The sequence below is a fragment of the Lactuca saligna genome, chromosome 3, assembly GCF_052625555.1.
Source record: "Lactuca saligna cultivar CGN05327 chromosome 3, ASM5262555v1, whole genome shotgun sequence".
Taxonomy (NCBI): domain Eukaryota; kingdom Viridiplantae; phylum Streptophyta; class Magnoliopsida; order Asterales; family Asteraceae; genus Lactuca; species Lactuca saligna.
The window spans coordinates 114269676-114341764 of NC_136419.1; the positions used below are offsets into that span (position 1 = coordinate 114269676).

A 72089-nucleotide genomic window follows, 5' to 3' on the forward strand; every position below is an offset into this window, starting at 1 on the left:
TAGTGTATGATATTATTGTGCACATGATTGTTTGATTGGGGTTGGATTAAGGTGGACCTGCTTTGTGATGAAGGTGTTAGAACAAAGTTCTTTCAGGATCGATTGATTCTATGCATGCAAACAATTAAGAATTAAAATATAAACACGAATATAACTTGAATATGTCGTATGATTAATACTTCAACGCCTCAGAAGAGCTCGACTAAGAACGTCGACTGTAGATGCGTTTAGGGTTACAAAAACGTAAGCGTAATAAAAGACGTGACAATATAATGCATACATGTATGCATGTATATAGTATAACCCTACAAGATAATCATGGATGGACAGGCCCAATCCGGATACAATACAAAAAGCCCATGATGCAACACTAATAGACTCTACAATCTCCCCCTTTGCGTCAATGGGACCGAAAGGCTACTTCAGTTGAGCAGCAAAAGTCTTCTTGACCATTTTAAACAGCTTCGGTATAATGGCCAAAAGATGATGATGAAAAGTGATATACCACCGAAGCATGTTGGTGAAGTTCTTCTTATCTACCTCGGAGTTCTGCTTGCACCGATGAATTATGTTAATAATGTGCTCCAAGCAGTCCGTTGAGAAGAGATGTTTATCCACAAGAGAGAACAAAAAATTATGCCCTTCGCCTTTAGTGAACATCACAGTAAGATGTTTTGAATCAATCACGCCAATTTTCATCTTATTTACATCTCCTGGTTTCGGTGTCGATTTGACAGTCACCTTCTTCTTCATCACCTTCACAATCTCCTGATCCCTACCCGCAACCTCATAAACGTACGAAGCTAACATCCTCTTCAAATGTTCTAGAATCGGCTCATATTCCCCTGAGTTGGTAAGCAGGATGTTGAACAACAGAATCCAATCGTGAGGATTGAAATTTGGAAGATCTGCTAAGGAAATCATTGACACTGAATTTGCAGACCCTCGAGTGATCTTGAAATTCACATTAACAAACTTTCCAGCAGGTGTCGGTTTCAATACCTTGACAGTTATAATCTTCTGTGCACTCCATGTCAGGTATTGAGGTTGCACATAAGTAAGGTAAGAATCGATAAGCTCTCGGTCAACCTTCTTATGAGGGAAAGGAACCTCGGCAGTCCAATCAAAGCAATGAAACATAAAATCTTTTCTTGTGATCGGCATGTCGAACTGCGAGTCCTTTGAGTTGTCACAATTGAACGAAGCAACAGGTTCCAACCAATAGGCGCTTAGTAACTCTATTGCTTGGTTGATTAGTGTCTCTTTAGTCCAAAAGGGAAACAAGGCCTTTTTGCAGTTTAAGGCTTCTTCGTCCTTAGTTTCTCCTTTCCCTCTCCTCTGCTTCCTTGGTAATTTTTAATTTTTCATCTATCTCTCTATCTCTCTTCTTCCTCTTGAGAGCATCAGCAATTGTCTCATCAACCTCATCATCACAATCATCTTTAAAGATTTTAAGCTTAGCTTTGGAACCAGAACCTAAAGCTACATTATCCTTCAGTTCGGTTTTGACATGACGAGCACCCTCTCCCCCTTGTTTCGGAGCAACAAACTTCTCTGAGACACCCTTCATCTCATGCAACAGGGAAAGGGCAGGAAGAAATTTGGTGGTTAGATGGTTCCGAATTATAAGATTCAGTATCAAATCATGAGCACCAAGTATGCTGGTGAGCATATCCTTTACCTCCCCTACACAGCTTCTAAACACAGCTCTCTCGGCCTTTAATAATGCAATTCTTCTCGGCTTGATCAAGTTGAACTTTCTGCACTTCAATGGTAGAGGCTTGTCGAGCAATATCTTCTTTTAGAGCACTCTCTGTCGCAATATTAGTACAAAGGTAGTCCAGCCGAGAGGAAACTGTATTGATGAGAGAGGTGTTTTCAGCTTGGATTGAGGACCGAACAGCCTCAAACTTCACTTGTTCTTCCTGTACGGATTTGGAAAGAGAATCCATTGAGGCTTGCACCTTGGCGGCATTAGTATCGGCATGCCCTTTAAGCGAATCTAAGAAAATCTGAGTTGTATGAACAACATCAGCAACATCGGCAGAGGCCTTTTTGCAAGTGGAAGTAGAGGCTTCGATTGCTTTGGTGGATTTGTCAATTGAGTATGTGTATTTCCCAATGGCCGTCTCCACAAAGGCCTTTAGGACAACACCACCATAAGCCTTGTTATCGGCAAGCAATTTGTCCAACTTTTCATTCACGCTCTCCAAGTGTTGGCTTGTGATTGGAGACTCATCATCATCATCGGTGGGTAGGCGGTAAGGACTGAAGTATGTGGAGTAATACTCATCATTAGCACCACTGAGAGTGGCACCAGATTCGGTTGAATGTGTTGGAGAAAGAAGTTTAGTAATGACAAGGGGTTTGGTTTCAGTAGGTTCCCCTGTATCAGATACGTTGACCCTTTCTGTTGGTTCAGGGATAGTAGTGGTGGTGATTGGGAAATTATAGGAGTTGGTAAGGTGGTTGTAGGAATAGAAACAGAAGAAACTGGTCATGGTGGTGGTAAGGAGGTTTCTGGTGGTGAGGTGGTAACAACCGAAACTGGAACTTTTGGTTGCGGTGATGGAGGTGGGATTGGAAGTTTGTGAGGTGGAGATTCGATTGGAGTAGGAGATCTAGGTGGAGTATTACCTCTTGGAGATTCCTGATGAATTTCATCTTCGTCATCATCCTCTGGATTGTCAGAACTAGGAGGAGTTGGATTTCTAGATCTCTTCACCATCTTCTTGATTTTCTTTGGCTTAGAGGAGGCCATTTTTTTGACTTTCGCTTCTTGGATTTTGAGGGCTTAGGTTGATCTTCCTCGATTGTCTCCTTCTTCACGGTTACCCGTTTTTCTCGGTTACTTGGCTTGTCAACCGCATCCAAGGCAACCTGTTGCTCCGGAGAAAGTAATCTCAGCTCCTTGGGAGGAAGTTTTCTATAGTCAGCCATCCCCTAACTTTCGGCTGTAACGCCCTGATACATGGTCTCCGGAATGGAGCCATAATGCATAAACTTCTTTGGATCAGAAATGATAATCTTCTTTGTAAGAAAAGTCACAATGGACGCGATTAGGGCATCTTTCATCACCGGAATATCCAAAGTATCGATTGCCCTCCTTGTAATGAGTGTCCAAAACCTTCCACAAGAAATTTCGGAGTGACGAGTGGAAGCGTTGAGGCTTTGCACAACCTTAGACTAGATAATGGACCCATAATCAAGGTTTAGTCCATTGTAAAGACCATAAAGAATGATCAGAAATCCTTTGCTAGTGCCATCTGATCCAACACTCTATTCCGCCAAGATTTTAATAAGAAGAGTTAGAAGACTGTTCCACTGAGATGGTAGACATGACTTCTTCACCTTGGCAATGGTGGTCAGCACATCAGTGTACCCCATTTCATGCAACATCGAGAAAAGTTGTGCTATAGTAATGCAGTCGGGTGAGATAACAGAAGAATCCACAGCAAGATGGAGCAACGAGCAAAACCTCCCTTTTGAAATAGAGGCCTTTTGGAGTGGATTTGAAAGTAAATTCGTTCTTTGTTCTTTTCATACGTTGCAGAAGAGTAGACTTGAGACAAAAGAGACATTGGAACAGCTTTGAATTGGGTTAGGGAAAGAACCAATGGAGAATACTTCAAACACTCGACAACTTGTAACATGTAAGAATCATACATGAACGGATTCAGTTCTATAATCATGTTATGATTTTGCTTGATGGTAAGAAAGGCCGATGAAGCAGTCTGATCATGTGCAGAAGAAGAAGTTTCCATTGCTGATCGAAGGAAGAAGATGAACAGTTGAAATCGCCTTTAGAGTTGAGAAATTTTGATGCTGGTAGAAGACAAAGAATCGTGGAAACCCTTTATATACCGTTGCATGGAGAGAGAAAATCGTGAAGATAGTGACGTGATCATGAAAACGTCGCCTGAAAAAGCGCTATTTAACAGGTTGGGTGTTCCTAGGTATGCGGCAGCATGCGTGCGTATAGGGACCATTCAAATTCACGCGCCCAAAAGGATTTCGTCAATCAGCATTTGTAATAGAACTTGCCATACGAACTTGAATTGCCCTTGTTTCACTAGAGGACAAATAAAACTCAAACATACCATCATCAGAATGTGGGAAAATTAAAAAAATTTGTGCATTAGTGTGACAAAAGATAAAGTAATAAAGCAAATGTGTATGGGATGTGAGTGATGTCTTATTATCAGACAAAAATCAGGGGATTCCAGGAAAGAATCGCTTCTTTCAAAGTCTATAATGACTTGAAGTGCTTGTGTGGTTTCCCGAGAATACGATCAAGTGTTACAGTTGTGAACCGATAGTAGATGGAGAATAGTATGAAGATGGTGAAAGAACCGAAAGTACCTGCTACTATAAAACATGACAAAGCAGAGAAACTCATAGCTCATATGAGAAGAGTAATGTAGCTCTAGACCAAGTAGATAAGAACAGCCTGATTGGGAAGAAACGATAGGTATAGATCGAATCATTAAGGCCTTGCTCTAAGTCGTAGAGGCTTAGGTCGACATGCAGCAGCATGCTTCTAGGGACCCTTAACTAGTTCATAAAATAAGCATCATACCTGCCCCAGCTCCGAACTCTGTTGAACTTTTATTCTTGGAACCTATTGAAAAGAATGAACAAACACACACACCAAACAAACAAAACAAAACAAAATACTTTTTGATTTTTAAGGTTTTCTGAAAAAAAAAATTTAGATTTTTGAAGATTTCGGAAAAATAAAGGAAAATAAAAAAAATAGAAAATAATAAAGATATACAAAATATCCAACCGAAACCTCAGTGTTTTTTACTAATCCAAAACAGACCAAGTGATCGGTTCATTTGGGTTCCGTAAAATTCTAGAGCCGAAATAGACCGAGCGATCGGTTCATTTCGGTTCCCGAAAACTATGGAGCCGAAATAGACCGTGCGGTCGCTCCATTTCGCTTGTCTAATTTTAAGGCAATATTCGATGATTTGGTACCGATTCTGCTTCCATCATACCTAGACCTTGTAAAATGTTATTGAAAGATGCTTCAGGTAAGGCCTTGGTAAATATGTCAGCCAGTTGATCAGAGGATCGAACAAAATGCACTTCCACGTTCCCATCTTCGACATGATCTTTGATAAAGTGATATCTAAGTGCAATATGCTTAGTTATGGAATGTTGCACTGGATTGTGACAAATCCTTATTGCACTTTCTGAGTCACAATAGAGAGGAATTTTCTTCATGTTCAGCCCGTAATCTCTCAGCTGACTTTGAATCCATATAACTTGAGAAGTACAAGAGCTGCAGCAATGTATTCGGCTTCTGCAGTTGAAAGTGACACACAGGTTTGCTTTCTGGACTGCTAGCTAACAAGTTTTTCGTCAAGAAATTGGCATCCACCTGTAGTGCTTTTTTGGTCTAGACCACACCCTCCAAGATCAGCATCAGAAAAGGCTTGAATAAAGAACCCTGATTTGGTAGGATACCAGAGACCGAGAGATGAAGTTCGCCTTAGATAACGGAAGATATTCTTTATAGCCACCATGTGAGGTTCTCTTGGATTTGCTTGAAACCTGGCACAATAACAAATAGAAAGCATAATGTCCGATCTACTAGCTGTTAGATACATAAGGGAACCTATCATTTGCCGATAAAGTGTTATGTCAACGGTAGGTTTCTCCAGAGACGGTGTTAGCTTAGTGTCGAATGCCATAGGAACCTTCACTTTAGAGTCACCTGTCATGCCAAATTTTGTTAACAGGTTCTTCGTGTACGCTTCCTGGTTGATAAAGATGCCTTCTGGACCCTGTCTAATATTTAAACCAAGGAAAAAATTAATTGGACCCATTGTGCTCATTTCAAATTTAGTCTCCATCAACTTTCTAAATTCAGTTGTTAAGCTAGGATTCGTAGAGCCGAAGATGATATCATCAACATAAATTTGAACGGTCATTATATGTTCGCCTTCTTTCTTTCGGAAGACGGTACCGAACCTTGCTTAAATTTTGACATTTTTAGAAAACGAGTTAAGGTTTCCTACCAGGCTCTTGGTGCTTGCTTCAAACCATAGACCGCTTTATCCAGCACATAGCAATGATCAGGATATTTCTCGTTCACAAACCCGGGAGGTTGCTCAACATACACTGTTTCTTCTAGTTCTCCATTTAACAAAGCACATTTGACATCCATTTGGAAAAATTCAAAATTCTTATGGGTAGCATATGTTAGGAAGATTCTTACTGATTCCAACCTTGCTAATGGAGTGAAGGTTTCCTCATAATCTATCCCTTCCTCTTGGTAATATCCTTTGACCACCAACCGAGCCTTGTTGCGAATGACGTTCCCCTCTTTATCCAATTTTTTTCTAAAGACCCATTTCAAGCCGACCACAGAAGCATCCTTTGGTGTGGGAATCAGCCTCCAAACTCGGTTACGTTTGAACTCATGGAGCTCATCTTGCATTGCTTGAACCCAATCAGAATGATCAAGCGCATCATTTATTGTTTTCGGTTCGATTTTGGAGATAAACAAATTAAACATACAGAACTCAACTTTAGAGAATAATGTAGTTTGTTTCGCTTTTAATTGAGAACGAGTAAGAACTTTCTCAGAAGATTCACCAATAATTTGTTCTTTAGGATGATCCTTGGTCCATTTCACTAATGGTAGATAACTTGGGTCATAAACCGGATCCAATTCAGCATTCACTTCTTCTTCAAATTTTGATTGATCACCCTCGCCTTCGTTAGTTGCCTGTTCTTTCTCCCCCTCGACTGGCGAAGCGTAACCTGTGGCAGCATCGAAGTTTGCGTCCTCAGAAAGAGTTGGATGATCCCCTTCAAATGTACTTTTAGTAGTTGGGGATGGTGTAGAATACTCCCCCTCGAAAGATACATTGGATCTTTTTGGTGTGGACGAACTCTCCCCCTTGAACGTTGAGTCGTTGATTTGAGAGTCGGTAGAGGATTGAGCACTTGTAGGTTTGGGAATTTCACTTGCCATTTCCTTTGTAGCATCATCGATGATATTTTGGATATTATCAATTTTGTTATCTGCTACTTTCGCCTCTGAGTGTGTTGCTTTATCCGGTTCATCAAATAACCGAATGTACTCCTCGAACAAGTTAGATATAGGAACCGAGACTTGTCCTGATGTGGGAAAAATTTCCCCTAAGTCACTTTCGATCCTTTGAACTTTCTTCATGTAATTGTCATAAAAGGTGACGTAATAAGTTTCTTCAATCCGTTTAGATCGTTTATTCAACACTCTGTAAGCTTTTGAGAAGAGTGAATAACCAAGAAATATGCCTTCATCAACTTTAACGTCAAACTTGTTTCGGTTCTCCTTGGAGTTTAGGATGAAACATCTTGAACCGAAAACATGGAAAATTTGACATTGGGCTTTCGATTATTTAAAATCTCATATGGAGTGATTGATAATCTTTTGTTAAGAAATGATCGGTTCTGAGTGTAGCATGCAGTTGCAACAGGATCAGCCCAGAAGTATAGTGGAAGAGATGCGAAACTGAGCATAGTTCTTGCAGCCTCACATAAAGAACAGTTTCGCCTTTCAAAAATCCCATTTTGTTGTTGTGTGTAAGGTGCCGAAAAGTTTAGAGTTATTCCCTTATCATCCAGAAAGTCCTCAAAGTCTTTATTCTTGAATTCCAGCCCATTGTCGCTCCTGACATTTCTCACCATCTTTTTTAGCTGAACTTCCACTTGTTTAATGAATGTCTTCAGCTTGGGAGTTGCTTCAGATTTCTGTTTAAGAAAGAGAAACCCAGGTGAAACGTGAAAAATCATCTACAATATTACCACCGATGCTTTCAATAGTCGAAGGTCCACACAAGTCAATGTGCAGTAGTTCAAGAGCTTCAACAATCTTTGTATTAATTCTCATAGGATGACTCTTTCTACTTTGTTTGCCCATCTCACACACTGCACATAGATGTTCCTTGTCAAACTTGAGAAGAGGAAGGCCTCGAACATGGTCACCAAGCACCAACGTATTAACGTCTTTGAAGTTTAGATGCGATAAACATCGATGCCACAGCCAACTTTCATCTGTGTTTGCCTTTGATAGCAGACATATTGCTGGTTTTCCTTTTATTGGGTTGAGATTCAAGGGATACATCTCTCCCTTGCGATCAGACTTTAACATAACCTTTTCGTGTGATTTTCAGTAATTTCAGAACCCTCATCATCAAATGACACTTTCAGACTTGTTCCCACGACTACTTGTGACACACTAATGAGGTTATACTACAATCCTTCCACATATGCTACTTTTAGAATTGAGAAATCTCCATTTGTTATCATACCGTATCCCTTGATTGTTCCATAGGAGTTATTTCCATACTTTACACATCCACCATCTTTCAGGGACCGAAACTCCCTCAGCTCTTCCTTCCTTTCTGTCATGTGACGTGAGCAGCCACTGTCGATATATCGTTAATCATCGAACTGCTCATCACAAAGTACCTGCAAATTCAAGCTGATTTAGGAACCTAAAGTTTCTTGGGTCCTGGTGAGTCTTTCACAGAAAAAGGAATCGCAGAGGAAATATCAACCAAAAATGTTCTTTTTATTAAAGTGGTTTGATCTTTTCTTTTGATGGTATACACCTTAATTTTAGTCTTATCTTGGTTAAAGATCGGTGCATTAGTTGGTGTGTTGTTAGTTGGTTTGGGATTTTTCTTTTGAATCCTAGGGTTAGCTGACTTTTTCTTATCTTTGAACTCAGAATCTGATTTTAGCTTTCCCTTTCCCTTGACGTCCTTCACCGTGTTTATTTTGCACTTTGAATTGAAAGAACCGAAACTAGTGTTGGGACCGAAACTAGACTTTCGGTTCTGTGGGTTGTTGTAAGGACCGAAACTAGACTTTTGGTTATGAGTGCTGATGTGGGGATCGAAACTTGACTTTCGGTTCTGAGCGTTGGGATGGGAACCGAGAGCCGATGTTCGGTTCTGAGTTTTGGAGTAGTAGGAATTTAGGTTGAAAGCTTCTTTTCCTTCCATGTTTTCCTTTCCCTTATCCCTTGACACAACCTTAGGAGGTGTGTAGTTGGGTTTTTGGGATTCCCAGTGATGTTTTCGCTCATTCAAGTTCTTTGCATATCTTTGGTTTCTCAAGCGTTTCTGTTCTACTAACTCCTTTGTGGATATTGAAGCTAGCCTTTGCTTTCTGCTATTGCTTTTTGTGACATCCCCATTTTCTCGGCCAGAAAAGACCGATTTTGTTTATGCTTTATGAAAATCAGAGTACTTCATTTTATAAAAAGGTTGCGGAATTTGTTCCCAGAAAAACATGATAAATACGTTATTAAAACATCTTCGAAGAAACGTATTTTTATTCATCTTAAAACGTTTGGGATGTCATCGTTAATACAGAAACATAAGCATAAACAGAACTTACAATTATTTACACTAGTGATCTACATCTCTTTAAATCTCTCAGTGTAATGTCGCTTCATATCGTCACCTGTGATGTAAATAAACTGAGTGGGTCAGGTTGGGAAACCTGGTGAGTACATAGGGTTTTCAACCCACAATAATATAATTATTATGTTTAAACAATCAAACAATCAACCCAATTACCCATCCCCATTATCTTCTTTTAGTCTTTCCTAAAGATATTATCTCAAGGGTCATCTCCTATATCATATTTACTTCTCGTCTCCTTACATCGTATTTCCTTATATGATTGTTCCTACGAACTTTACCTAAGGATCATCGCCTACATTGCATAGACAATACTATTCCGGGGATTACTCCCTCAATATGTGTCTAGCAAGAGTTAGGGTATCATCGCATGATTACACAGCCAAAACATCCCCTGGACTTGTAAATCATGATAAGGGTTAGTCTATCATCGCATGAATACGTAGCCACAACATCGCCTGGACTCGTACTTCATAATAAGGGTTAGACTACCATCGCATGAATACATAGTTACAACATCGACTGAACTCGTAATTCATCACCTACAAGTTACTAGCCTGCTGGTGTTTCCACGGGGTTGTCTATAATAGTCCGTGGTCGCCATCTATACTCTGGTAGATGACTACATCTCCAAATTGTCGGACAAGGTTGTAGTATCCTACATCACCGATTCATAATCACCTATCTATCCTCACCTAATTATCATCAACTTCCTATCATCTCCTATCTCTCATTATTTTATTTCATCACTCACCAACTATTTCATCTACTCATGTTTTATCCCAACATATTTGTAGATATAAAATAAATATCCACTTTAAATCATTTAAAACATGTATAAATCATTCATCCAGCATAGACAATAAGTATTCAAACAATATGCACACATAGCATGTAATTTATATTAAAATACTTCATATCTATGTGTAAGATGAAAGGGACTATGCACTCACCTGAAAGGTGGTGACTCAACACTCGGACAGCGCTTCGATACTCTCAAAACAACTTTCCTTCGATAAAACCTAGTATCAACACCACTAGGGTTTAGTCTACCGATATCCGCGACAAATTAATAATCTGACTATTATTATTATTATATAAGCGTTAAATAGCATTCAATATAACTCATAATAATAGCCCAAATACTCATTATAAGTTCCTAATAATGTTACTATATTAAAACATAAACTATACTAAAGATAGCGTAGGCGTAGCTCACTTACAGCGGGTTTTCTCGAAAACCGGGCTTCGCTGGAGCAGCGTTTCTGAGCCGAAAGACCCTTTTTCTCGGGACTCCGGGAGCCTCGTGGCTTCCTTCGGGTGCTAGGAGGTTTACCTAGGCTTTAGGGAGGGTTTGGGAGGCTAGAGAGAGAAACTAGAGAGAGAAAGAATGTTGGAGAGGTGTGAAGAGAAGTGAATGCCCGGCACCTCTATTTATAGGAGGCCTGACTGGTGGACTCTCCGAGTCTGAGTCATGACTCGTCGAGTTGGTCCATGTGGTGGCCTTCTGGTGGTGCCACGTGTCCAATTCTGGTGGTGCCACGTCACCCCCTATCGCGTATCAGCCTTCAAACTTAGAAAAATCATAACTTTCGCATACGAGCTCTGTTTTCGACGTTCTTTATATCCACGCGTAGGTAAAATTAAGATCTACAACTTTCATTTAGACTCTGTTGGCTAATTCTCGACCGATCTCAAATTTAACAGTAGGAGGCGTTTAGACTGTTAATTGACCGCGAAGAATTCATAACTCCTTCACACGGACTCCGTTTTCATCTGTCTTTTTACCGTTGAGTTCCTATTAATGAGATCTTCAACTCTCATTTAGGTCGCGTAAGCCAAAAACCGCTCAAACTAAAATTCGAGTTTCGGGTTGTACACTGCTAAGCCGAATCTTAGAAAAATCATAACTTCCTCATACGAAGTCAGATTTGGGCGTTCTTTTTATCGACGCTCTTAGTTTAACATATTCTACGAATTTCATTTAGATCACTAAGGCTAAAAAGTCCTCCATCGTAAATTCACTATTTACGCTTCCAGGTGTCGTGCCGGTTTTGCCGTAAAACTTCGACGGGCCATAACTTCGTCGTTTTAACTCGGATTTCGGCGTTCTTTATATGTACGGAAACCTTTTGACATATTCTACAAGTTGGTTAAGATTATTTATTCTAAATAATCTTTTGTCGAAAAGTCATTTTCGACCCCTATTGCCTCTAAATTGACTAGCCCGGATCTGCGGGCGTTACACTTTTCGGTTGTATTTGTTGGAGCATTCGGTTCTATCATTGGTTCTTCAGGAATTTCTTTAGTTCCACTTGTGCTTGGTTTATCGAAGCTTGAGGGTTTTTTGATAGGTTCAACAACATATCTTCTTTTAACCCTCCATGAAGTTTGCTCAGACAGACCCACGGTTTCGTCTGCGTTGTCAATAGGGGCAAACCAGAAGTAATCGTCGCATCCTTCACCATTGTCTTTTTCCACTAAGACTCTTAATTTTTCCATTTGTCTTGCAGTAACTCCTTTAGTTCCGTAAACCTAATTAGGCACTGTCTGAACCTTTTGATAAACCAAAGCCTTTTCTTTGAGTTTTTGTGGCTTGTCTTTTGACATGCGAGCAAATTCAACCGAATTTTCTAAAATGAGGGGTTTCTCAATCTCGGTTTCGCTCTTCATAAACGCTGAGCAATCAACAACATCTTCTACCGAGATTTCACTCATCTCACTTTCCTCATCAAATTCAGACGCATTATCTAAGTTCATTTATTTTCTGAAGTTAATTTAGCATTGGACATGTCAAATGATTGAATAGTGTCTGACTTTATTTTCAACCTATCATTTTCATCTAACATATCTTTTAGCATACATTTATGTTCCTTAGAGTCAATAAAGGTTTCTATTTTGTCCAGTCCAATTTTGTAAGACACGAATATCTCTTTTGATGACCCTTCTGACTCACATTCTGCTATGATCTCATCCTCCTTAAATTCGAGGAAGGGAAAAATCATCTTATGAATTTTTTTCCTATCTCACATCTTAAATGTAATTAAGCAATATTTGTGTATAAACGCTTAGCAATTAAACAAAAAACATTTCTTTGTTTTAAAAACTTTAAATTGTCTCTTTGCAAATAAATACTTTCATCCTTAGCCCTAACTAACTCCGCCTCCTTCAGCTCAATCCACATCCTTCTCTCCTCACTCTTTGAAGACACCCTGCTGAGTTGGTTAGTTAGGTTAGAATTCTCTAAGCGAGTTTGCATGAGACTACCACTTAAGTTAGAGAATTTAAATTTTGATTCACTTAATTCTTCTTCATAATTTGTTAATGGAACTTTAAGTGATTCAAGGATGGATTGTACCTTTTTTATCAAACGATCACAATCGTTGATCTTCTCACTGACGAGTTTAGCCGCAAAACACTTATTTTCAGCCAGGTTTGGTTCCTCGTCTGCACTTTCGATTGATAATCCAGCGGTGACCATCAAGCACTTTTCGGCCGAACCTAATTCTTTTGCCACATAAGCCTTACCGTGAGTGGGTTTTCTCACTTCTTCATCTTCGGAGTCGGTTGACCACACTTAAACACCACTGAACTCATCTTCATCTACATTCTCCTGCACAGTCAAGGCATTCATAGAACTTTTAGCATTGTTAGTTGCCTTCTTTTTCTTGATTTCTTCCAGCTTACGTATATAATATGCCTCATCATCTTCACCATCTCTTTTCTCAACCATTTTTCTCAGCATGCAATCTTTAGCAAAGTGGTTCTTGCCATGATAGTAATTGCAATTAAACCTAGAGTCTCCAGCAAGCTTGCTCTCCTTCTTGTCTTCATCCTTTTGTGAAGAAATTTTCGCTTCATCCTTCACCTTCTCTAAACTATAACTTCCTTGCATGTTTCGGTTTTTGTTGACAGGAAATTTTCTTCGCGCAAACTTATTTGGATTAGTAACCATCATAGCGTACTCTTCACTTGTGAGATCACATTCCGACATATCAGCTTCTTCTCCTTCTTCCGTAATACTTTTTCCTTTAGAGACAAGAGTCAGGGAACTCACACCAGAAACCACTTTCGCTTCTTTAGTTACTACACTTTCATGGGACTTGAGAATTCCCACAAGTTTTGCTAGCAAGTAAGATTTAAACTGTTCATGTGCTTTTACAGTCAAAACCACTACCATCCATTCCGGTCTGAGCCCGTTCATGAAAGTAACTTTCTGCTCGATCAACTTCCTCTCTATTCCATTCTTGATTATCTTACTTAGGAGATGATTGAACCAATCGAAAGTCTTTATGAGCTTCTCCTAAGGTTTCTGTTCGAAAACTCCAAATTCTGAAAGCAGCAAGGTTTGAATGGAGTGTTCTAGATCTTCATCAGTCGAATAGAGTTCTTTCAACCTATCCCAGATTTCTTTGGCAGTTGTGCATGAACCAACTAACCGAAAAGTGTTAGATTGTAAGGCGAATCTGATCATTCTCATAGCCTTCACATTACACAGCAACTTGTCTTTTTCGTCCCGTTCCATCTTTTTTTCATCCGCTACCAGCTTGTTATATTCCTTTTGCGTCTTAACGGTTGCGTTTGTTCCTGAATGAACAAACGGCCCAAGTGTGATAGCCTCCCAAATGAGATAGCCATTCTCTTCCGATCCAACCACGTAGTCTTCAAAGTGATGTGCCCAAACTTCATAATCTTGAGTGTAAAGAATGGGTATTCTGGTTGTAGATCCAATGCTATTTAAGATGTTGATGGGATTTGTTTGCGAATCTTCGTGAGACATGGTGAGCTCTTAGAATCAAACTTGTAAACTTGAGATTATATTTTTATCTAAAACAGAGTTGTCGTTAATATGAGGAAGACGACTTCTATTTATACGATAAAAGTGGAAACCCTAATAGAATTCTGATTACAGAAGGAATGTGTATTGATTACACAGACTCCCGCATTGATACCAATTGTTAGAACAAAGTTCTTTCAGGATCGATTGATTCTATGCATGAAAACAAATAAGAATAAAAATATAAACACGAATATGACTTGAATATGTCGTATGATTAATACTTCAATGCATCAGAAGAGCTCGACTAAGAACTTCGACTGTAGAGGCGTTTAGGGTTACAAAAATGTAAGCGTAATAAAAGACGTAACAATATAATGCATACATGCATGCATATATATAGTATAACCCTGCAAGATAATCACGGATAGACAGGCTCAATCCGTATACAATACAAAAAGCCCATGACGCAACACTAATAGACTCTACAGAAGGTCAACATACCTTGGGCAGACCGGATAGACTACAGACCCGGGAGGGCATATTAGTCAGGCCGAAGGCCCCGCAAGCGGTCCGATAGGCTAAAGACCGTGATAGGCGGTCCAGACGTGTCGAAGGCTCGGTGAGTGGTCCAGATAGACTGAAGGCCTGCGAGGCGGTGCAGTTAAGCTGATGGCTCATTATGCATGTTGTTTATTTATATGATATGATTATGATTGTATGGCGTTGGCATTTTGGGGAAACTCACTAAGCTTCGGGCTTAAAGTTATTGATTTTGTTTCAGGTACTTCTGATAATTGTGGGAAGGTGAATGCATGATCGTGCACCTCCTTATGTTTTCATGATTTGATTATGAGATACTCTGATATTAAACAATTTTGAAAACATGTTTGTAATAATTATCAGTTTTTGAAATATTAAAAAAGTCTTAAATCAGCTTGAATTTTATGGATGTTACACGTTCTTTATATAAGCTTATGTACATAAATATATATATATATATATATATATATATATATATATATATAGAGAGAGAGAGAGAGAGAGAGAGAGTGAACTTGTTTTTTTTCAGAAAAAAATGTAATAATAACACTAAAATATTTGAGTTTGAATTAGAGTGTCTTAAAAATAAAATTGGCTATCTATTTAGGCATTCCCTAATTAACATATACAAAACACCTTTTAAATATTTTAAGGTACACTTTTAGAAGCAGCTAGTCGATTCTTTTGCAGGTAAATTCAACAATACAAGAAGGAAAGTCTACACATAGTAAGAAGAAAACAAAGGAAAAGAAAGATATTATCAAGGCTAATTTGTAACGAGGAGATGGTATAATGCGATTTTGGAGATGAAAAAAATAAAGGTATATATGTATTTGGTTAAATATGATATTTAGAAAGTTTATGAGATTTATATTAACGATAAAAATAAAGATTTAAAATGTTATAAAATATTTAAGAATAATAAAAATAACTGAGCATATGATATTTGTAAGTTTGAAATTTGGAATATCCACAAAATAACCACTTTCTACTTTTCTTTTAGGGCAGCCAACCCTATCGATCACCCTCCTCATCTCTCAATCTCCGCCTATCACCACCTGATTTCCACCATATATTAAATCCATTCTGATCAAAGATACCCGCATCTCAAGATGTCGACACACACTTTTGTACAAATCCTATTAGCCATTTTATTCCCTCCTCTTGGTGTTATTCTCAAGTTTGGCATCAAGGTACGTATGCGGTATGTCCCAGTCTCATCTTTCTTTCATAATAACGCCATGTCTAATTAATAACTTCCGAGCTCAACGTCAATTAGGATAATGTGTGATCTGATTGTGAGTATCTTGCACTTATGATCAACGATATACATAAAATCACATGACATAGGCATACATGCATGTGTTCCTTGACTTCCATAACTTCACTTGGGATAAAATATATGATTGTTTGAAGACACATCCAGTTATTTTATTTGTTTCTCGTGCAAACATAACACATGCATCAGTGACATATATGACAGAGATCAAAGTGCAGGTGGAATTCTGGATATGTTTGCTTCTAACCTTTTTTGGGTGGATCCCTGGAATTGTTTATGCTGTCTATGTAATCGTCAAGTGACTCAACCACAACTGCTGTACATTTGGTAATATTTTATTATTTTGTTATTAATTGCTTTGGTTATTGTTCAAAATGAAATAGGAGAAGATAGCAATGGGTTAATAATATTACTAATCATGGAGTGGAGTCACTTATTGTCTCACTGATTACTGAATGGAATATCTCATAATCATTTTACTAATGCTATCCTTGTGACTTGTGAGTGATGTCAATATCGTGTAGAAGATACAGGTTTTGCAAAAAGTGTTGGGGAAAATGTAAGATCCTAAATTTTGTACTAAACGGGTTATTTTGTAACCCTCATATGGAATAAACATTGTTCAGTTGGAGTAAAAATCCGAACATACAAGTATTTGTCGTGTTGGTCTATTGCTTTAATTTTATGTATCTTATTATGAAATGTATCACCGTTATGTGCATGTGATAATGGAAGAAAGGTGACAAGTCTTTTAGAAACATATGGAATTGACAATTTTCGCAAGAGTTTGCATGGTGGTGCATGGAAAGAATGGTATTTGGGGGAATATAAATATGTTGTAAACCTTGTGACACATTATGAAATGTTGTTAAAATCGTTATGAGGTCATTTTGTGAGAAATCACAACCTCTAAGTTACGCAGTGCGATGTTGTACGTGATGTGCACATCTAATTGGCGTCCCAATGTCTAGTGTAAGAGAGAATGAGACGTAGGAGCACCACATGCACGTCGCATGTGGACGTCATGTGTTGTATGCGTTTTGGCTAACGAGGAGTAATGCAGCGTTAGACGTGACTTTGACTGTTGTGTGGGTACTCCATGCTACTCCTCTAGGTTCTAACCGCCTTGTCACTCGTTGACTTGTGTTGACCAACGAGGTTAAGTCTCCAACTCTTCTTACTAATCAACTTGGTTCTTTACATTGGCGGAGCCAGGGTCAACGTAAAAGGGTATCTCGAATCAATAGGTTCGGTTTCTCGGTTTTTCAGTTTTCCAAACTCAGTTTCAGGTTTAAACTCAAACTCATTCAAAGGTTTAACTTGTTGAGAATTGAAAATCTTGTGTTGCTTTTATAACATATGTATAGGGGCTATGTTTCATTTTATGGTCGTTGTGAGATAATTTTAGAATTATAAGAAATAAGAAAGAAGTTGAAGGGAGATGTATAGGGGTTATGTTTCATTTTATGGTCGTTGTGAGACAATTTTAGAATTATAAGAAATAAGAAAGAAGTTGAAGGGATATAAGATAGAAACTGATAAACAAAAAAATTAACATATGTCAAGCCAAAGATTAGAACTTCCAACCTCTGTAAAAACACCATGTCGTCATAATCAACTGAACTAACTAGAGCTTTTGTTATTTTTTTGCAAAACACATTTATATTAAGGAACGCAAAATAAACAAAAATTTTCTGAAAAATTTATAATACTAAATTTTTTTTGAGGGGCATCCCGGGATACTCCAGGATCCAATCACTACAAAAAAAAATGCCAATTAGTGACGAAAACGAAATGGTCACTAACAATTGAAGGAGTCGTCACTATATCATTTAGTGACCGGACTTTTGGTCGTCACTTGTGGTCACTATAAGTCCGTCACAAAAACTAATTAGTGACCAAAATATAAAAGCGGTCACTAAATAGTGACCAAAATATAATGGTCACTAAATTGTGACAATGGGTTTCGTCATTAAATGTTGTCACTAATAAATCTCTCCTAATTGATTAGTGACCATAGAAAGTCGTCACTGATTTATTTAATCAGTGACTATAAAAAGTTGTCACTCTCATTTGATTTGTGACTATAGAAAGTCGTCACTAGCTTATCCAACTAGTGACCATAAAAAGTCGTCACTAATTTATTTAATTCGTTACGAAAAAACGTCACTATTTTTTGTTGCAATTTCTTGTATTTAACCAATTTAAGTAACTTTAAGCGAACCTACAATATACAATACTGAAATGCCTAGAACATCATATGAATCTTAGAACAAAGTTAAGAACAACAACCACCAAAATAGATTTCTAAAAGCAGTAACTTTTCCAATTCTAACCAGCTTACTCATTTTATAAACTGTACACAAATAATAGTTACAAAAGAATGTGATATAGATTGTTATCAAGCCCTTTGTTTGGAGGCCTTGTGACTAGCTTCCTCTAAGGCCATTTTAATTAACTTTTGCATCTCTAACTACCTACTTGCCTACAAAACAAAGACATCATTTAGGTTTTCGTTTAATGAAAAGGGCATTCTTTTGATTTGCACATGAAATGGTGGGGATGGGGGTGGGAGTGGGGGTTGGTGTTACCTCGATTTTTGCTTCATAAGATGCAAATTCAATGAAATCTTTTCTCCTTCATCACTAGTATTTTGGTCATCATCAATTTGGAAACTTTTAACCCTTATTTGAAACTCAGGCATAACACCCTCCACAATGCTTAAACATCTTTATTTAACAAAAAACCATATATGTGTTACCTGTAGGCATACAGTTGCATCCTTTTGCTTTCCATCCTCTTTGATCTCACCACGAAGCCCCCATTACTTAACCTGAATGTGAAAAACAAAAAATGCGTATCAATGTATCATACCAATTACTTATCACAAGAGTATAATTTATAAGCTTCAAATTACATTTCCCTATATAAAACTAATGTGCTGGGAACTACCCCTCCAGAACCTTTAATACACTCAAGGGGAAATGAAACACACATATTTTTACCTTTCATGCACTTAAGGGTTAATCAAGAAGTCATTAGAACAAACAGTGAAATTCACCAATTTGCTTCAATGGTAGATCCATTTTCAATCTAAACACCAGTAACATTTCCATAAGAACCAGATTCCAAGCTTTTTATAGAAGCACCCTACAAATGAAACATTATGTCAACAATTTAAGCATGTATTGGTGTGGGGTAAGAGGGAGAACCCTCATGTGTTGGCTCAGCAAAGAATTGAACAACCTTGACAAAAGATGATTTTCTGGAAATATGACTTATTGTTTGGATAAACGAGTTTTAGTTATGTGTTATACTGAATATTTTTATATAAAATAAAATATTTTAATGTGATACATCATCTGGGCTAGAAAATGATTACCTAATACTCGTCTAAAATCAAGTACACCTTTTAACAAATCACAATTAGGTCTTAGATATAGAAAATAATAGCAAACAAAACATAAATATTCATTATATCAAAAAAGAAAAACTAAAGTACCTTACAGAAGTTGAAGACCAAATTTAGTTCACAAATATTACTGAAGAAGTGATCGAGTATTATAACGAAATGGTACCATCAACATAAACTAGAGACCACATCAACATCACTGTGCAAAAGATTAAAATTTTGTATATCATGGGCCATGACCATGTGCCTGAACAACGATATTATACACCACAAACAAGAAACCAAGTAAACAACTGAAGAAAATAAATTAAACCCAATAGTATGCATATAAATCATTAATAGTAAAAGTTAAAAAAACTAACTCTGCAGAGTACTGGAAAAGGTTGATGAAGAAAATCTTAATGTTGTCCAGCAATGTGTTATTAACATCAGCCACAATTCTTGCAACTTTAGAGCCAACCTGTGATAGCCAAAAGAAAGACAAGCATCAAAAAGACATGAATGCCATCCTCATCTTCATACTGAAAATAATACAGACTAAAAAAAGTATTAACAAGGGTAGAGTAGTCATTAGTCATTACACTGATTAAGTTTGACAACATTGTATAATCAGGTTCCTCTCTGTAAGCACCCATCAATGTAAGCAAAGAAGATAAAGGCAACTGGCTAGCCATAGACAATGCAAACGAGTCATCTAGAATTCCTGTCAGTAAAAACAAAAGATTATAATAATAATAATAATAATAATAATAATAATAATAATAATAATAATAATAATAATAAATATATATTATTTAACAAAGTTTAGTTTTTAAATAAATTTGAGTATAATAATAATAAAATAGCAAAGATTACCATATCGATCCATGGCAGATAACTTTTTACTTTCAATGGCATATTGTAATTTCCACTAACAGTAACTAGTTATCAGCTGCCATATCATGGGCCATGACCATGTGCCTGAACAACAAGAATGTACACCACAAACAAGAAACCAAGTAAACAACTGAAGAAAATAGTAATGATTAAAGAAAAAAGCACCAAAAGGTTACATGTGTCATTTGTATGTATCATTAATCATGTCAAGCACATACAAATCATCCGTTTAATGCAGGACCAATGTCGCCCTAATCATGCACACTCAGTTTATCAAAAATACGATCCAATTCCAATGGATACCATGCCTATTTAACATTTTGTTGATTTTTATAGTTCATTTGATGTTTGAACATGCAAAGATTTTGTTCACATAGAACTACAAATGTGAATCAGAAGCCCATCTTCCCAAGATTTTAAATTGAAGTTTTCTTCACAGATACAGTAATATGCAATCTCTTTACCCAATGAATTATATCTATAACATGATAAGAAACTTGACTAATGCACAATTAGGATAAGTTTGTTACACCTGGACTGAGTAAAATAAATTAGAGAGAAAGAGAGAGAGAGAGAGAGAGAGATAACTCACAAATTATGAACAGCTGGAGATAGATATACTCATAATGCACTCCTAGTTCATGTAAGCATTTCATCAAACAGTTGTTGTGCACATTCTATTGAATAGGGAGAAGATGAACTGTGTCCCTAGATGCTGATCACAAGTACATACATTCAACTGTCCATGTAACCTTCTTTCAAAATCTCATCCAATCGATGAAATCACAATGGGAAAACGGATTGAAATAGAGAAAAGAAGATACCAGAGGATATGGGGAAGGAGGTGGCGGCACCAGTCGGTGGAAAGGGGGCGTAAGGACAAACATTGTCGTAAGTAAGAAGTAAGGCTTTCTCCAGGACCATGATTTTTGATGAATTCTTCTCGGACTTTGTTGATAATGTGATGACTTAGGTATAGACAATGTTGGTTGCCAAGCTTGCCATTCTCCAAATCCTTGAAAATCTCGTCTGACACAAAAACCCTAGGTAGTAGAAATTGGATTTGGCGATGATGAATTGGAGATTGGGGAAGGTTTAGGGCTTGCAGATGGTGGATGAGAACGACGGTGAAACGATGGGAGAAATTCATTTGCATCCGTTTATACGTGAAATGGTTTGCCTGTCTTGTATTGGCACTCGTATTTTAGGGTAAGTTACGTTTTTACCCTTGTAGTTTGATGACATGTGTTGCCGCTATGAAAGTAAATATAAGTTTGGTCATTTTTTAGAGTTAGGCGCTATGAATAAAAATTATATATAGTTGGTGACTGAACCTTTTTTCATTTTGTATTTCAATAACCATATTGTTTCGTCACAGTCCCTCCACATGACGTTTAGGTGGGTTTGAAAAGAGAAGAGTATTTAGTGACCATAATTTTTGGTCATTAATCCTCTAATGAAGGGATCATTTTTTTTTTGTCATTAGGCCTCCAATGTAGTGACCATTATTTTTGGTCACCAAACTAATTATGCTATTAAAATATGATTTTTTTTTCTACGGTTAGTGACCGGTGAGTGACGACCATGATAGAATTGGTCACTAAACTTGTAGCATTACCAACATTCAGTGACGACTTAATAAATGGTCACTAAATGATGATATTAGTGACTAGATTTTAGGTGGTCACTAATAATTGGTCATTAAAAAGGAGTTTTCTTGTAGTGAATGTAGATCTGCCATCAGAAGCTATGTGGAATTGTAAGTAGGTGTTAAGTGTTCTGGAAAGGCGATTTTGATGTTTGTGGATGCATTGATCAATTTCCTTAAGGATTGTTGAATAATGTGCAAAAAAAATAAAGAATAAAGTGTATTTTGATCATGAACATATGTGTTCACATACTAAAAAGCATTACAGAGGAAAATATAATAATATGTATACTGTAAAATTTATTCCAACTTAAATAAATATGTAAATAATAGTTATTTATAATTAACCGGTTAAATGCAGGATAAAAGAGTGATTAACTAGGGGCTGACTACTAGATAAGAATTATTAGTGTGTTTGGCTACTAAGGTTGTGAGGTATAAACACCCATAAAAGCGACATAGCATTGCATTTATCTTCACTCCACCTTCGCATGGTAGGGGTGTTGTTCAACATGAACATGCGCCAAACAATAGAGAATTCCCGTGTGACACCATGTGACCTCAGCCATAAACCTAAACGCTAACATCCCATCAGACCAGTGTGGACGATGTGAACGTTGTGGAGACTTGTCCAACTTATCATTGCATCGTGTGTATGGTATTTATACAGAGTAGCCTAAATTAGTTGGAATAAAAGACTTAAAATCTAACCAACTTAGAGGGTGATTGGATAAATTAGCTTAGAGTTTATTAGCTTAGACGAGTCGGTATGGGCCTCGACGAGAAGCGACGAGACCCACGTGGCATTCCGCGACGCCGTCATAATGCGGTGAACACCGCCCCCCCCCCCCCCCCCCCTAGCCGTTGCTTCTCGTCGCCCGGATCTCGTTGCTTTGGAAACGAGTTGTAACGCCAAAAAAAATATACGTTGCACATATTTTACCGTTATTAAACGGTCAATTTAAAAAAAAAAAAAAAAAAAAAAGGTTACTTTTTTACCATTTATATATATACATACACTTTATTTCAATTTTTATATACCTTTCTCTCATTCTCTCTATATCTTTATACACATTTTCTCTCATTCTCTCTATATCTATATCTTTAATTCAAAAAATGGAGCAAAACCCAACCCCCCCGCTCCATCATCAAACTCAAACACAACCTCGCCTCTCAGATTTGCGGAGTATGAAAATTATTTTAACCTTTTTTCGTCTCAAGGTTCACCACAAATACCATACCAAGGTGCCGCTTTCAATACCGTTTCACCGTCACTGCAATTTCCCAACTCACCTTACGTTCAACAAAATCAATTTGGTCAAAACCCAAATTTACAACAAAATCTTTTCTCTACTTTTGGTTCGATGCAACAAACAACCAATCAACCGTCGCCTATAATACAACCAATAGTTCAAGTGGAAGTAGGAAGTAGTAGGAAAGGGAAAGGAAAATCAATAGCGGTGGAATCTGAAAATGCAGACGTTCCACAATGGTGGACACCGGAGGAGGAATACGCTTTGACGGCGACTTGGTGTGCTACTTCAAAGGACGAACTTCGTGGAAATGGAATGAAAAAATGAGCTTATTGGGGGGGCGGTGCTCGATAAGTTTCACGTTATTCTAAAGAAAAATTCGTATCGCAACAACGACATGTTGAGCAGCAAATGGGGTATGATAACTAAGCGGTGCAGCAAATTCAATGGTATTTACAACCGGATTGCGGCGCAACAACAAAGTGGAACCAACGACTTTGATTTGTTCAAAGTTGCTAAGGAAAAATATCGGGTCGAAATGGGTCATGTTTTTGACTTTGAAAAATCATGGGAATTGTTGCAAGCGGATCCAAAGTGGAATAAAATGTCTACATCGTTGGAGGTTCAATCCAAAAGGTCTCGCAATTCTAGTTCGGTCGACGTGTCGGACGCACGGACTAACATCGACCTAAACGCCGATGACGATGAGATCTCGGATGATATCCAAGAGATATCCCCACCACGACGACCGCCCGGACGCGACAAAGCGAGCGCGCTGCAAGGCATGCGGAGGAGGTGGAGACGAGAGCAAAAGATGCGGCGGAAATGAGAGCGAAATTCGACAAACATAATTTGTTAATAAAAGAAAAAAAATGAGTTGAAACGTCGTCATTTGGAATTTCTGGAAAGACAGGAACGGGAGAAGCAGAAGCAAAAAGAGAGGGAACTAATGACACAATAGTTGTCAATTCTTCGGACAAACGAGGAGGGTTTAGCTCCTGCTGATCTAGCGGTGCTATAAGCAATGAAGGAATAAATTAGGAAAAAATATTTTGGTTGATTAGGATTTGTGTGTGGTATTTAGTAGTGATTTCAATGTTATTTTAGTTATTAATTTAGATTTAAAATTATGTTTTTTTAATTGTAATCGGATTTTAGATTTTAAATATTATGTCTTTTTTTTGTTTTTAAAATTATATGTTTTATAAAAAAAATATATTAGTTATTAAAAAAACGCAAAAAGAAAAAAAAACGAAAAAAAAAGGTAAAAAAAAAACGAAATAGTAAAAAAAAATACAAAAAAAAAAATTATTTTCAAAATGTTGGTGTTACATCTTATTGCATCTTGTTGCCCATTTCCTCACTTTGTGTTATAACACCATTTGCTTATGTGGCATGTGAGGTGGCACAACTTGGTGTTGCACCTTGTTGCCCACACCCAATGCTCTTATAGCGGTGTGAGAAAGCAACTTTTACAAAAATGTTTAGATTAGCTTATAGCGGTATGGATAAGCAATAAACTGATAAACATTTAAGTTTTTGACAAACAAAACAGTTTATATGAGTAAAATGACTAGAAATAGAGAGTATAAGCAATAAGCTTTAAGCAGATTGGGGGGGGGGGGGGGGGGGGGGGGGGAGGTTTTCAAAATTAGCTTATTTAGCTTATCCACACCACAATAAGTTGATTCTTAATGTTTCCTATCCAAACACTTAAACTTAGCTTATGGAAGTGGATATAAACAATAAGCTATAAGTTCTCTACTTTTTCCCTATCCAAACACCCTCTTAGTATTTAATAGACTATTCATTGTAGGTCATATCAGAAGCTAATACAAGAAAAAATAATCTAATATATCCCTCAATATTCCCTGCTATTGGCGCACCACCTCTTTCTCTCTCGTTTATGTTTGTCGAACTCAAGCAAGAGTAAAAACTGAACACCTACATCATGTGATGTCCACCAAGAAAGAGCCTGATGTTGGACGGTATGGGCTCGGCAAGGAGCTCGACAACTTCGCCGCACACTACCCGATCCCTCAGCTTGTCGAGCTCGGTTCGGTTTCTTGGTGTGTAAATGTAAAGTTTGACTATGTTGAGTGGACCAATGGGGTGGATGTAACGACATCACGACAATGTGTCCATTTTCTCAACGACATCGAGGTGTTAGAGGTAGAGTTGGTTTTACTCCTATACAAAAATGCATCGCCGCACTTCGTCAATTAGTGTATGCCACTTGCCCTGATATACTAGAAGAGAGTCTTACGCCTCGTTCCCGAGTTTAACAAAAGAAAAGAAGAGAAGAGAAGAGAAGAGGAAAGAAAGTCATGAGAGAAAAGAAGAGAAATGAAAAGAAAACAAAATTTTCTTTTGTGTTTCCGAATTGGAAAGAAGTGGAAGGAAAATGAATCATTTTATTCTTTCTTTCAAAATCCTCTCAAATCGGAAAGAAAGTTAGGAGGGAAAGTGATCCTCCTATTTTTCTCCACTTTCTTCATTTAATGAAACTCGGGACTAATTTTTTTTATTTTCTTCTCATTTCCACTCATTTCTTTTTCTTTCTTCTGTTAAGTTGAACTAAGGAAATTCGAGATTCTGTAACTTTATAATTTATATAGCAACTTCGTGTTTCTTTTTAACTTTTATATAAAAAAAAAAAATCATATTTTTAGTTATATTATATAATTAAAAAAATTATAGTTGATATTTACAGAATTTTATATCATTTTTCAAAGTTGTTGAGTTGTTGGCAGTCGTTCAATTATGAGCATGCAACCGCCACTGTCGTCTCTCCCATACATCTGAAGCAACCGAAACCAATCGCCATTGAAACTCAGCTTCCCCATCTCTACACCTAATGAACACGACCAATTTGGACCCACAAATGTCGCCCCTTTACTTAATCTTTCTCCTTCCCCGCGCTTTTCGCCATTTCCAAATTCCAAAAAACTCTGATTCACTCAATTTCAATCGGAATTGGAAGAGAGAAAGGGGGAATCAACCACCTGCAATTCCATCTTCTTTTTCCCAAAAATTGGGCCTGATTCGTTTTGTTGTTGTCTCAATTCTCTGAAAAAATTCTCCCTTCGTTTTGTGCCCTAATTTCTACCCTCCGTCGTGGAGGGGTGATTGATTTCCCCCCTTCTCGAATTTCAAACCCTTTTCTTCTGCCAAGGTTCATCTGCTTCTCCCCGAAATCTGTCGACTTTGTTTGATGGGTTTTGGGGAGTCACATTAAATCTTAAAATGGGTTGCATCAATTCAAAGCACGTTGCAAGGTCTTGTAAATCCCCAATTCGCGATCATTCATTGCTCATTCACGATGATGATCGTTCTTCGGCTTCTTCGTCTTCCACAAACTCGTCTGATTCGTTAACATTGCAGAAGTCTAATAATCATTATAATTATAATCATGGGTTTGAGCCATTGGAGAAGATCAAAGAGGAAACAGAAGATGATAAAACCAGTGTCGGATCTGTTAGTGTTCGCGACAATATTCAGAAAAATGGTGATGAATCTTTGAATACACGTTCGTGTAGTAAGTTTTCAAAAAAATTTGGGTTGAGTAGCATTAGGTTTGGAAGATCGGCGGCTGGTGAACAGGTTGCCGCCGGTTGGCCTGCTTGGCTTAGTGCTGTTGCCGGTGATGCCATTGAAGGTTGGGTGCCATTGAAATCCGAGAACTTTGAGAAGTTGGATAAGGTAATACTGTTTTTAACTGCTTATAATTCCGATATTAATTTGAATGCCGCTGTTTAACCTTACATAAACTTTAACAAATTCTTGAAATTTAAAATGTAAGATAGCATGAGACTGAAATATTCTAAGATTTTGATTATTTAAAGAATTAAAAGATAATATATTATTGAGTTATTTAAAATATAAGATATAAAAAATATTTAACTTTTATCTATTATCATAATATACTTTACATATTACTTAAAATTAAATTTAAAAAATGATATAATTAGAATTTTCTTTTAATAGCAAATCTAATATAAACATAAAGTATTTTTAAATCCACTTATATCTAAATCGAGACTTAAACCATCAACCTTAAAAAAAAAAATACATGTGATACCATTGGTTCATAAGCTCTTTGATCGATAATTAGAATACTTATTTTTATTTTATCTTCAGTAACAACTAATACTAAACTTACTATCAAAAACTAGGTTTATTTGTACAAATTTTTTTGAAAGTCTTCGCTTTTAATAAGAAAAAAATTCAAAATAAGAAATGAAAAACTTTGTTCAAATAGCTTTTGTGAACTTTTAGCTTTGGTTTTTATGTAATTTCACGTCTTTGAAAGTTAAAAGGTACCTTCGACGAAACCTTTTGTACAAATAAAAGCTACAATTGGTAACCATCGGCCACCTACTATTTCTTCTAAACAAGTCCAAAATAAAATAATTCACTTTTTCTAAACATATATTTTGTTGAAGTATCTACATTATTAAAAATAGTAATCACATTAGAAATTATATATCCTAGCCTAGAAAACCAAAATTGTTGACTCTCATACGGAACAAAGATCGAAAATATTGGAAAAAAACAAATTTTCACAACCATTGATGAAGGATTTCTCATAAACTTAAGGATTAGTAATATTTTTAGAAATCGAATAAATTCGAACTAGTACATATCCTAGGGAGGTAATTAGAAAGAGAAAGAAGACGAGTTCTTTCTTTTATTACGTAGGAGTCATGTAATATGAAGTCTCAAGCTCAGTTTTGAATGAGAGAAATAAGTGAGGAATTTCACTTTCAATTTAACTCTTCCATTTTATTCGTTGCTTTTCTTTTTGTTACTTCGAAAGTAGTTGCTTAGTTTCAGCCACTCGTATTTTCAGTGCTCCTTTTTTATTTATCATCAAACGAATTCTGAAAATCCTAGTTATTCTTAGCATGGTATCGTAAAACCAACATGAAACATATGCGTGCATATTTGTCCATAGATCAAATCTTGTTATAATAATTGTTGGAGACTCAAATGATGGATATGCAAGCATGATAACTTAAATGTTGTTATATCTCCCTGAATATGAAAACTTTTGTTTGTATCGTCTTATTTGGACTAGGCACAAAACTATTCTAATAATATCCAACCAAAATGGCCATTATGCTACCAACCAAAAATGGAATTGTTGTAGGAAATGGATTTTGAAATTTTGTTAACATTCTTTAAAAAGTTACCCTTAATAGTACAATTAAACAACACCATTTTTTTAGGGTTCTGTACGAAATATTTGAAGTACAAGAAATAAATACCATTTAGGTAATATTTTAAGAGGTGTTGTCAACGGATAAATCACCTCACCTAATTGGTGATGCTAGAACAATAGGTTCAAAAAATAAGAGAATTAAGCATACCCACCATAAAGACTTTATCCAATCCATAATTATGTACCTAAAAATACAAGATTTTTGTTACCGACCAACCACGAGGAGAAGCAAATTCAATGAGTAGGTTAACCACTAAAGTTGATAAGGCCATGGGGTACGGCTATTTTTTCACGCGTAAGAATCATATGTGAAGCCTAGGTGGAGAAGATGTTCACTAGTGAACACCGCCCCCAATAGGAGTAATGGTGGTGTGGATTGAAGCCAATTACGGGTTCTCACACCCAATCAAAACCGTTTCTTTCTATCTCTCTCTTCTTTCTCTGTATCTCTCTCTCTTCTGTCTCACTCTTGTTCACTAGTTGTTCACTAGTGAACACCACCCCCATCAATAGTAAATGAGTTGTAAAGATGTAAAGATGATAATATGGAATGTCTCTCACGCGTGTTGATACCCCATAGCTTAAAGTAGCCATTCATTTGAAAATGACTAATTGGAAAGCAAGAGTCATGTTTTTAATCATTTAAACTAATACATGAACCGTCGTTTGGTCCGTATATCAACCAAAATTTATACTAAAATATATCATGCATAGATTTTACGATGAATCCATTGACTCCATATAATTTTATTATTATATTACTTCCCCTTTACCATTTTATTCTTACATGGAATCATGGAGAATGGAATTTGGTTTTTGGTTATACAACTGGACATGTTGGATCATATGTCTATCTATATATCGGGACCAGATTAACCATCAAACCCGATATCTTTGGTAGTGGCGGTATCCTCTCATATGGACATGTTTTATTGGAACGAATAAAATAAAATTGCCGTTCAGATTTATCACCGGCTTTGCTCTTGAAAATCGGTATGGTTTACTGCTTAGGGTTCAAATCTATCGTGTGTTTTGTTTATTAAATAAATTATTTAACGGATTGGTTTGGATTAGATGGTTTAATTACCATAACGAAGTGGAAGTGACTTCACTATCGTGCCTTACTAAGCCAAAAAAAAAATGGAATTAATATAAATGAGTCGAAGAAAGAAGAATATTCTTATGAAAATTATGTGTTAAAACCAAAGTGACTCTTGTTTCAAGCATTTGATTAATGTGTTGATAAGAGGGGTCATGGAGGAAACAGGTTCAAAAACATGATGTATTCTTTTTCCAAATTATGTTGTTGCATGAACCTTTCTACATGCAACAATTGTACTAGGGAGAAGAAATTTCCTAAAACAAAATGAAAACTTGTAGCTAACCAACTTTTAGGATAGAAATAATTGACTATTTTCATCTAGTAGCTATGCAACCCATGGAATTTAAGAAACAAAATGAGCATGAGTCATATTCTACAAAACGACATTCTTTCCAAGACACTATATGTTTTTAGCCGACTCAAATTCAAGACATTTAGGCCCTTAGGGGTTCTAAACAATGAGCACTTAGATCCCCAAAAACATAGTTTCTCTTCTAAAAATGACTTATCTAGTCAGGGAACTTATTAAATATTTACGTAAAATGGTGCCCAACGGGTCACAATTTAGCTACAAGTCGTTCATCTCTAACTAAAAACGTAAATCTTTGATCTCAAGAAGTTTGTGGTCTAGTGGATCTATAAAACTCACCAGGTTAAGCAATTTTGTTGAACCATACTAAAATACAAGCAAAAAAACCAAAATGGTCAACTCCTTAACATTTAAAAAATATATTTATAACTTCCCCGCAAGGACCTACCTCTAACCTAGAGTAGCTAGGTTGGAAAGTAAATGTAATTTTTATTCATATATAGGCTTCTTTTGTACGAAATTATCCATTTCAAATAAATGCATTCCTTGTGCCTAAAATATGATTAATCCATCATGGGCTACACAAGCATCTCTTAGTTTATTTACCGGATAAATTAATAATTCGGTGTTTTTAGCGCACCAAGCAAAACTTGTGGCTTCTTGGTCATGACTTGTTAAAGCTAAAGTTCCATTAAGGAGTGTTTCCACTTGCTAGAACATCCTCGTTGAAATATTAAGTTTTCATGAGCTGATGTTGAGCCATTGTCGAAGCATGAATACCTTTGTTTTTTTAGAAATTACTTATTTGGTGTAGAAAGTATCAAATTCGGGATCCTTTGTCGTGCGAATTTCCCAAGAAACGAATTCATAGGCTCGTAACTTTAAGGTCGGACGCCCGACTACTCTAAGATCATTCATAAATAAAACAGTTATTGGCAAATAAAGAAATATAACCAATACTTGTTTGAAAAAGTAACCACAAAGCGATTAAAGAAATATAACCACTGATTAAGTTTGGTGAACTTGAATTAGGTTAAAAGCACAAAATGTATTTACGTCAACAAAGTTTAGTATCACCATGAATAATGCATAGCAAAACAATACCAAAATACACCTGCAACTCCCATCACACAAAATAGGTTTGATTTATGGTTATGAAATCGATGAACCACAAAACCAGGTGCAAACAGACTAACCTAGTAGATAAATCACGAATACTTAAATAAAAAACGACAATTGGAACAAAAAAAATATTGGATTATAAGGTCGTAATTGAATAGATCAAACAACTTCCAACTGACATAACATGAAACCTATTAGTTTGAACACACTTTGGAGAGAAACAAAAGTTTACATACCTCCGCCTAATTTACACCAACGAGTAAATTCCCTTATCTTTAAGGATCTTACATTAATAACAAAAAAATGTTTTAAACCAGTAGAAACTTAGACATTTAAGAAATTACACCGGGTATCCCATGGAGTTACAATCCCCATCAACGAAAGAGCAAAAGGGCTAAACCAGCCTATAAAAACAAAACGGTCCCTCTGTTTTCATTTTTTACAAAAAATCTTAACAAGCCGTTTAAAATTGTGTTTGCTTGGTAAGATGTTGTTTGTTTTTTTTTCATAGGCAAAATGTATGTCGTCTATGGACCACATCTGCATACCTCAAGTTAGTAGAACTAAATTACTTTTTACTTTAATGACAATATGATAATTAGGCTAATTTTTAAATAATGTGTTGTAATATAAAAATATAATATGAATTAATGGATATATTTGATATTTATTGTATTTTGTAGTAGTTAAAATGATGAAATATTACAAAACAAAATGGCACTCAAACAAAAAGTATTAATGTTTGAAGAGGCTACAAACAAAAGGCATTCGAAAAAAATCTTTTTTTAGGCTAAAAGATGTTTAGAAACTTTAGTCCATAGACGTTCCAACCTTTTTAAGTATATGGTCTTCTAAAAAATAAATAGTTTGCAAAGGCTAATATTTATATGCTCTACACATCGTAAACAAAAGAAGCCAAAAAAATCTACAGACAAAAAATAAACACCACCTAAGTTGCTATCTCCTATTAAACTTGATTATTAATCTTGCTAGAGTTAATACTACCAGTCATAAATAACTAACTATTTTGTATGTGTTTAAAAAGTTAATGTTGTATTTTTTTAATATTTATAAAGGTAAGTAACTATAAATGTTCAAAATATGACTTGAGAGTGTGGTTACATTTCATCTTTCACCTTTCCCATGTCACAACGGCTTCAAAACCCAAGAAAACCCAAGTTTTACATGCCAAGTTGATAAAAGCTTCAACTTTTTTTTTGTTTGTTAAAACCATAATTTGTCAGATTACCTTCCGTTTTTAACCTATTATCCGATCATCAATCAACATCAATCGTCGTCAACAAGTTTTTTTTTTCTTCTGAAAAAAGAAGATATTCTAAAAACATATGGCTTTTGCCTAAAAAAAAGTTATGGCTTTTTCCAACCAAGTGTGTAAAACTTGGGATTTTTTTGGTATTTGTCATTTCTTTCGTGAAAAAGATTTATATACACAAATGGTATTCATATATCTATAAAAAAAACTTATTTAATGTTTAAACATTTAAATATCATAATATAAGTATAAAATAAGTATTATATGTAATTCATATCTATAAAATACGTTTTTTATTTATTTTTATATGTAAAAATGGGTTTTTATGTATAAAAAAATACAGTTTTATGTATTTGTGTATGTATAAAAAACCGTATTATACATACAAATCTTATTTGTATACCTATATTTTAGAAAACATAAAATACATACAAAAGACGATTTTTATATATATATATATATATATATATATATATATATATATATATATATATATATATATATATATATATATATATATATATATCGAATAGGATTTATACATACACAAATTCATAAAAATACATTTTTTATACATAATACGCTTTTTTACATATAAAAATAAGTAAAATACATATTTTCCACATATAAAGTACATACAATACGTATTTTATACATATTTTATGATATTTATATGTTTAAACATTAAATAAGTTTTTTTTTGATATACAAATACCATTCGCGTATGTAAATCTGTTTGACGAAAGAAACGGAAAATACCAAAAAAGTCTCAAGTTTTACACACTTGGTTAGAAAAAATAAACCTAATTCTTCTTTTACATAAAACCCATAAGTTTTCTGAAAACCTTTCATTTTTTCTTTAAATAAGGATGATCAAATAATAGGTTAAAGATGGAAGGTCATCCGAAAAGTTGTGATTTTAACCAACGAAAAAAAAATATAGGACTTTTTCTAAATACACATGTAAAATTTGGGACTTTTATGGTATTTACCCTTAAATAAATGAGTAATAAACACAAAATTAATAAAAATAGAAGTATTTCATTAGTTAAAATTTAAAAATAAAAATTACATAAAAAATAAGAAACTATTATTAAAAATAACAATAATTAATATACTACATCACTCTGAATCGTCATCTAAATCGCCGCCTGAATCCTCGACGAACAAATCTGAATCATCAAACAAATTAATGTGCCAATCATCGACCACATATTTTATTTAGCCATGTGAATATGTTCCACCAATCAACGTGATGGATTTCGCAATCATGTACTTTGTAACATTCATAAAATTTCATAAAAATTTAAACTTTTCCAAACCAACCAAAAATCATAATTGTTTATATTATAGTTTTCAAAACATGTTTATCATCAGAGTTTTTCCCAAAATCCTAGAACATAACACGAGGAGGTGCACGATCACGCCTTCGCTTTTCCGTGATCCTCTGAGATACCTGAAACAGATTCCAAAAATGTAAGCCAAAAACTTAGTTGGTTTCCCCCAAAGTACCAAAATCGTAGAGCATAACATGAGGAGGTGCACGATCATGCCTTCACTTTTTCGTGATCCTCTGAGGTACCTGAAACATATCCCAAAAATGTAAGCTCAAAGCTTAGTGAGTTTCCCACAAAGTACCAACATAACACAAAACCAGAATAATACAATAAACAACATGCATATAGAGTCTTTAGTCTTACTAGAACGCCCCACCGGCCTGCAGTCTATGTGGTAGACATAAACACATAACCAGACAACAGACAAGCAGGCAGATCTTACAGATCACTAAGTATAGCATCATCCTATCTACCAGGATATAGATCTAACAGATCATAACAATACTCAATCATTCAATAATCAGGATAACAATCCAAAAGGATCGGCCTTGGTGCCTTCAACCCATCAAGTACAGTGAGGAACACTCATCTCTCAAGTAGTACAGACCTTATAAGGTCTAACTCCGAGTCTCAGCTCCCGACTCAAATGCAAAGGTCCATAAGAGAACTAAACTAAAGGTAAGAGCTTGCTTGCTAGAACATTGCTTCCTTCTTCCAACTTTCTTCTTCTTTTGCTCCAAAATACTACACTAGCTCACAAATGAGAGGGAATGATGATTAGCTTCACAGGGACCAATATGGGGGGTTTGAAGGCTGATAAAAGATCATCCATAGGGACTTAAGGAGATTAAATAGGTGCAAACCCCTAAAATTTAGGGTTTCTCATCCAATCGCCAACACACCGAGTTTCCCTCACCAACACGCCGTGTTGGTCCATAAAAATACGTGGCCCAAAAGCCCTCCACAACGCCGTGGTGAAGCTTCCAACATGTCGTGTTTCAATGGAAAAACGTGCTTAAAGGAAAAATTCTCATACTTGGGAATCGGGATGTTACATATTGCCTTTCTGTTTTCCATATATTGGGGCATACCAATAGCTACTCCTTTGAATACTAGCAAAATTTCGTTTTTATCATAGCGGCATATCGCTTTTTCCTTCATCTTCTAAAATCATATTATGTGTCACACCCCGAAACCGAAGGCGGAAATGTCTCAGGGCGGAGGTGACTTGATGTGAATATCATAACCAATGTACATATTAAGCGAAGTAAAACACAAAACATTACATTACATAGATTTCATTACATCAGGTGAAAAGTAAAGTAATACAAGTTTCATAGATACATAGATTAAACAAAAGAAAGATGTGACTTCCATTCGCTCCGTCTTCTGCAAAAGGACGCGGGGTACCTGTCTAAGTAGAACTTGAGAATACAAGCATTTTAAAAATCAGCATAAAGCTGATGAGTTCATAAGCGGTTTGTTTTTATGAAAATGTACAAGATTCCTTTTGGTTTCTGAAAATGTTACGACCCAAGAAAATCCCATATTTTCTTAAAAGTGAAGTTTAGTTGTTCTGTTATGTTACACTGTTCTAATTACAAACTGTGATTACCCCAGGAAAATCCTATATTTTCCTAATGTGAAAGATGTGTAATGTTATCGAATCTGAAAGTAACGTACAAGTATCTACCATACTTAAAGTGTGTGTGTGCGAAGTTTCCTGACAGTTTGATTACCTTTAAATGTACATTAGTTTTAAGACGTATATAAAACTAATAATTAAGTATAAAGTTTTCATAATCTTGATTGCGAGTTCCATAACCATACTACAGACTAGATTTGACTCGAGTCGGGGCCAATATCTCCTATGACTTTTGTCACCCTTGAACTTTTCGGTTCGGCTGTAGCTAGCAGCCAGGTGCGGGATAGTCAGTCCCGTATAGATCTATACACTCAAGTCACGCTCTCCCCTTTTCGGAGATTCTGGTTACGGGGGCGGTCCTCCACTTTCGTGCCTAGGAAGTGTTGCAAAGGACGTGTCTCCAATCTTAAGATTCATGAATTTAAAACTGAAATTATCGATACGGAAATCCTGTTCTATTGGTGCTTTACTCTCGTGTCAAGGGGGAGTACTAACTAGGACCTGACTAAGTTCCAATGATACTTGTCCTTCACACTCGTGTATAGGGGTGTTTTATTAAGGACAATACAAAAGTTCTATCTACTATCCTCCACTCGCGTATCTCTGTGGGGTGTTACCGAGGACAAAACAATATATTAAGTTTCTTGTTCAAAGTTTAAAGGTTATGTTTTTAACTATTATTATGAGGAAAACCATTTGTGAAAATATAAAATACGATAATTTATAACGTTTTTCACAAATTATATGATAATGAAATTTGCAAGTTCAAACGGTTATCTGATATGATTAACATTGTTAAAAACATATGTAGTATGAAACACAACACATATAAAATAAGTTTTGAATACAAGTATTACTTGTACTTTGCTTGTATTCCCCCCTGAAAACAATGAAAACCATTGAAAAAGGGTAGGGGTATGAACTCACCGGACGAGAAATGTGTCAACGAGGATGCTAAACGTCGGATCAAGGCTTGAAAACGTGCGAGGTTCCTATGTAATGTTAAATGATACACAAATGTCTCTAATTAGATAAAACACTAATCAGATGCGATTATACGCTCCAAGACGCGAAAACACTTCAAATTAAGTGTTTGGAGTGACCCGGGTGACGTTTGTGGACATGAATGACTAGGATATGGAGTTTACTCTTCAAGAGTAAACTATAGGGAGTGTTCACAGCCCTAAACACCACATTCCTATGAGTTTACGGCCGTAAACTCATGGTGGGGTGTTCTTATGTGCTAAATGGCCTTAAATCAAATTAGGGGTGTTGCTAGGTTTGGTTCTAGGGCATTATCAAGGAGTTAATTCAACCATATGGACTAATTGATGAGTTTACGGAAGTAAAATAAGTGTTTACGGCCGTAAACTCTCACCCACATCATTCTTAAGTGTTTTGAAGGTCAACGATTAATCACAATTGATTCTACTCAATTTTACAAGCCAAAGGGTGAGTTTAGGGCATCGTACAACCCATTTATAGGAGTTTACGGCCCAGGAACCCATTCTTGGGGGGTTTGCGGCCGTGAACTCCTTATGGAGTTGTTTTAATCAAGTTTAAGGTCCCTAACTTGTTTGTGGTTGCATCTAGACTTTATTCCAGGGCTTATGAGGTGTGTAAGTTGCATTTTAACACCCAAAAAGGAGTTTACTTCCCATGAAATGGTGTTTACGGCCCAAGCTTGTTCTTGGGCAGTAAACTCATGTTTAGTCCCCAAATGTTGAGTTTAAGGTGTCCTAAGTCCAATCCAATAAGCCCTTAAGCCATATCTAAGCTTCAATGGTGATTTGGAAGGGTTTTGAGGTTCAATAACATCACTTATATGTGTTCACGGCCCAAGAGTGTTCTAGGGCTGTAAACACATGTTTGAGGTCCTAAATCATGAATTGAACTCGAAATTGAAGGCTAAGAATGATGTACAAGAAGCTAGGATGATTACCTTGGTGTTTTGAAGCTTGAAAATGAATGATTTTTGGATCAAATTCTTGGATTGAGGAGAGAGGTTAGAGAGAGAGTGAAAAGGATCCAAATGAGTCTTAATTCACTTTAAATATGGTTTAAATTTGGGACACGGTGGAATTCTACCCGATACTGATGTTAACCGAGGCTTTTGGTCGCACCCGATTAAGTTGTCATCACCCGATATGGTCGAAACTAATATTTTCTAATCACTACTTTGGGATGTTTTCACATGTTTCCTACATTTTTGGATACTTACAAGGTCAAATAAAAGTCTTAACTTAATTGACCTAATCCAAAAACGAAATCGGTATAATTCGATTAAAACGAGTTTTACGGACGAAATGGGTTGCGGCGATGGTAAAACTTCGGGTTGTCACATTATGTAATATGATGCACATGTACATTATGATTTTCAACCTTACGACCTCATATGATCATGTCAGGCCTTGCAATACTTGCCAACGCCTTCTAAATACACCAAATGTTCACACCATGTCCTTCCTAGCTGCTTCTTGGTTCGTCTTAAACATTTTTTTTTTGTTGTTCAGAACATATTAACATCATGCGCCTTGCCAAAATAAATGACGTTGAATACCGGCAACTAGCCAAGAAGATTGATGTCCTTATTTATTCCTACGAAATCGAATAATGAATACAATATCCAAAGATCGTGGGACACGATTGCTTCTAGATTTACCGCCGGTTCTTTATGATGACGGTGTCATGTGTTGTTACACATTACCCACACCCAATCCATGCAATCGATTACCTAGCATTCCATGGAACCCATTATATTTGTGTATAAGGAAGAAAACCCATTATATTTTCAATGCTTTATGATATTTCTTTTTTAGAAAAACCAAAAAAAATCAATTATAACATTTACACTTTAATTACTTTTTTGCAATTTAGTCATAAAGGTTATGTTTCTTGTTCTTGAGGTTTAGTTCAGTCACGTCAATAATCTTCATAAATAAAAAATTCATCATTTTAATTTATATATAATATAAATAGTCATATTCACTTTCTTTTAGAACAGCGGGGATTTTATTAAAAAACTAGCAAGAAACTAGAAAAATAAACATTATAACAAATTACAAGCAATAAAAGGATTATGGAGCCAAGAAGACCACCATATCTTAGCTTTAGTACACCTATTAGAAATCCAAAAAAAACACTTTTCAACCACATCATCAAAAATAAAAGATTTCCTAGGCACCACCGTTCTAAAAATAGAATCATTCTGAAACTTTCAAACACACCATAAAGTTGTAAATATAACCGCCTGAAAAGCCTTTATTCTACCACCTCTCAAACCATACGACTGAGACCATATAAGAATAGAATCAACCGATAACTGAGAAGGAATTTGAACATCCCAACAAATAGCCACACGTGACCAAATATCCCTCAAATGAATGCACTCAGCAAATAAGTGATCAATAGACTCAACATTCATAGAACACATAGGGCACATAATCGAATTAAGCGTAATTCCACAAAGCGATAACCGTTCTCTAGTTGGAATACTATGCAACCGCAGCCTCCAAATGAAAAATATTTACTTTGATAGGCACCCAATTATTCCATGTAGTCTCACAACCACCTGTCCCCAACAAAGCACTATCAATAATAAATCTAGCCGACGAAACTAAAAATGAATCAGAAACATCAATAGACCAACCCAACCGATCAGGAAAGGAAGTAAGATGGAAATCACGCAACAACCCAGACAACTCTTCCCACTAGGTATGCTCAATACCACCCCTAGATAATCTTCTGAGAGAATCAACACTCTAACCAACCATTACCCTATTACGAAATAAAACTCTCCGATGAATATCTAGGGCATAAATTCTAGGGAAAGACACCGCAAGAGGTTGTTCACCTTTCCAAACATCATGCCAAAAAGAAGTGTTACTCCCATCTCCAACTCTAATCAGACAAAAAGACCTCAAATCCACCCCCCCCCCCCCCCCCCGATCTCTAAGATGCTTTAGCATCTTAATTATCCTGCTCCAAGGACATGTCCACCCTGTTTTCAACGACAAAGAGTAACAACCCCCATCAGTACCATGTAAAGCTTTCACAATCCTGACCCAAATCAAATATGGGTTATGGAAGAATCTTCACCACCAACGAAAAAGAAGAGCTCGATTGAAAGAAAACAAACTTCCAATTCCAATACCATCCTCTTTTTTATCAGCCAAAACTCTGTCCCAACAGACCCAATGCATACAAGTATCCTCTAAATCAGCACCCCAAAAACATATAGAACGAAGGCACTCCAAAGAATTAATAACACTAGACGGAACCATAAAACTGGCCACCAGATAACTCCCCAAACTTCCAAGAACCGACTTAGTCAATGTAAGACGACCTCTGATAGAAAGAGTCTTCGCTTTCCACCTAGATAATATAGAACGGAATTTATCCTGAATAGAAGACCACGCAGAAACTCTATCCATATTCTGACCAACCGGCACCCCTAAATGAACAAAAGGAAGTGAACCTAAAACACAACCCAAAGTAGCAGCAACAGACTCCACTTGAGCTAAAGGAACCCCTACTCCAATAAACTTGCTTTTTTGCAAGTTAATTTTTAGACCCGAAGCCACATAGAAACACCTCAACATACGTAAAATAGTTTTGGCATTATCTGGATCCCATGTAGAAAGCAAAACCACATCATCAGCATAAAACAGATGTGAGATATGAATGTCACTTATGGAGATTCCGCAAAAAATATTGGCTTGCTGAGCTTTTAACAATGCAACATGAAACCCCTCCATAGCCAGAATGAAAAGAAATGGCGACAATGGATCCCCTTGTCTCAAACCTCTAAAAATTTGAAATTCATCAGTAGGAGACCCATTCACTAGGACAGAGGCTCTAGTCGTGCTTAACAACTCCTTAATCCAACCACACCACATAGAACCGAATCCCATAATACGCATAATTTCCAAAAGATAATCCCAAGACAAAGAATCATAAGCCTTCTCAAAATCCACTTTAAAAAATCATCAATGGATTTTTGAAAGCCTTACTCCAAGCTACCACCTCATTCAAAAGAAAAGGACCATCCAAAATTTGTCTACCTTTAACAAAAGCAGACTGCTCCAAACTAACCATAGATCCAATAACCTCTGCCAACCTATTAGCTAAAAGCTTACCAATAATTTTTTATTGGAAACCAATTAGACTAATAGGTCTAAAATCCCTAATGACCTTTGGGTCCCGGGCCTTAGGAATAACTGAGAAAAAAGAAGCATTACAACCTTTGGGAATGGAAGAATGAGAATGAAAATGTTGCACAAATGCCACCACATCCAAAGAAATAAGATCCCAATAACGCTTAATAAAACCAAAAGAAAAACCGTTTGGACCAAGAGACTTATCCGACCCACAATCCCAAACTGCCCTTTTAATCTCATCATAAGAAAAAGGGGCCTGAAGAAACTGACCCTGGACCTCCGAAAGGGTATGAAAGAGAGTCAGGTCTATGGAAGGACGAGTCCCTCTCTTCTTAGAGAAGAGCGATTTGTAAACATTATAAAACTCCTTCTTAACCCTTCCTGGTTCATAATCCAAACTCCATCAACCATAACACCATTAATTGCTAACTGGCACCTTTTTCTATTTATAGAACTATGAAAAAAAAAGTATTTTCATCCCCCTTAATACCCCATTGAACTTTTGCCTTCTGAGCTAGGTCGACTCTGACAAGCTGATCTAAATCTGTCAACTCCTTCAAAATAGAAACTCATTGTTCATGAAGGTTAGCACTACCATCACCTGCCATAAGAATAACATTTATCGATTCGATCTTCTCTTGTAACAATTTTCTTTTACCATCCATACCAATCCGAATAGAAGAATACCAAACCCTAAGATTAGATTTCAGAACCTGAAGTTTCTTCTTAAAAATAACCCAAGGGTTAAGAGAACCATCACAATTGACAGTCGTAGACCATGAATTCTGAACCACTTTATCCAAACCTTCATGTTTGAACCAAGAATGAAAGAAACGAAATGGCTTAGGGCCATAATCAACAGAATGTTCCAGCAAAGTAATAGGTCGATGATCCGGGATTTTCTTCTCCAAGACCAAACTTGTGAGATGAGGAAAGTGTAACGTCATAAAATTTCCAACCAAAAATTTTCATTTTTACAACCATTAAGACATGAGTAATTAATTTAGATTTCCAAAATAACGTCGTAGTCTCCAACGATTACATAACAAAAGATAAAATAGTTTCCCCGAGTGTGTGTACGATCACGCTGGCGCCTTCCCACGGTCCTCACTCGTACCTGAAACACATAAGCAACAACTGTAAACATAAAGCTTAGTGAGTTCCCAAAATACAACATACGCACATACGCCTTTCCAGGCCTTGACCTTCCGGTCCATGTATTTCAGGGGACTTCCGTCCCGACTGGGTAAACCTTCCGGTCCTACCCACATCAACCTTTACAGTCCATATGACCACGCCTTCCGGCCCATATCAAACATATCATACATATCACATATAGCAAATAACTTAACACACATAAAGCATATATTTCATATCATATTCGACCTTCCGGTCACATAGTCAAAACCCTTCCGGGTACAGTATAGTGAGAAGACTCACCTCGTATGCCTCGCTAAGCTTCTAACCGTAAATCCTGGAATCACTCGGGCTCGAACTCTCGAGCTGAAATCCTCCTACGATATATAAATCTATAAATATTACTTGTACCACTAAGATGGACCATTCAAATCAAATCAACACCGGGTGACCCGGTCAACAGTCTTTAGTTAATTTGGACTAGACTCGGCGAGTGCACAATAGTGACTCGGCGAGTCTACGCGTTTTTACCAACTCTCAAAATTTTCCCTTTAACTCGTCGAGTACTCCCTCGACTCGACGAGTTCCACCTGGGCCTGACTCACAGGGCCATTGCGACTCAACTCGCCGAGTCGAAGGTCAACTCGGCGAGTCCCATCCCGACTCGATCCACCTGACAAAACCTTTCCAACTCTCTGCGACTCACTGAGTCGCCCACAACTCGGTCCAGTCTACACACAAGATGGTCTCAAGGACAATCTTCAAGTGACTCGTCGAGTCTGTTCTTCAGACTCGGCGAGTCCATGCCATGCACCAGCTAAAACTGGCTTTTGCGGTCAGATCCGTTCCAAAAATACATAGATCTGGCCTTCCCAAGCTTATTTGTCACGTAAAGTCTCAGTCTTGGTTGCCATGCAATGCATACAAGGCTTATTTTGAAGAAACAACCTTTAATATGGCAAGTATAACTTCTAACTCAAAAGGGTGGGCATAAAGCTTGTCACAAGGGGTCTCCTGGACCTGCTAAAGTCCAGATCTAGGTTCCATGTCTCCATGGGACCTCTCATACTTCTTATTCAAGCCAAGAAAGGCAAGAAGAAACCCTAGATTTGGCCCATCAACACAAAACACGAAGATTGGCTCAGAAAGTTACCTCAAGAAGACCCCCTTGAAGAAATAGCAACAGATCTAAGCTCCCCAACACTTCAAGCTTGCTCCTCTCCCTCCTTTCCTTGCACTAACACACAAAATGAAGAACAAAAGGCCTTCAAACACACACACAAGGGCTTACAGACGTATGGAGGCTCTTAGGGTTCAAGGTGGCCGCATATGAGGGCCATAAGGTCCTTTAAATAGAGCTTAGGACCGGGGAATTAGGGTTTCATCAAACAGCGCGGACTCGTCGAGTCCATCCCTTGGACTCGCCGAGTCCGGACGCGAACCCCCGCTAAAAACCGCGACCCGACTCGACGAGTTCAACCACCAACTCGCCGAGTCCCCTCACAGAATGCCAAAATATATAAGAAAATGAAGATACCTGGGGATCCGGGCCGTTACAAATCTCCCCCACTAGAATAAGACTTCGCCCTCGAAGTCCCGCTTAGGCAAAAAGCTCCGGATGTTGCTCCCGCATCTCCCGTTCCGGCTCCCAAGTCATCTCTGATCCCTTCCGATGCTGCCACTGAACCAATACCAAGGGCACCTCCTTGTTTCTCAAAACCTTGATCTTCCGATCTTTGATGGCTACAGGTCTTTCTGCATAATTCAGACTTGCATCCACCTGAATATCTCCTAACGGAACCACCGCTGATTCGTCGGCTATACATTTCCGCAGCTGCGACACATGGAAAGTGTCGTGAATCTGTCCCAACTCTGCTGGCAAGTCTAAACGGTAGGCTACCCGTCCCACCCTTGCAACCACACGAAAAGGACCAATATACCGGGGCCCCAACTTGCCCCTCTTCCTGAATCGAATCACTCCTTTCCAAGGAGAGACCTTCAGGAGCACGAGATCACCAACCTGGAACTCAAGCTCGGACCGTCGCCTGTCTGCATAACTTTTCTGCCGGCTCTGAGCGGTCAGCAACCTCTGCCTGACCATCTGAATTTGCTCGGTCGTCTGAAGCACGATCTCCGTGCTACCCATAACCTGCTGTCCCACCTCACCCCAACAGATGGGGGTGCGACACCTCCGCCCATACAACAGCTCAAAGGGCGGCATACCAATGCTCGAATGATGGCTGTTGTTATACGAGAACTCTGCTAGAGGTAGATAGGTATCCCAGCACCCTCCGAAATCCAGCACACATGCCCGAAGCATGTCCTCGAGCGTCTGAATGGTCCGCTCACTCTGGCCGTCTGTCGGAGGATGATATGCCGTACTGAAATGTAACCTAGTACCCAACTCTTCATGGAATTACTTCCAGAACCTGGAAGTGAAACGCACGTCGCGGTCCGAAATAATCGAGATTGGCACCCCATGCCGAGATACTACTTCCCTCACATATAACTCAGCCAACTTTTCCGCAGAAGAGCTCTCACTAATAGCTAGAAAATGAGCGCTCTTTGTTAGTCGATCCACAATTACCCAAATCGCATCGACTCCTCTCGCCGTTCGCGGTAACTTGGTAATGAAATCCATAGAGATTTGTTCCCACTTCCATTCGGGAATCTCCAGCGGTTGCAGCTTACCGTGCGGTCGCTGGTGTTCGGCCTTGACCTGCCGACAAGTCAAGCACCTCTCGACGAACCAAGCGACATCCCTTTTCATACATGGCCACCAGTACTCCTTCTTGAGATCCAAATACATTTTCGTAGCACCAGGGTGAATCGAGAATTTCGATCGATGTGCCTCCTCCATCAAAATAGTGCGCGCACCGCCCACAAACGGCACCCAAATCCGCCCCTGTAAAGTCATAAGCCCCCGACCATCCGTAATAAATCCTGGTACCTGACCTACCACCCGTTCCTTCTTCTGGTGTTCCGGCTTTGCAGCCTCCATCTGAGCCTCCCGAATAATGTCCAGAATCGGGGTCAAAACCGTCAACCTCATACAAATGTCTCGGATCGGGGCGCTATCCGCCCTACGGCTCAAAGCGTCGGCTACCACATTAGCCTTGCCCGGGTGGTACAGGATCTCACAATCGTAATCCTTCACCACATCCAACCACCTCCTCTGACGCATATTCAGATTTGGCTGATCTATCAAGTATTTCAAGCTCTTATGGTCCGTGTAAATCGTACACCGAACCCCGTACAAATAGTGTCGCCAGATTTTGAGGGCAAACACCACCGCCCCCAATTCCAGGTCGTGCGTGGGATATCTCGACTCATGAGGCTTCAACTGCCTCGAAGCGTATGCTATCACATGACCCCTCTGCATAAGTACCGCCCCCAAACCCGATATAGAGGCATCACAATATACCACAAGGTCCTCCATCCCTTCCGGGAGTGCAAGCACTGGAGCCTCGCACAATTTCTGACGAAGCGTCTCAAACGAAGACTGCTGCTCCGGTCCCCATGAAAACGCAACACCCTTCCGGGTCATCCTAGTAAGTGGCACAGCGATCTTGGAGAAATCCTTGATAAATCTGCGGTAATATCCAGCCAAACCCAGAAAACTCCTGATTTCGGTGGGCGATCTCGGCACCTCCCACCTCAACACCGCCTCAATCTTGGCCGGGTCGACCAATATCCCCTTCTGGTTCACAAGATGCCCGAGGAATTGGACCTCTCGCAACCAGAAATCACACTTGGAGAACTTGGCATACAGCCTCTCCGATCTCAAAACCCGAAGAATCTCCCGCAAATGCTCCTCATGCTGGTCCCTAGTCCTCGAATATACCAAAATATCATCGATGAATACGATCACTGACCGATCCAGCATCGGTCGGTACACCCTGTTCATGAGATCCATGAATGCAGCCGGGGCATTGGTGAGCCCAAAAGGCATCACTACGAACTCATAATGCCCATAACGAGTCCTGAAGGCAGTCTTTTGGATATCCTCTTCGCGAACCCTCATCTGATGATATCCCGACCTCAAGTCAATCTTGGAAAACCAAGATGCCCCCTGCAACTGATCGAATAGATCGTCGATCCTGGGTAACGGGTACCGGTTCTTAATCGTCAACTTGTTTAACTCCCGATAATCGATACACATCCGATGTGAACCATCCTTCTTTTTGACGAACAAAATCGGCGCTCCCCAAGGCGAGCTACTGGGTCGAATGAATCCCTTCCCCAACAGCTCCTGAAGCTGCGAGGATAATTCCTGCATTTCCGGTGGAGCGAGACGGTAGGGCGCCTTGGCGATGGGCGCCGCCCCCGGAACCAAATCGATACGAAACTCCACTTGCCTCTCCGGAGGCACGCCTGGTAACTCCTCGGGGAACACATCCGCAAACTCGCGTACAACCGAAACGTCATCAATCGAATTGGGCCTCTCCGCGGTCACACGAGTATCCATCACATAGGCTATGAATCCATCACAGCCCTGCTGCAAACTCTGCCTTGCCCTGGCCGCTGAACAAAATGCTGACCCACACCGGGTCCCTTCGCCATAAACCGTGAGCACTCCCCCACTAGGGTCTCTAATCATCACCAGCTGTCTCTCGCAGTCAATGACTGCTCCAAACTTACTCAACCAGTCCATGCCCGCGATAATGCAAACATCCCTCATAGCTATAGGGACTAAGTCTATAGGAAACTCGACCCCAAAAGTCTCGAGCACGCATCCTCGAATCACCTCGGTGGCGTATACTGCTCTCTCGTCTGCTATAGCAACTCGCAGGGGACGACTCATCGTCTCCCGATCGATATCGATGTACTGGCTAAAGGCCAGCGAAACAAAGGACCGACTCGCACCTGAGTCGAATAATACCAAAGCAGGCACATGATTCACAAGAAAAGTACCTACGCATATAGGAATATAAGCATAATGTCTCAGCATAAATGTAAATACGTGGAAAGAATACATACCGGCCACTACATCAGGCGCCGCGCGGACCTCCTCCGCAGTCAACTGGAAAGCTCTCCCACGAGCCTTCGGGGCCTCGGTCTTCACTGGCCGAACCTCAGGAACCCTGGCAGCAGGCGAAGATCCCTGGCGAAGCTGGGGGCACTCGGCCTTCCGATGGCCAGTCTGGTTGCAATGGAAGCAGACCATAAATCCCTTGGGGCAATCCCTCGCAATGTGCCCCTCCTTGCCACACTTGTAGCAAGCACCCGATCGACACGCCCCCTCGTGACCCTTGCCGCACTTCCCACAAGTACGGCTCTTCTATCCTCCGGATCTCAAATCAGCGGACTTGGTCCGCTTGGCTGCCGGCTGCGACTGCGTCGGCCGCCGATCCATCCGTTGAGACTCGGCCTCCTCGCTGGCCTGGGTCTCCAACTCGATATCCCGCTTCCTGGCATTCGCCTGAAGCTCAGCAAAATTCTGATATGATGAGTTCGATACGAACTCCCGGATGTCTCTCCTCAGCATTCCCAAATACCGGCTCATCCGAGCCTGCTCCGTGGACACCTGCTCGGGGCAGAACATCGCCCTCTCATGAAACTTCCGCGTGATCACTGCAACCGAATCATTACCCTGCTTGAGGGTCAAAAACTCCTGAACCAACCGTTCCCTCTCTACCGGGGGAACATACTCGTCTCTGAACATAACAGTAAATCTCTCCCAAGTCAAGGCTGAAACCTCCGCGAGAGTGAAGTTCGCCGTCACGAACTTCCACCAATCCTTCGCTCCCAGGCGGAGCTGGTTCAGGGCGAACCGCACCCTCAGATGCTCCGGACATGAACAAGTATAGAAGCATCCCTCAATATCGGCAATCCACCTCATCGCAGCAATCGGATCCTGAGTCCCGTCAAACTCTGGTGGCTTCGTGTTGCTGAACTCCCGGAACAGCAACGAGTCACCCCCCTGTGGCCTGGCAGCAGCCACAGCTGCGGTAGCTGCAGCAGCGGCAGCCTCAGACAACGCGGTATACCGCTCATCAAATGTCTCCATCAGCATGGTCTTGATAGACCCAAACATCTCCGGAATCTCGGCCCGGATCGCTGCAGCTACCTCCTCATGAATCATCTGACGGAGCTCCTCGTCAGTCACCCCACTCGTGCCAGGTCTGTGTCGTGGTCCAACCATGATGTCTCTGAAATACAACAAAAGAATATCAGAGACCCTATCGGGCAAAAATTGCACTCGATAACGCAGTCCTGCTCAGTTTTCGATACTCGGGGGTTCCCACTTGGCTGCCTACTGACCCGGTGTCCTCGGTAGTACGGGCCCAATACTGCCAGTTACACCGCGTCGATATTCACCCAAGTCACCCTCCCCAACCTCGAATCCTGAGCACTCTATTCTTTTCATACTCTTGTTACTCACTCGCTCTCGAGCACCCCATAGAAGCAAGTTTTCCTAGACTAAAGCATCACAAAATCAGGCCACTCTAGCCCTAATATGTATACCTAGTCTACTAGCATGCGTATCATATCATATCATATATCGTAACACATATAATAAGAGTATTTTGGGGATTTTTACTGTTCGGGCGCCGGCTGACCGTACACACTTTTCTTCTTTGGTCGTCTCACCTTTCAAAATTTAAATTTTAATTATTTAAATTCGATTTTTGTAAAAAAACAATTTTCTCCAATTCCCGGTTTGAGTCCAGTTACACCCGAAGGTGTACTCGAATCCCTCAAACCAAGGCTCTGATACCAACTTGTAACGTCATAAAATTTCCAACCAAAAATTTTCATTTTTACAACCATTAAGACATGAGTAATTAATTTAGATTTCCAAAATAACGTCGTAGTCTCCAACGATTACATAACAAAAGATAAAATAGTTTCCCCGAGTGTGTGTACGATCACGCTGGCGCCTTCCCACGGTCCTCACTCGTACCTGAAACACATAAGCAACAACTGTAAGCATAAAGCTTAGTGAGTTCCCAAAATACAACATACGCACATACGCCTTTCCAGGCCTTGACCTTCCGGTCCATGTATTTCAGGGGACTTCCGTCCCGACTGGGTAAACCTTCCGGTCCTACCCACATCAACCTTTACAGTCCATATGACCACGCCTTCCGACCCATATCAAACATATCATACATATCACATATAGCAAATAACTTAACACACATAAAGCATATATTTCATATCATATTCGACCTTCCGGTCACATAGTCAAAACCCTTCCGGGTACAGTATAGTGAGAAGACTCACCTCGTATGCCTCGCTAAGCTTCTAACCGTAAATCCTGGAATCACTCGGGCTCGAACTCTCGAGCTGAAATCCTCCTATGATATATAAATCTATAAATATTACTTGTACCACTAAGATGGACCATTCAAATCAAATCAACACCGGGTGACCCGGTCAACAGTCTTTAGTTAATTTGGACTAGACTCGGCGAGTGCACAATAGTGACTCAGCGAGTCTACGCGTTTTTACCAACTCTCAAAATTTTCCCTTTGACTCGTCGAGTACTCCCTCGACTCGACAAGTTCCACCTGGGCCTGACTCACAGGGCCACTGCGACTCAACTCGCCGAGTCGAAGGTCAACTCGGCGAGTCCCATCCCGACTCGATCCACCTGACAAAACCTTTCCAACTCTCTGCGACTCACTGAGTCGCCCACAACTCGGTCCAGTCTACACACAAGATGGTCTCAAGGACAATCTTCAAGTGACTCGTCGAGTCTGTTCTTCAGACTCGGCGAGTCCATGCCATGCACCAGCTAAAACTGGCTTTTGCGGTCAGATCCGTTCCAAAAATACATAGATCTGGCCTTCCCAAGCTTATTTGTCACGTAAAGTCTCAGTCTTGGTTGCCATGCAATGCATACAAGGCTTATTTTGAAGAAACAACCTTTAATATGGCAAGTATAACTTCTAACTCAAAAGGGTGGGCATAAAGCTTGTCACAAGGGGTCTCCTGGACCTGCTAAAGTCCAGATCTAGGTTCCATGTCTCCATGGGACCTCTCATACTTCTTATTCAAGCCAAGAAAGGCAAGAAGAAACCCTAGATTTGGCCCATCAACACAAAACACGAAGATTGGCTCAGAAAGTTACCTCAAGAAGACCCCCTTGAAGAAATAGCAACAGATCTAAGCTCCCCAACACTTCAAGCTTGCTCCTCTCCCTCCTTTCCTTGCACTAACACACAAAATGAAGAACAAAAGGCCTTCAAACACACACACAAGGGCTTACAGACGTATGGAGGCTCTTAGGGTTCAAGGTGGCCGCATATGAGGGCCATAAGGTCCTTTAAATAGAGCTTAGGACCGGGGAATTAGGGTTTCATCAAACAGCGCGGACTCGTCGAGTCCATCCCTTGGACTCGCCGAGTCCGGACGCGAACCCTCGCTAAAAACCGCGACCCGACTCAACGAGTTCAACCACCAACTCGCCGAGTCCCCTCACAGAATGCCAAAATATATAAGAAAATGAAGATACCTGGGGATCCGGGCTGTTACAAAAAGTACACAAAAAGACCCTCAGAAACCAAAAAACGATCCAACCTACTGAATTTAGAACCCCACTTATTACTCCAAGTAAACCGAGGTCCCCCCAAAGCAATATCAAATAAATTCGCCTCCTCAATAAACTGATTAAAAAACCTAGCAGATGCCAGATTAAACTGAGACCCCAACCTTTCGGATTCATCACGCACTTCGTTAAAGTCACCCATAAAAACATATTCCCCAGAACAAGAACTCATCAACTGAATAAGTTCTTCCAAAAGATGTCTTCTACGTTCAGTCCCTTGCAGAGCATAGACTGAAACAAGCACAACCTGAACTCCAGAAGAGACCCACACCCCCTCCACTGCTACAAACGAATCAAAAGAAAACACCTTTTTTTTAAATCGATTCTGATCCCAAATGACAAGAATGCCCCCCGAAGCTCCACGAGAAGGAGAATATGCATTATAGAAGGAACTATTACCCCAAAAGAACGTGCCATCAAAAAATCAATAAGCTCTAACTTCATTTCTTGTATAGCTAGGAAATTTATTTTAAATTTATGACATAACGATCTCACCCAAACCTGCTTATCAACAGACCTCGCTCCTTGAATATTTAGAGACAAACAATTCATAAAATATTATTTTTTTATTAATTATCCCCTCCCTTTCAACAGCAGATTGAACTTGATCCAAGCAACCATCCATACTAATTCCAATTTTTTAACCTATTTCCATCATTCTTCTTATCTACTTCGATGTAGAATTTTTCACTATTCTCTTCATTCCCTCCCAATCTATCCGAAAACCTGGAGGATGTGACAAGGAATCCTCTAATACTTCCACCCCTGACATCCGGACATACCCCCCCCCCCCCCCCAAAAAAAAAAAAAAAAACACAATAGAACCATTTCGTAATACCTTATTCAAAGAATAAGTTGAAAAACCGGGACCTGCTCCAAACTATTTTGCTCCTTAGAAACTTGCATCGACAAGTGAGGAGGAGAAGATGCTGGTGCGACATCTAATGGGAAGGAATAATGTTGGACAACATCTTTAAGACTGCCTGCTGTCTGATTTTTGTAAATAAGCAGGTCAGCAGAGGAACAATCTGGAGAAGGGTCACAAATTTTCTCCACCACCGAAGCTTTTGAAAGAGTATAAAACAAATTTTCTGAAACTTTATTCCCATTTTGCCCCTCCAACTCTACTTTGCAATTCCTTTGACTTTTGCTTTTACCCCAACCTTTAAAACTTGTTCACTTGATTATTAAATAAAATCTATCCAAACATATCATACAAATTATGTTGGGTTAATCGGTTCGTTAGTCATAGCTCACGTGCATGGTTGAAACTTTAGATTTAATAATTATTATTGTTTTATGTTTTATGTTATAGATAATAGTTATTAGTTGAATTGGTATTTGCTTTGACCTGATTCAAGGAGTTGTACGGGTCTTTAGGAAGAAAGTAGCATGGTTTGTTTCATGTGCATCTGTGAATTCACGTGGGCATTAGGAAGCTATATATAACATATATTGATATGAATAAGAGTGTGCTTCGTAGTCCTCTATATTTTATGTGTTGATTTCACATAAATATATGCGTGACTAGTGTGTGAGTGTGTGTGTTTTAAAGGACCTGATCCAACAATTGGTATAAGAGCTTAGGGCTCGTGAAGAGGAACAAGGCCGGTTTGAGAGTCGGTTTCACAAAAGGGGGTAGCCCTTTGCTGCAGGGCAGATGTAGCAGGAAATCGGGTTTTAGGTGAAGAGGGTGATGGATCGTCGGTAGTGGGTTGATCACAACTGTGGTCTTAGCAGCTGTTGTTGGCGAGGTTTGCAGGTGAGGCAGCCGGTGGATCGAAGGTAAACAGAGGCTATGAAGGTGTTGGTGTTCATCACTGGTTAATGGCGGAGAAGGTTTTTCAGCTGATGAGTTTCTTTGCCGGATGTCATTAGTTTTTGGTGGTGTCTGACAAGGTGGTGATTCCGGCGGTAAGTTGTGGGTATGTCACCGGAAAATGGAGAGAGTTACCGGAGATGCATGAGAAAACGAACAGAAAAGATCCGTCAAGCAGGTGGCTTTGGGTTTGTTTTGTTTTTATAGGTGCAAGAAGATAGGAAAAGTGGGTTGCTTTATTTTCTTGATCGGTGGAAGACGACTCTCGTTTCACAGAAGTATTAGGAGAAAACGGATTATGTGTGGTGACAAACAACAGTCGGGTATGGAGGACTTTGGACGTGACCGAGGTGAAGGTCGGGTGTATGGGAAAAGTCGGGATTGTATGGAGGACTTTGGATGTGACCGAGGTGGAGTTCGGGTGTCCGGGAGAATTCGGGATGGTTCTAGAAGACGAGGATTCAGCGTTGTTATGAGTGAACGGTATGAACAAACCGATGAAGGGGTGAGTGTTGGGTTAATTGGTTCGTTAGTCATAGCTCACGTGCATGGTTAAAACTTTAGATTTAATAATTATTATTGTTTTATGTTTTATGTTATAGATAATAGTTATTAGTTGAATTGGTATTTGCTTTGACCTGATTCAAGGAGTTGTACGGGTCTTTAGGAAGAAAGTAGCATGGTTTGTTTCATGTGAATATGTGAATTCACGTGAGCATTAGGAAGCTATATATAACATATATTGATATGAATAAGAGTGTGCTTCGTAGTCATCTATATTTTATCTGTTGATTTCACATAAATATATACATGACTAGTGTGTGTGTTTTAAAGGACCTGATCCAACAAATTATATATATATATATATATATATATATATATATATATATATATATATATATATATATATATATATATATATATATATATATATATATATATATATATATCATTCCAATCTTGAAGTTACTTGTTATTTTTGTTTAAATAGTCTAAACTTGTAACTTTTATACTATCGTGTATACTCTAGTACCCCAGAATGTCTTTACTCAAAAAGTACGACACTTCGGCATCACATTATTTTCGCCACTAAATCTTTACCAAATTTAAGAAATATATCTAGTACCCCAGAATGTCTTTACTCAAAAAGTACGACACTTCGGCGTTACATTATTTTCGCCACTAAATCTTTACTAAATTTAAGAAATATATCTACTAGTACACATCATCATTATCTTTTTATATTTTATTTGTTTTAATATAAAATTATATAATTAAAACTATACAAATTATAATAATATAATTAAAATTCATTTAAAATTTTTAAATATAGCATGCTAGTGTAGAAAAAAAATTACAAAACTAAATGTAAAATAATAAAGTAAAACCTATTATTCGTTATTGTTGTCATCATCGTTCGCATCATGTCATCGGTCCCCTTGTGGTCAGTATCTCATTCGCGCCATCGTTATGGTTCTGTTGCCAATATATGTGTTCTATCAAATTTTGACGGAGATTATTGTGCGTTTCTGCATGGGTATTTATAGGTAAAAATTGGTTTATATATATATATATATATATATATATATATATATATATATATATATATATATATATATATATACACACACAGAGACACTGGTCAAGTTACACCCTTTCTCTCTCCCTTGCCACAGCATGTAGCCTAGGATATACAGGTTCTCAATTATGCTTGGTTGGGGCGGTGGTTATGCATAGGAGAGCATGCCGACTTATATACCGCTCAGCCTTAGGGTATGTTCAACAAAACTACCGAGTGGGGAATAGCGGATAATGGGTAGCAGGTAGCGTTTGATTTTATAACGTTTTGTTTAAACTAAAAGTTAAACGCTCTTGTCGCCGAACAAAGCTTTTTCTTTTTTATGAACGTTTTCTTAAAATCTAGAATCCAGAAGCTCCCAAAGGCTGCATGCTGAACACACCAATAACTTCTCTTAAAAATAAAAAATAAATAAAACTGCATGTTGTCAAATAAAAACCGTAAATATTTTGACCTTTTTTAAACTTTTTCCGAAATAACACCATCAACTTTCATTTATCATCAAGACCTTACTCATCTCGTTGCATCTGTTCTTGTTCCATCTTCGCTACATGTGTAGATCGGACAAGGCACATACAGCAATGTCTATCGTGCTCGTGATCTTCGAAGTGGTAAAATAATGGCACTAAAGAAGGTCAAATTTGACAATTTTCAACCCGAAAGTGTCAAGTTCATGGCTCGAGAGATCAAAATTCTTCGAAAGCTTGATCATCCCAACGTCATGAAATTGGAAGGCATAATCACGTCTCGCTTATCATGCAGCATATATCTCGTTTTCGAATATATGGAACACGATCTCGCCGGACTCTTATCATCTCCCGACGTCAAGTTTACCGCATCCCAGGTTCTTACTCCAATTTTCCCTACAAATTTATGGTTTTTACTTTCTTCACTTCAATTTAGGGTTTTTCACATGAATTTACGTTTTCTGCAGATTAAATGTTATATGATGCAGTTATTGAAAGGAATTGATCATTGCCATTCACGAGGGATTATACATCGCGACATCAAATCCTCCAATATTTTGGTCAATAATGAAGGTGTTTTGAAGATTGCAGATTTTGGTCTTGCGAATTTCTATGATTCTATGAGTAGGCAGCCATTAACAAGCCGTGTGGTGACCTTGTGGTATCGTCCTCCCGAACTTCTCTTAGGGTCAGCAAACTACGGGCCTTTTATTGATATGTGGAGCATTGGGTGTGTTTTTGGCGAACTTTTTGTTGGTAGACCAATCCTCAAGGGGAGAACCGAGGTGAAAATTATACAACAATTACGTCAACTTTGTACTGTTTTTAGCATGTACTGAATACACAAAAGTTACAATTTTTTGTCCCAAAAAAGTGAGACAATGATTATCGGTAGAACAAATTTTGTCTTATTGACATCAATAGCAGTTTTAGTTCAATGCATGTAAAATGCAGTATAAAAACCAAATGAGACCTTTTTTATAACAATTTGGTGGTTTATTTTATGAATTGTAAGGTTGAACAATTGCACAAGATATTTAAGATGTGTGGGACTCCTTCCGATGAGTATTGGACAAAAACCCGTCATCCTCTTGCGGCAATGTTTAAACCTCAATTCACTTATGAAAGCAGTCTACGCGAAAGGTGTAAAGAACTCCCAAGAACCGTAGTCGACCTTATCGATCAACTTCTTTGTGTAGAACCCGAGAAACGTGTCACTGCCAACTCCGCCCTCCAAGTCGAGGTAAGGCTTTCCGTATACCATTTTTTATTTTAAATTTACATGATGCAAGGACAAAATGGTGATTTTATGTGGAGTTAATGTGCTTTTTGTAAACCATGATTGTCTTAGACGACACATGTTATGAAACGTTGAAATTGGACCAAAAAGAAATTAAAAAAAAAAAACAATTATGGACCATATATATGGACTAAATTGTAGTTTAATAATTTTCCATTTGTTGTATTTGTTGCTCATTAGATATATTTTAATCGAGTTTCTTGGTGCTCTTCTTGTTTAGTATTTCTATACCAAACCTTACGCGTGTGATCCTGCAAGCATGCCTAAGTACCCGCCTAACAAAGAAATGGATGCAAAATCCCGTGAGACAACACGAAGGTTAGTTCCCTTTGTGTCGCTTGTGTAAAAACCCGATAAAATATTTTCTTTCTCGTTATTAATAGGGTTAGGTGCAAGAAATAGCAACATATTTTCATTGATTTGTTTATCATAACAATTATAGCAATGTCATCCAAATACAAAGCAATTTTCATTGTTATAGTTCATTAAATTTGTAAAATATAATGTTTTCACACACAAAAAAAAAATATGAAAGTACAATGCTATAACTGGATAGATGTTTTAAAGTAATATGCCCTAATAAGAAAAAAAAATGAAAGGTGAATGGTATAATTGGGTAGAGTTTTCAAAGTACCATGTTTTAATAAGAAAAAAACAAAGTTGAAACTGCAATGTTGTAATATAAAGAAATGAAAATAGGATGCTATAATAGAGAAATAAACGAAAGTACATTGTTATTTCTTGCATTAAGCCATTATTAACGTGACTTGACGGTTTCAGAAGAAAGTTGGCTGGGAGGGTTAGATCTTCGGGGGGTTCAAGAAACCATAGAAAAGTCCACGCAGGCGTTCCCGAGGGTCCATATCACATGAGATCACGAGAATCCGTTCGTCCAAACGCGTCATACAACACCTTGTCGGAAGCATCACAAATGACCGAAACTTTACAAGACGATAGTATTTGCACACAGTCGGCTCAATCTACCACATCGGATGGTACCTTTATGTATGCAACAAAAAGGAGAAATCTTGAAAAAAGGCATTCTATACAAAGAATAGATTCTTTATACTCTAGTGAAGTATACAAGCCCGAGGAGTTATTATCATCCGTGAGTCATCTTTCGAAATTTGGCATTATGTTTCCAATTGTTTTCTACAAAAAAAGTTATTTTTTCAGCAACCCCTAAGTTGGCCCACACTGCCCTAGAAACATCATGTGAGAGGTAAATAAGGTACACATTAGCCTGCTCGTTGGCTAGTTGACACATGAAGGTCAATCCATATTAGAATTAAAACTCTCACAATGCAACTGTTGAGCCTCGAATGCTTGAATGTTTATAGGATTTAAATTTGTTAGTTCACATGTGTATTGGATTTTGATCGCGAATTTTCTTTAAATGTTATAGGAACGTAAAGAACAAGAAAGGTTTAGACACATGGGACCGATGCTAATTCAATCGCGTAAGCAAAACGAATATTACAGTCGTGATGGTGTTCGTAGATCGCGGTTTTCTAAAGGTACAAAAATATTGGGTTTTTTATTTTATTTTTATCTTTAAGAGAAAATGGACAGACGGGTTGATACTAAAAAATAAAAAATAAAGAAGAAAATATTTTCATCATTTTAGCAAAAAATGCTAGAGCCTTTCTATGAAACATATTTTTATCTATATTTAATTTATCAAACTACTATATCCTACTCTTTTATATAAATATAACCATTTGAATGTAACAAACATATCATTTTTTTTATTTATCCAAACAACTACGTAAAATTGTAAGTTAAAACACGTATGCTCTTGATTTGGTGAAATGACGTAAATGTATTGTGCTTTTTTAGGATTTAGTCCTTGAACTAAATAAGATAAACAAATATATTAGCAAAATAATAATTAATTTTTTAAGGAAAAATCATATTGAAAGTTATGAGTATTTTAGTACAATTTGAACGATTTTGAACCCATACTAAGATTTTAAATTATATCTTATTTAATAATGATATTTGTTTTTTATGTAGAAATTAATTCTCTTTTACCCTTTTGAGTGATATATAGATTCAGACTTTTATTAATGGAAGCGTGATGCCGTTTAGATAAAGGTTGTACCTTGTGCTTGAATGATTGTAAGAGAGGAGGGAAAGACAGGAAGGCAGAGGAGAAGGGTAGAAGAGACATTTCGAATTGAAGGTAACATGGGATTGGATAGATGGAACGATGCTCCATATCTATGGAGTTCAATTTTGTTTGAATCTCAAACTATACCCCTTTCTTTCAATCCCTAAATGTGGGTGTTTGTATATTCTTTACAATTTCTATATGAAAAAGAAAAAAAAAAAAAAAAAAAAAAAAAAAAAAATTCCATTGCTCTATTAGTAAACTTATTAACAAAAAATATAAATTTTGGTAAAGCGTAAAATTTTATATCTACAAAAAATAATTCATATTTTGAACAACCAAATGGTTCATTAAAACGCTAGCAAAGAGCGAGAACATTTACAAGGAAATAAAACGGAAAGGGCGTTTATAGTTACTCGGTTAAATTTACAAAGCATAGAAAGGTTATATATTTGGTGAAAATATATACATATTGATATTGAGATAGAATATCAAGAATGAATACTTGGCTACACACCATTTTTTTTGAACATTTATGTTGAGTTCAATATGTATGGTTATTTGATGTTGAACCCGGTTTCGTGACATATAGATAATAGATCACATTTACATTATGAAAGCAAGACATGTGTGGCTTTAGTGAGAGGACATTGAAATTCGATTAAAAAGGTTTCATAACCAACATGTTTCCAAAACTAAATTTACCGCCTTCGGTATTCATTAGCTTTAACATCAGATCCTACAATAGTATCTTTTGGAGACCACAAGATGGGATGACCCAATATTTGGATGTAGATTTTTTGATATAAAAATAACCACACCACTTAACTTTAACTTGGTATTAACCAAAGTTTTATTGCAAGGGATCATATTTTCCCTAACCAAAATTTTGGGAGCATATTTTTTATTGGGATAAAAACGGTTGGAATATTCGAGAGAGGAAGATTCAAAAAAAAAGTGTAGATTCCCCGAATATTTCATTGCAAATTCGCACCACAGTTAATATCACAACACAACTTGTCGGGTCATTATAAGAATGTTGTGTACATATACTAGTAACTAGGCAATGTCATAGGCCATGTTAATATACAAATAGGCTAGTTATCCTATTTTTGCTTTTAGTAGAACCAAACGAAGCAATAAATATAGTGAACCATTGGTACCATGCTCATAAAACTTGTTTAAAGGCAAATAATAAGAGCTTTAGGCGACATACATGATGTCGTAACTTGTCATCAAATAGCCTCTTGAAAATGACCATGAAGAAGCAAAATTTTCATGCAGATCCCATTTCTTTGATATAGCAATACTAAGAACTAGTCATATTGTAGTAGTTTCACAACCAAGCTATTATATGTCTCCATACAATGTGTTGAGTTTTGGCTAAAGAATGAATAGTCATCCCACATTGCTAGAAGGATGAAAACTTGGTAGGTCTCCAAGTTTGTAAAAGAAGACCAAGATTTTGGTTTTAAAGCACCCTATACTTGAAGTGTTTGGTTCTTTCTTTCTTCCCTTATTTTAGAGTTTATTCTCTTGTCTTAGTGTATAGAAAGACTTTGTTATCGGTTTGATAAAGTATGAGTATTTTTGGAGACTCTTGAGAGATTAGTAACAATTTATCATATAGTTGATTGTTCTCTTTGAAGGCCCTTGGTTTTTCTTTGGTTTTCGAGTTTCCATGTATATTCTTGTGTCCAGTTATTTTCTCTATTATTGTTATTGGAAGGTTGTTAGGAACATTGAGACCGTTTTCCCAACACAGTCAACTCAACCCTGTTGAGATTTATCATTACACACCAAATGCACTTTCATTCTTTCCAAATAATAGTTAAAATTAACTTTTTGATGCAGCATAAAAAAGACAACTACACTAGAACACCAATGTGCTCTTGAATGGAACGTTGGAATCCACTATAGGGATAATGCTGATTTATTGAATGAACTTCAAAAACAAAAGTCATGAAAAAAAAACCCATTTAAACTCTAAATTTGACAGAGCTCCTCCAATTCCTATTCTCGAATCTTCCGAAAAACCACCACCTTTCTCATGACAAAATTTGACAATTTTAACCCGAAGAGCTCCATTGTCATTAAGAAACCGACACTTCCATTTATAAAGAAGGTCGAGGTTTAAAACATCCAAACTACCAACCCCAAGACTTATAAGTTTCTTATTTAAAAAGTAAAAATTTACTATAAGGGTTTATAGTTTCATGAGATAATGACTTAGGAGTGTAATAACGTTTCATGTTTGTCCATATTAGGTCCCCAACGTATTTTTTGTGTATATTACATCATTAAGGTTGTTATAACCATTTATAAATAATCCTTTTACCGGTTTCTTCCTGTTAAAACGACTATTTGTAAGCGGTCATAATAACCTTAATGGTGTAATACGCACAAAAAATACGTTAGGGACCTAAAATGGACAAACAGGAAACGTTATTACCCTCCTAAGTCATTATCCCAAAACCAAATGGTTCATTAAAACGCTAGCAAAGAGCGAGACCATTTACAAGGAAATAAAATGCAAAGGACATTTATACTTACTTGGTTAAATTTACAAAGCATAAAAAGGTTATATATTGTTCCCCCTTAATTGAAATGGGAGAAACCAACATGAAGATTAGGTTCGAAGTAGGAGATATTTGGTGAAAATATGTACATATTGATATTGAGATAGAATATGAAGAATGAATATTTGGCTACATATCAATTTTTTTTCGAACATTTACGTTGAATTCAATATGTATGATTATTTGATGTTAAACCCTGTTTCGTGACATACATATAGATAATAAATCATACTTACATTATTTGGATAAAACCGAATTATCCATTTGGATAATTTAAATTGGACTATTTGGTTTGGATATTCGAATTTTTGGATTGGTTTTCAAAAAAATCGAATTATTATTTTAGATTTCATAGTGGTTTTGGTTTATAAAATAAGAACCAAATAGTTCAAAAAAAACTAAATAAACAATTATTATTTATTTATTTATAAAATATATCTATAATTATTTATTAATTTTGTAGTTTTTTTATTAAATAAGTTCAAAACGTTTCACCCTATAAAAAAACATTAATATGCATTTTCTTTCAAACGTTTTCTAACCATAGAAATATTTAACTATAATATATATTTTTAATAATTGTTTATAAATTTCAAATCACAACTAAATAATTTGTTTTTGTTTCTTGTGTAAAATTGGGTAATATTATAATTAATATGCAATTTTAAAATGTTTCAGTTTTTGAAACCAAATTATAAAAACACATTCAACCACATTGTAATTGGATCGGATTTGAATTTAGTATGTACTATTTGAATCCATGTTTTAAAAACCGAAATCAATTTGGATTCACTTGATTGGATCGGATCAAACTGATCCATCCAAACAAACATTCCTAAAAACACGTGTGCCTATAAACAGTCTCTTGAAAATGAAAATGAAGAAGCAAATTCTTCTCAGCATATTGGTGTACGTCCATTTCTTTGATATAGAAAATGAAAATAAACTAGTCATAGTGTAGTCAGTTTCACAACCAAGCTAAAATGTCTCAATCTGTCGAGATTTATCATTACACACCAAATGTGTTTCGTTTCTTTCAAAAGAATTGTTAAAATTAACAATTAGAGTGAAAATCCACATGCATAATGAATAAGACCATATTTAGATGTCACATGTTCACGCGACTTATTTATGGGTTCTGCAAACTCCACAACCCTTTTCCTTTTGTTACGAGAGTACATGTCATGAGGGTTAATGTCATAAAACAACAATCAATTAATAACACATAATTTGTTGTTTATGCAACTTAGGGGTGTTTGGATAGATATGTTTTTAGCTTATTAGCTTATTGCTTATTAGTTTATTGTGGTGGCAATAAACAGTTTTTAAAAAGTGTTTGGATTAACTTATTAAGTTTATTCCTACAATAATAAGCAATGGTCAATGTTTGGATTAGCTTATTCAGTTTATTCCTACCATAATAAGCAGTGGCCAAGAATCCAACCTGACACCTCCACCATAACCAACAAGGTTGTCTACTACTAGGCTACCAAGCGAAATCATTAATTAGTCATCATGCTTAATATATAATGTAACCAAATAGCGTGTGCACATGTTTGTGTGTCTATATATATATATATATATATATATATATATATATATATATATATATATATATATATATATATATATATATATATATATATATATATATATGACATTATATAACCAAAATTCTAACAAAATGGTAAAACCGTAAATTCTTGACAAACTTAAGGTTTTCTATGACATTATATAGATAGTAAGTGTTTTTATATTATATATGTATTGAATACGTGTTTCTTTCTATTTTCAATATAAATATTTTTTTGTATAATTAATACAAATACGTATTTTTTTCATAAATAAAAATATGTTTGTATATATATATATATATATATATATATATATATATATATATATATATATATATATATATATATATAATCGTATTTGTACACTTAAAAATATTTACAACCAAAAACATTTATTTATTCTAAAGAGTATTTTGTAGATTTAATAACATATTTATGGATTTAATTGCAAATTTTTTAAGTGTATAAACAAACGAAATATGTTTTAAATGTATAAATAGATTTAAAAATTCTCTTCAAAATAGATACTTTTACGTTTTTGAAATTCTAAAAGATGTGTTTATATCTTTTACACTTTTAAAATTGTAAAGAGTATAATTATGTACTTAAAAATATATTTATACATTTAAAAAATATTTATAAAATGTATTTATACATAAAAATGTATTTTTTTTCTGTTCGTCAAAAATGCATTTTGTATATATATAATAAGATATTTATAATATACTAATACATATTTAGAATATAATAATAATAATAATACGAAAAAAATTCATATTTATTGAAAATACAAAAAAAAAGTATTTATATTGTCAATACAAAAAAAAACATTTATACTGAAAATAGAGAGAAATACATATTCAATACATGTATAATATAACACACTTATTATTATTATTATTATTATTATTATTATTATTATTATTATTATATAATAAAAAACATTTATACTGAAAATAGAAGAAATACATATTCAATACATGTATAATATAAAACACTTATTAATTAGGGAGGTGGTGGCACCTCATCAATATAAATGTTTTTTTTGTATTATATATATATATATATATATATATATATATATATATATATATATATATATATATAGGGTTAGGTTCATGTGAGACGACTTAATTTTGTGAGACCGTGAGACGCATTTTTTAATTTTTTTAATTTTTTTTTTAATTTTTTTTAAGTTAATTCAAATTCCGAAAATAATATTTAAAAAGAGAAATTTTTTGATTTTTCCATTTATTTTGCATTTTAAAATTAATTTTAGAATATTTACAGTATAATATTCTATTTAGAATATTTCACGTATTTTTCAAAAAAAAATAAGATTTTTTTTTTATTTTTTTTAGTTAATTCAAGTTACGAAAATAATATTTAAAAAAAAGAATTTTTAGATTTTTCCATTTATTCTGCATTTTAAAATTATTTTTTAGAATATATCAGTGTAATATTGTATTTATAATATTTCACGTATTTTTCAAAAAAAAAAGAAATGTTTTTTTAATTTTTTTTAATTTTTTTAAATTTTTTTTAGCTAATTCAAGTTCCGAAAATAATATTTAAAAAAAGAATTTTTGGATTTTTCCATTTATTTTGCATTTTAAAATTATTTTTAGATTTGGTCTCACGGTCTCACAAAATTAGAATGGTCTCAAATAGGGATGAGCGTAGGCGGGTACCCGCCTTATTTGGCGAAAACCGGAACCGGCGGTTCCTAGAAAGTTAGAACTGGAACCGGACCCGCTCTAGGCAGTTCTTAAATGTTTGGAAGCAGTCCCGGAACCGGCGGTTCCGGTTCCGGGAGCGGGTAACCCGGTCGCATTAATTTTGTTAATTTTTTTTGACAAAACCACAATTTAGTTCGATCTAAATCAAATCAATTCGGATCAAAGACGGACAAAATCGTACCAATATATTCTAAATCGGTCTAAGTAACACACCTTTATATGAAATTATATATATATATATATATATATATATATATATATATATATATATATATATATATATATATATATATATATATATATATATATATAAACCGGTTCTGGCGGGTACCCAGCGGGTAGCGGTTCCGAAAAAACGAGAACCAGAACCGGAACCGCTTAAGGCGGTTCCATAACTTTAGGAACCGGAACCGAAACCGCCTAAGGTGGTTTCCGTACCAAAACCGGCAGTTCCGAGGCGATTCCGGTTCCAAAAGCGGGTACCCGGTTCCGATGCTCATCCCTAATCTCAAATGAACCTGAACCTATATATATATATATATATATATATATATATATATATATATATATATATATATATATATATATATATATATATATATATATATATATATATAAGGTATTCGATTACATTACATATTAAACGTATCTAGTATTTAACAAAGTTCGTTTGTTGCCTAGTGGAAAGCGCTTGTTTGTTAGAGTCGAGGTTCCAGGTTTGATTTATGGGCTATATATGTTATTCCTTTTTTCTGTGAAATGGAGGCAAAGCTGATGTGGCCTTCCACCTCAGTAGATCACAACTTGTCAGGCTGACCGGTTAAACCTGTAAAAATGAGCGAAACCAAAAAAATATTTGCAAGTTTGCGGTATAAACTTACTAAAATTCTGGCAATGGGTGACAAATTTAAGGTTTTCTATGACATTATCGCAAAGATAAATAATCAAGATAGCAAACTAGATCTTCTTGATTGTCATATTATGAGATTAACCTTTTGTGTAATCATGTAAGAACAAACGATAATATGTATGAACACTTATGGAGAATATCATAATGAGAATAGGTGTACTTTGTTAAATTTTGGTCCTACAGAATCCATCTATAAACTTTTATCATATCATCAATTCATCATCTAAATATAATGCCTATTTTTGTAATGGAACAATAGAATGTTCTGGACACTAATACAATAAAAATTTTAAACTTGAATTTATGATACCCAACTTATCTTGCTTATCTTGTTAAACTTTATTAGGTACATTGATACAATAAAAATTTTGAACTTGAATTTATGATACCCATCTTATCTTGCTTATCTTCTTAAATTTTATTAGGCTAAAAGGAATAGTGGTCGTTTTATATTTATGTTAAAGAGGGGCGCCATACATCTAAATGTAATTTTTCAGAAATTAATACAAAATATTTCATTAATTTAAAATGATATTACATAATTAGGGAAAATAAAAATACATAACTAAGGACCGTTTGATTTCCTTATGACCCAGTCAGTTAGAAGTTTTTGCTGACCCGGTCTGAATCCATGTGTTTTATGTCATATACATATATAACCTCTGACTCAATCCAAAACTCTCCTAAATCCTCCACCTCGGTCTAAGGAAAAAAAAACACCCGGGTCATCTTCATCGTCTTCCCCTTTTGCCCTTTGGCATTAGATCAACATCGCAAGCCAGCTTCTTCCTCCTCACTGTGTTCTTTAACGCTCTTTATTACCTTTCTTGCTCATATGGCCGCTGAAACGATACCAACCACCATCGCTCATCGCTCAAGTTCTTCATTTGTTGTTCCGCCGATGCCATTGGATTCCTCCTTCGCGCCGTCGTCTTACTCAGGTGAGTTTTGTTTTTGAGCAAGATAATGGTTATTGATTGGATCAATTTCACAAAATCAAAATCAATTTCAACTGGTATAATTATTATGTGTTCTGATTTTATTGTTGTTGATGCGTTGTGATTGTTCATGTGCTATGATTTTGATTTTGATATATCTTGCATCTGATTTTGATTTTCCTTGTTGATGTGCTTATATTTCGATTTTTGTTTATCTACCACTTTATTTCGATGTTCCTTTTTTCAACTAATTTCGATTTCAAATAACATGAAGAAAGAGTTTTGCAAGGATTTTGGACTGACGTGCTGTTGTTTTTTAGAATGAAGCCTCAAAGATTTCAAAGAACATCAAGGTTAAGAGCTCGTGGGTTTTTTCCAATCTATCCATGTTTATAACCATATAACATAACAGATGTGTATAAAACAAGTATATCCATTGTTTGGAAGTAGTAGATTTTGCTCGTGGTTGGTTGTTGCTTCACATCATTATGCCTCACAATTTACTAGTTTACAATGTTAAGTTATGTGCTTTCTTTTATAATTTAAAAAAATACATATAAATACGTAAAACAATATATCTATACATTTAAAATACATATATATACAAAAACATCTATATAAAACACTTAAAAGAATACATAAATACGTAATACATAAAAAATATGTAGAATACTAAAAAAATAGATGTAAATACATAAAAAATACATTTATACATTTAATATATATAAACATCTATATAAAAAGCTTAAAAAGTACATAAATACGTAAAAATACATAATACATATAAATACATAATACATAAAAAATTACACATAAAAATACATAAAAAAATATGTAAAATTGTAGAAAATACATATAAATAAGTAAAAAAAAATACGTTAATACATTTAAAATACATGAAAATACGTAAATATATACATATAAAAACATAATAAATACACATATACGTAAAATTTGATATAGATATATAAAAAAATATGTTTATACATTATATAAAAATTTTAACAAAATCTACAAAAAAATCTCATTATTTTCGAAAAATTAACAATCTAATCTCATAACCTGCCTGCTGAACAGGTCAAAATGAATTAAAGTGAATAAATTAACCGGTTTTCTGGATTTTTATATTCAAAATGTGAAAAAATCAATACTTTTTTATTCAAAAAATAAACTTTAAGATTTTATTAAAAATTTACCCAAAATGACGGGATTTTTCTGAAGATATCCCAAAATTTAAAGTATATTGCTATAAGAGAAATAAATAAACGGATGTAGTGTTCTTTAAATGTTAATGCAAAGGAATTATTGTAAAAGATATTGTCTAAGGGTGTAATATAGTCAGTTTGGACCATCAATCAAATGCAAAATCAAACAACAAATTTCAGTCAGAAATTTACCCAATCAAAACTTCTAACTCAGTCAATTTCCCCTAAGAAAATAAAAAAGTCATTTAAACAAAATCAAATGACATAAAAACCCTAAAGTTTGGTACAAATATGCATAATTGGGTAATTTGGATATATTTTGTTTCATTAAAAGCCTTAATTTTTCCAAAAATGTTGTAACCCTACAAAAATTGTAAAATTGTAAAAAAAAAATTGCAAACTTCCGACTTTAATCAACCTAAAAAACACAAAATTCCAACTTTAACGAACCTAAAATACACAAAATTACGACATTAAGGACTTTTAGATCATTTTACCTCTAAAAAAAATAATGACATACTAGAAAAAAAAGAACAAATACATGTCCACAAGTCGTAGGCTTCCCGCTCCCTTCTCATTGAATATTCTATATGTTTACCAAACTGTACATAAATCTGCAAACTACGTCCTTATTTCTTGAATTTCATCAGAACATAAAGTACATGACGATTTTAACAAAGTCATGTTTTTGGATTCTTTTAGCTTTATCTCTACACAATGGACAAGACATATTCAATGTTCAACCCCCTTTCTCATCATATGGGTAGAGATCAAGCAAAAAAAGAAAAGGAACAAACAGTGTTTACCAATCTCATCGATTACCACCCGTTTCAATGAAATTCAAGATACAAAGAAAAAGTTTGCAAGCTCACATACGATCCGGATCATCAATTGAATCCCAAAATTATTAAAAGTTTAGTAAAGAAAGCGTACTCCAATTCAAAATTCAAAATGGCACTAAGTGTTTTGGTGAAAAATCTGTGCTTAACAAGCATCAAATAACAAAGTGTAAACAGATCCAGATGAAGATTGATCATCGCGTACTCAGACATAACACGAAATCATCTTAAATAGTAAAAGAAAATCAGAATCATAGTAAAAATGATGATGAAATGAGAGAGAAAATGTAGGGAAATCATCTCGCCTTGATTGCAAATCGAAGCAAGAAAGCAGCCATGGATTCCCAAACACGCACAGGTAGTAGTAAAATTGTGCGTGTTTTTGTGTTGATTTACGCCAATCGCACGATTATTGAAAACCTTTTTCTCCGTGGAAAATACCACGCCACCCCTTCGTTTACGGGATAAGCGCTCGGCCTATGGCGCAACCATTACATATCTTCTTCGACCCCTCTTTCTCTTTTATACTGTAACCCTAATTGCTTTGTTTACTGGTTTTGCACTTTATATCTTTTTAAAATGACATTTACACCCATTTCCTTTGACAATGTTGCAAATAGAGCCCATAATATAAACTAAGGGTTTTTTTTTCATTTTTTCTACGAAACTTGGTGATTAAAAAGTTTTAATTATGATTTGTTTTTTCATGATCGGATGAGTTATATGATTTTAGGGAAGTTAAATAATGTGTTCATATATTTTGTTTATATTAATTTTCTTATTCATATAAAATAATGATACGTGGAAACATTTAATTTTATTTTTTAATAGTGATTTTAACATCGATAAGTGAAGATAGATACTAATTTAGCAAGATATTTGATTTCTTGTGTATTTAACTGGCCATAACTAAACAATATATATACAAACAACTCATATAAAAGACATTGAAAACTTTCATATTCTTGAAGAGATAACGAGTTTTTAAAATATAATCCAACAAAAGGTTTAAGCTTTCGTACTTCACTAGTTATATAAAGTGCAAACGAAAATTATTATGTGAATGTTCTTACTTTTAAAGTAATTCACTTGATAAACTTAACTAGTTATATAAAGTGTAAATTGAAGAGATATAATGTGAACTAGTGGAGGAAACCATGCTTTGCATGGATCAAAAGGAGTTTTTTCAAATTTCTTTCTTTGAAACTTCATTGCCCTTTGACACACAATCATATCATGTGATAGGAAAAAAAAGAAAAAAAAGAAGAAGAAGAAATCAAAGTACATTGCCTATTGATGCTCAAAATGGCAGCAAGTGAAAACTCAAAAAGAATACATTACCCTTTCCAAAAAAATGTTACAAATAACATAAATCCAAAGATTAAATTGAAAGTATGTTGCCCTATTATGCATAAACATGATAAGGAGATAATTAAAAAAAAAAAAAAAATACACACACACAGCAATATGCCAACAAAAAAGATACCTAGTTTAAAATGTTAACAAAAATAGTCTCATTGTTGAGATCGATGTATTTTTGTTGACCAAAGCACAACAATATGGATGTTGTTCCGAAAATTTCTCTAAATCTTGGCATTCCACACTCTTAAATCCAAGATTTATGGTCTCTTAAATCAACATGTTTGGCTAAGTAGTGAATCTACAACATGAAATCAATTAGTCGATTAATATTTAATCAAAAATAGAAGAATAAACACCTGAAATTTAAGAGATATTGAAGAACCAATAATTCAAAAGACACGTTATATATTAATTACACATCAAAAACATCATCATTTGTGAGTAAACCTCTCATAACCGTGCTTGAAGAATGAGATAAATAAAAAAGATAAACAATTGATGTGAGAATACATGTTCAATGTTCATCTTGAAAGACTTCAATTTGGGATGTGGTCATCTGAAAATATAATAGTTTTATGTCTTAAATACATAAATAAAAAAAAGCAATCAAACAAATAAATAAGTAGAAATAGATCCAAAAGTTGAAATTGGGTCCGAAGTAAAATTAGGCATAATTGTACAAAGTATAATTGGGCATAATGGTCCAAAGTGGAATTAAAGCAAAAAGAGAATTTTCTTACATCTTAAAAATAGATACAAATGCATCTCTACCGGTTGTTTCCCTGCAACTTATTTCAAACATGGAATATGTTTCTGCAATAGATGAAGTTAAAATTTATTCTATTTTTATAAAAATAAAATGCTTATAGGTTTTAAGCCCAAATACATGTGCGCTTTTGAGGAACTATGTTCCTTCATTTTTGTAGAAGTCAAAATCCTAAAACAAGGCACAACCTCATAAATCCATTAACATTTTTATCTTAATTCAATTTACCACTTTTGATTAGGGTAAGAAAATTAATAGGGATACAAAAACTTTTAATATCATATCTAATCGTTACTTAATGTAAAAATATCACAAAAACACCAAAACTTTTAATTTGTTTATAAGATAAAGGGTAAATACCTTGTTGGTTTTACTTATCAAGTTCACAAAATCTCTTCCTACATATAAGTGGTGGTAGATGGCGAGACTAAGTTGTTGTCTTTGATTCCAGACTCTTAAACCCTTTGACTTGCTATAATTACTTTAAAAACTGCCATCTAAATGCTACTTTTTTCTTAAGTGTACTGCAATATCAATAGGAAATCAATTAAATGCATATAAACATACCTAATTTCACCAAGTAATTTTGCGCCTTTGGAAGTATGAAAGTTTTTGATAAGGTATGCAGTAGCAGTTATAGTAGGATACGTGAGCTTAACTTCATCACCATCATCTAAACAACATATTTAAACAATCAAATCAAATTAAATTTCATGAAATTGTTAAACATTCATCATCTAGACAAAGGGCATCATATATCCAAGATGGAATCCGCATATATTTAAAGAAATATATTGATGGATTAAAGTTTCATACCTGCATACAGGAACAATGGAGAAGAGACCAACAAAGTTGAAAACAAGGAGATAAGTAATCATTCACCCTGGAGAGAGTTTCTTCACATTAACTGGCTTGTTCCCTATCTCCACCTCTTTGTTTCCATGGAAGTTAGAATCAATAAAACATTATACAAAGAAATAGCAATTAATTTAATAAGGAAGAAAAGAAACTATAACAAAAGGTAGAAGAATGGTCAACCGAATTTCCCTAATTAGAAAAGACCTTACAAATGGCAAGGTGGAGGTGATGACACCCACAATAAAACATCGATAAACACCTGATCAAATCGAGAAAGAATTAGGTGGCGTAGAAAACCTTGTCACCTTCAAACGGTGGAAGAGAAATGGTCGTCGACTTCGTAGTGGTCGTCTTGTTCCATTGATAGTTAAGGTGGTGAAGATCTTGAGCGATGGTCGTGGTGATGACGATGAAGTATGTATAGGATTTGTGCAACCTTCGCAACCGGCAAGGGAGAGCGTATATTAGACTTGGTCGACAATCGGAGAGTAATCGCAGGTGCGAACATGTAACACTCGGTTTTGGATTGCTTCATTATTCGGGGTTGTGGTCCAATCATCAGTTGTCATGAGGCTTAGGGCCTTAGGGGAGAAAGGATTTGGCCCTTTTGGGATGTCAGTTTTATGGTTTTAGAGATCCAAGAGTTCGATTGTGTTTCAGAGCCCAAGGGTATAATCATAATTTGGGAAGTTCAGGTCTTCATGAATTTTGGGTTATTGTTTGGGATGTTTTAAGGCAATGGTGAATTGTTAAAATTGTAGGGATTCTCGTTACCTTTCCGTAGATATAAAGTTTGTCAGAAATGGACTTAGAACAAAGAAGTTAGAGCCAAGTGAAGTTTAGGGTTTTAGAGGTTTAATGACTATGTGAGGCGTACTCATTGTGAACACTGTGCGTAGAGGGTTAAGTGGTCGTGGATGGTCTTAGAGTACGTCGGGTGTACTAATAGGTACGCGTGGTGTACTCCCTTTAGAGCAAAACCCTAATTTTTGGGTTCCTACCCTATATAAACATCATTATGGCCTTCCTTTGGGTCTTTTAAGTTAGCCTCCATCCCCTTTCTTCTACCTTGAAACCCTAGAGTGCCTTAAGTGAGTCTTGGAGCTTACAATTGTTTGTGGTAGCTTGTGCAAGAGGAGGAGAAGGTTAAAAACTCATTATCTTGAAAGTAGCTTAGACAACCAGAAGTTGCATCATCAGTTCGTGATCTTGAAGGCATAAAGTCTCTATCTTGCTCACTCTTCGGGTAGATCTTATTTTGGGTTTGTTCTTAGTCATTTTAGCGTCTTTTGTTGGTTCTTGTGAGCTATAGTTGTTTTAGAGGATTGATCTTGTGGATCTGGACGTTTTAGGTGTCCTAAAGGAATAAAAATGTGATCCTTATGGTTTATTTGGACTCATACATGTGTGAAGACCTTTCATTAAGCTCTTTTGAGCTTTAGAGTCCCATTAACCCATGTATGCAAGTAAAGTTACTAAATTTACGTAATAAGTCAACTATGGGAATCGGATCTGAGAGTTTAGAGCAAGGACCTAAGTGATTAAGTGCTTAATGGAAGAGATTAGGGTTCATGGGAGTACGTTGGGCGTGCCTATCTGGTACGTTACGTGTGTTGGCCCCAAAGGGTGTACATTGGGCGTACCAGCTGAGTACGTGCGACGTACTTGGCATGTCTGATCTTTCATGTTTTGTTGACTGTTTGGGTATTTGACCTTTGACCGGAAGTGGATTTGGGTAGACCATTGGAGGTTTTGGGCATTGCTAGATATTGGGCCTTCTCGGGATAGGTCCATGATGGATTTGGACCTAATTTGGATATTCGGGCCTTAATGGGCCTTGTGGTGCCATTTCGAATTTGGGCTATCGTTTGGGCTTGAATTGCGTGGGGTTTGTTAGATCAGCTATGAATATGTGTTTTGGATTAGGAATAAGTTATTGGGGTTTAGGGTAAG

General features: G+C 36.5%; 2 protein-coding genes and 1 long non-coding RNA gene across 3 annotated transcripts; 2 read left to right on the forward strand and 1 right to left on the reverse strand.

The window, feature by feature from the left end:
- The first annotated feature begins 15774 nt into the window (after positions 1 to 15774).
- Positions 15775 to 16595, forward strand: LOC145033900 (hydrophobic protein RCI2B-like). Its single transcript, XM_078982384.1, has 2 exons — positions 15775 to 15947; positions 16252 to 16595. The coding sequence occupies exons 1-2, from the start codon at positions 15867 to 15869 to the stop codon at positions 16333 to 16335; spliced, it is 165 nt and encodes a 54-aa protein (XP_078838510.1). The 5' UTR covers positions 15775 to 15866; the 3' UTR covers positions 16336 to 16595.
- Positions 16596 to 18625: 2030 nt separating this feature from the next.
- Positions 18626 to 19628, reverse strand: LOC145033901 (uncharacterized). The gene is made up of 3 exons (XR_013677769.1): positions 19536 to 19628; positions 19039 to 19183; positions 18626 to 18866 (listed from the first exon to the last, which is right to left on the reverse strand). It is a non-coding gene; the product is annotated as an uncharacterized LOC145033901 (long non-coding RNA).
- Positions 19629 to 25979: 6351 nt separating this feature from the next.
- LOC145037151 (cyclin-dependent kinase C-2 C-like) lies at positions 25980 to 57575 on the forward strand. Its single transcript, XM_078985742.1, has 8 exons — positions 25980 to 26924; positions 54046 to 54330; positions 54421 to 54738; positions 54969 to 55196; positions 55474 to 55571; positions 56034 to 56361; positions 56659 to 56770; positions 57307 to 57575. Exons 1-8 carry the CDS (start codon positions 26469 to 26471, stop codon positions 57321 to 57323), a joined length of 1842 nt encoding a protein of 613 aa, XP_078841868.1. The 5' UTR covers positions 25980 to 26468; the 3' UTR covers positions 57324 to 57575.
- Positions 57576 to 72089: the final 14514 nt, after the last annotated feature.

Bases quoted from the DNA above. Each gene is read 5' to 3' on its own strand.
- LOC145033900 (XM_078982384.1), top strand. From the start codon at position 15,867: ATGTCGACACACACTTTTGTACAAATCCTATTAGCCATTTTATTCCCT. The intron at 15,948-16,251 runs GTACGTATGCGG...ATCAAAGTGCAG, and splicing joins TTCTCAAGTTTGGCATCAAG to GTGGAATTCTGGATATGTTT.
- LOC145037151 (XM_078985742.1), top strand. From the start codon at position 26,469: ATGGGTTGCATCAATTCAAAGCACGTTGCAAGGTCTTGTAAATCCCCA. The intron at 55,197-55,473 runs GTAAGGCTTTCC...CTTCTTGTTTAG, and splicing joins ACTCCGCCCTCCAAGTCGAG to TATTTCTATACCAAACCTTA. The intron at 55,572-56,033 runs GTTAGTTCCCTT...TGACGGTTTCAG, and splicing joins TCCCGTGAGACAACACGAAG to AAGAAAGTTGGCTGGGAGGG.